Source organism: Ranitomeya imitator, chromosome 4 (genome assembly GCF_032444005.1).
Source record: "Ranitomeya imitator isolate aRanImi1 chromosome 4, aRanImi1.pri, whole genome shotgun sequence".
Taxonomy (NCBI): Eukaryota; Metazoa; Chordata; class Amphibia; order Anura; family Dendrobatidae; genus Ranitomeya; species Ranitomeya imitator.
Window position 1 is genome coordinate 657892286 of NC_091285.1, and position 62689 is coordinate 657954974.

The window sequence follows — 62689 nt, forward strand, 5'->3', positions numbered from 1 at the left end:
ATCTTCAAATGAGGTTCCGAACACCACAATGTCGTCTAGATACAGTATATCAGGACTGATTCAAAATTTAGATCGCCTAAGCAATGTTCCATCAGGCGTTGGAAGGTTCCCGGGCGGTAGCGAGGCCAAAGGGCATCCGGTTGAACTCAAAGAGCCCCATTGGTAAGACAAACGCCGTCTTGGCCCGATCTTTTTCAGCCATTGGGACCTGCCAGTACCCACTTGCCAAATCCAACGTTGAGAAATACTTGGCCCGACCCAGGGCCGACAGGGATTCTTCAATACGGGGTAAAGGATATGCGTCCCGTACGGTGTGGGCATTCAATTTTCGGTAGTCCACACAAAATCGGAGTGTCCCATCCTTCTTGCGGACCAAGACTACAGGGGCCGCCCAGGGACTCCGGCTCTCTCGGATCACTTGGTTGTCCAGCATACTGGCCACCATGCTCTTCACCTCTTGATAGAGCGCCGGAGGGATTTGACGATATCTTTCTCTAATGGGTAGAGTATCCCCCGTTGGAATCTCATGCTCAATCGTCTGGGTACACCCGAAGTCCTCTCCATGTCGGGAAAAGGTCTCTTGATGCTCCCACAAAACTCTCTCCAACTGCTCCAACTGCACTGGGGTCAGCTTATCCCGATCCACCCCATCTGCTCCATGATCACATGACCATTCCATTCCTCAGTAGGAGGTTCAGTCCGGCCTACCTCGACCGCAAATGTCCAGGATGACTGTTGATCTGGTCGCATTTCGAATCCTGCATTTTCCGGCACCTTCTCTGCCGGCACAAACAGTTCAGCCAGTATGGTCCCAGCGGGAATTGTAACAGCCTCATCTAAAACATTGATGCATCGGACCGGCACCCGTCCATTCTTCACAATCGCCAAAGACCGGGCCACATGTACTTTGGCAAATGAGGAACTCTCTTGGGCGGGCTCAAGTAGCACTTCAAGCCCATTCAATCTCTGTGCAGCTCCCACCGGCAGCATTAAGAGTTCCTCTTGTCTGGGTCCCAGCAGGATCGGGGCCCACGATGGCACTCGGACCCGGCCCACCCGGCCACCTGGGACCGCACTTTTCAGCAAGTCGCAACTCAGCACTAGACGGTGTAAAATTCTCTGTGTGGGTCGGTGTCTTGTCGCCCGGGCCCAGTATCGGGGTCCTTCACTGGCATACATCTGGTGATTCAAGTCTCGCAACACGTTCATTCCTAGCGTCACCTCCATTCCTCTTCTAGGGGGGTGATCCACCAGTACTACCCCTTTCTGCCCCAGCTCTTGACCAAACATTTTTAACTGCATCCACACGATCCCCTTGACTAACAGTTGACCATTATTTGCGGCGGTAAGTCGTATCACTCGGCCATCCTCTGGCATCACTAGTCGACTGAAGTATCTCTCATATACTTCTAGAGGCATTATAGTACATTCTGATCCCGTGTCAACCAAGCACCTCATCTTCCGCCCCTCAAACTCTGCTTCCATCACTGGACTACATGCAAACAAATCTTGCTCATCCCGTCGAGGGCTTTGTGCGGGTGGGGCCACTGCTGCTTGCCCTCTCATGGCAGTGGCCGGAAGTTTAAAGCCGGCGATGGGGTTTCTGGGGCTGCAAGCATCAGGCAGTAACGAGAGATGTGTCCCTGGCGCCCACACTTCCAGCAGGTGATTGTTCCTTGTGGACGAGGGCTTGACTCATTCTGATAGGGCGACCTGGCCATCTGTGGGGTCACCGCTCCAGGGGGTGGAGCAGAAGGCCCCCGTGAGGGGGTATAGGCGGGACCAACTGTTAGTTGAGACAATTTCAGCTTCAACTCCTTTACCTCAGCACGCAAAGCTTGTACCACGCTTACCAGCCCGTCTCCCCCTGACCCCGATGACCCACTTTCCTCCAGCTGGGCACTGTTCACTGACCCCTCGGTAAATCTTCCAGAAAGATAATTCTGGTGCAGCCCGGGCCATTTCCAACAGTTTGTCCCTGAGAAGTCTATTGACTAACCCGGTGATGAATTGATCCCGGAGCAAGCGGTCTACCTCCCGGAACGCCCCCATGGCCCCCGGGTCTAGTCGCTGCATCTCATTCAACGTCTCTTGCAAGATATTAGAGTACTGCATCAGGGACTCACACTCTCTTTGGGGACGATTAAAGAATAGGGACCGAAGCTGGGCCACACGCGCTCGGCCCCCCAAACTCCCCTCTAACAGTTCCAAAATCTTTTCTAGCGTATCCCTCTCTGATTCTGGGCGCACCATCACCATACGCCTAATATCACCCTCCAGTGCATTTAATGCCAGCTCTGTCATGATCCCAATGGCAGGGGATCACAAAAGGACAAGCACAAAAACAAAACAAGCTCTAGGGTGATGGAACCTGAGCTGACCGCGATCCTGAACCTAAACACACAACTAGCAGTAGCCGGGGAACGTGCCTACGATGATTCCTAGATGTCTCGTGCCAGCCGAAGGATTAACTTCCCCTATTAGAAGAAACACAGACCTCACTTGCCTCCAGAGAAACACCCCACAGAAATAGCAGCCCCCCACATGTAATAACGGTGAAATGAGAGGAAAGCACATACGTAGTTATGAAAATAGAATCAGCAAAAATGAGGCCCGCTAAAGCTAGATAGCAGAGGATACAAAAATGAACTGCGCGGTCAGCGAAAAACCCTTCAAAAAAACCATCCTGAAATTACTTGAACTCATGTGCCAACTCATGGAACATGAGGAGTAATTTCAGCCCACTAGAGCAACCAGCAGCAAGGAATCACATATCTGCAAGCTGGACTAAGACAAAAATAAAGCAAAACGTGGAACAGGAAAATCAAAACTTAGCTTGTCCTGAAGATAACAGACGCAGGGAGCAGAGGAAAAAAGACACGCTGATTACATTGATAGCCGGCGAGGAAATGACAAAAAAGCCAAGTTAAATAGGAAACTCCCATAACCTGATGGAACAGGTGGACACCAGAGACCGCAGAGAACACAAGTCACCCAGTACCATCAGTAACCACCAGAGGGAGCCCAAAAACAGAACTCACAACAGTACCCCCCCTTGAGGAGGGGTCACCGAACCCTCACGAGAACCACCAGGGCGACCAGGATGAGCCCTATGAAAAGCACGGACCAAATCGGCAGCATGAACATCAGAGGCAATCACCCAAGAATTATCCTCCTGACCATAACCCTTCCACTTGACCAAATACTGGAGTTTCCGTCTGGAAACACGAGAATCCAAGATCTTCTCCACAACATACTCCAATTCACCCTCCACCAGCATCGGAGCAGGAGGCTCAAGCGAAGGAACAACAGGTACCTCATACTTCCGCAACAACGACCGATGGAACACATTATGAATAGCAAACGATGCCGGGAGATCCAAACGAAACGACACAGGGTTAACAATTTCCAAGATCCTATAGGGACCGATGAACCGAGGCTTGAACTTAGGAGAAGAGACCTTCATAGGAACAAAACGAGAAGACAACCACACCAAGTCCCCAACAAGAAGTCGAGGACCCACGCGGCGACGGCGATTAGCAAACTGCTGAGCCCTCTCCTGGGACAACTTCAAATTGTCCACCACATGACTCCAAATCTGATGCAACCTATCCACCACCATGTCCACTCCAGGACAATCAGAAGGCTCCACCTGACCAAAGGAAAAACGAGGATGAAACCCCGAATTACAAAAGAAAGGAGAAACCATGGTAGCAGAACTAGCCCGATTATTAAGGGCAAACTCGGCAAGCGGCAAAAAGGAAACCCAGTCATCTTGATCAGCAGAAACAAAACACCTTAAATAAGTTTCTAAAGTCTGATTAGTTCGTTCCGTCTGGCCATTCGTCTGAGGATGGAATGCAGACGAAAAGGACAAATCAATGCCCATCTTAGCACAGAACGTCCGCCAAAATCTAGACACAAACTGGGATCCCCTGTCAGAAACGATGTTCTCCGGAATGCCATGCAAACGGACCACGTTTTGAAAAAACAGAGGGACCAACTCAGAGGAGGAAGGTAACTTAGGCAAGGGTACCAGATGAACCATCTTAGAAAAGCGGTCACACACAACCCATATGACGGACATTTTTGGAGAGACAGGGAGATCCGAAATAAAGTCCATGGAAATGTGCGTCCAAGGCCTCTTCGGGATAGGCAAAGGTGACAACAATCCACTGGCCCGAGAACAGCAAGGCTTAGCCCGAGCGCAAACTCCACAAGACTGCACGAAAGAACGCACATCCCTCTACAAGGAAGGCCACCAAAAAGACCTGGCCACCAAGTCTCTAGTACCAAATATTCCAGGATGACCTGCCAACACAGAAGAATGGACCTCGGAGATGACTCTACTGGTCCAATTATCCGGAACAAACAGTCTTTCCGGCGGACAACGATCAGGTTTATCCGCCTGAAACTCCTGCAAAGCACGTCGCAAGTCTGGGGAGACAGCCGACAAAATCACCCCATCCCTAAGGATACCAGTGGGCTCAGAATTTCCAGGGGAGTCAGGCACAAAACTCCTAGAAAGAGCATCCGCCTTCACATTCTTTGAACCTGGCAGGTATGAAACCACAAAATTGAAACGGGAGAAAAACAGTGACCAACGAGCCTGTCTAGAATTCAGACGCTTGGCAGACTCAAGGTACATCAGATTTTTGTGATCAGTCAAGACCACCACACGATGTCTAGCACCCTCAAGCCAATGACGCCACTCCTCAAATGCCCACTTCATGGCCAAAAGCTCCCGATTACCAACATCATAATTCCGTTCAGCGGGCGAAAATTTTCTAGAAAAGAACGCACATGGCTTCATCACTGAGCCATCGGAGCTTCTCTGTGACAAAACCGCCCCCGCTCCGATCTCGGAAGCATCAACCTCAACCTGAAAAGGAAGCGACGTATCTGGCTGACGCAACACAGGAGCAGAAGAAAACCGGCGCTTAAGTTCCTGAAAGGCCTCCACAGCCGCAGGAGACCAATCAGTAACATCAGCACCCTTCTTAGTCAAATCCGTCAAAGGCTTAACAACACTAGAAAAATTAGTTATGAAGCGACGATAAAAATTAGCAAAGCCCAAGAACTTCTGCAGACTCTTAAGAGATGTAGGCTGCGTCCAGTCACAAATAGCCTGAACCTTGACGGGATCCATCTCAATAGTAGAAGGGGAAAAAATATACCCCAAAAAAGAAATCTTCTGGACTCCAAAGAGACATTTAGAACCCTTTACAAACAAAGAATTGGCCCGCAGGACCTGAAACACCTTCCTGACCTGCTGAACATGAGACTCCTAGTCATCAGAAAAAACCAAAACATCATCCAAATACACGATAATAAATTTATCCAGATATTCACGGAAAATATCGTGCATAAAAGACTGGAAGACAGAAGGAGCATTAGAAAGTCCAAAAGGCATCACCAAATACTCGAAATGGCCCTCAGGCGTATTAAATGCGGTAAACCCTGCCTTATCCGCACAAGATTATACGCACCCCGAAGATCAATCTTAGTGAACCACTTAGCCCCCTTAATGCGAGCGAACAAATCAGTCAACAATGGCAAAGGATACTGATATTTGACTGTAATCTTATTCAAAAGACGATAATCAATGCAAGGCCTCAAGGAACCATCTTTTTTGGCCACAAAAAAAAAACCTGCTCCCAAAGGGGACGAAGATGGACGGATATGTCCCTTTTCCAAAGACTCCTTAACATAATTCCGCATAGCAGTATGCTCTGGCACTGACAGATTGAACAAACGACCTTTAGGGAATTTACTGCCAGGAATCAAATCTATAGCACAATCGCAATCCCTGTGAGGAGGAAGCGAACTGAGCTTAGGCTCCTCAAAAACCTCCCGATAATCAGACAAAAATGCCGGAACCTCAGAAGGAGTAGATGAAGCGATAGAAATCGGAGATGCATCATCATGAACCCCCTGACATCCCCAGCTTAACACAGACATTGTTTTCCAGTCCAGGACTGGGTTATGAGTTTGTAACCATGGCAGACCAAGCACTAAGACATCATGCAAATTATACAGTACCAGGAAGCGAATCACCTCCTGATGAACGGGAGTCATACGCATGGTCACTTGTGTCCAGTACTGAGGTTTATTCATAGCCAAAGGTGTAGAGTCAATTCCTTTCAAAGGAATAGGAACTTCCAGAGGTTCCAGACTAAACCCACAGCGATTGGCAAATGACCAATCCATAAGACTCAGGGCAGCGCCTGAATCCACATAGGCATCGACGGAAATGGATGATAATGAACAAATCAGAGTCACAGACAGAATGAACTTAGACTGTAAAGTACCAATGGCAACAGACTTATCAACCTTTTTTGTGCGTTTAGAGCATGCTGATATAACATGAGCTGAATCATCACAATAAAAACACAATCCATTTTTCCGCCTATAATTTTGCCGTTCACTTCTGGACTGAATTCTATCACATTGCATTATCTCAGGTGCCTGTTCAGAAGACACCGCCAAATGGTGCACAGGTTTGCGCTCCCGTAAACGCCGATCAATCTGAATAGCCATAGTCATGGACTCATTCAGACCTGTAGGCGCCAGGAACCCCACCATAACATCTTTAATGGCCTCAGAAAGGCCATCTCTGAATTTTGCAGCCAGAGCGCACTCATTCCACTGAGTAAGCACCGACCATTTCCGAAATTTCTGACAATATATTTCTGCTTCATCTTGCCCCTGAGAGAGAGCCAATAAAGCTTTTTCAGCCTGAACCTCTAGGTTAGGTTCCTCATAGAGCAAACCCAATGCCAGAAAAAACGCATCCACATTGAGCAACGCAGGATCCCCTGGTGCCAATGCAAATGCCCAATTCTGAGGGTCACCCCGCGGGAAAGATATAACAATCTTGACCTGCTGAGCAGGGTCTCCAGAGGAGCGAGATTTCAAGGAAAGAAACAACTTGCAATTGTTCCTAAAATTCAGAAAACTAGATCTATCTCCAGAAAAAAACTCTGGGATAGGAATTCTAGGTTCAGACATAGGCATATGTACAACAAAATCTTGTATATTTTGAACCTTAGCAGCAAGATTATTCAGGCTGGAAGCCAAACTCTGGACGTCCATGATAAACAGCTGAGGTCAGAGCCATTCAAGGATTAAGAGGAGGAAAGAAGCAGCCAAGCTGCAATTAAGGCTAGGCAGCAAACACTGAGGAGGAGAGAAAAAAAAAAAAACTTCCTCAGACTACTTTTCCTCCTACTTCAGCCAAAACGATGACCAATTTTTTCGGGCCGGCTATACTGTCATGATCCCAATGGCAGGGGATCACAAAAGGACAAGCACAAAAACAAAACAAGCTCTAGGGTGATGGAACCTGAGCTGACCGCGATCCTGAACCTAAACACACAACTAGCAGTAGCCGGGGAACGTGCCTACGATGATTCCTAGACGTCTCGCGCCAGCCGAAGGATTAACTTCCCCTATTAGAAGAAACACAGACCTCACTTGCCTCCAGAGAAACACCCCACAGAAATAGCAGCCCCCCACATGTAATAACGGTGAAATGAGAGGAAAGCACATACGTAGTTATGAAAATAGAATCAGCAAAAATGAGGCCCGCTAAAGCTAGATAGCAGAGGATACAAAAGTGAACTGCGCGGTCAGCGAAAAACCCTTCAAAAAAACCATCCTGAAATTACTTGAACTCATGTGCCAACTCATGGAACATGAGGAGTAATTTCAGCCCACTAGAGCAACCAGCAGCAAGGAATCACATATCTGCAAGCTGGACTAAGACAAAAATAAAGCAAAACGTGGAACAGGAAAATCAAAACTTAGCTTGTCCTGAAGATAACAGACGCAGGGAGCAGAGGAAAAAAGACACGCTGATTACATTGATAGCCGGCGAGGAAATGACAAAAAAGCCAGGTTAAATAGGAAACTCCCATAACCTGATGGAACAGGTGGACACCAGAGACCGCAGAGAACACAAGTCACCCAGTACCATCAGTAACCACCAGAGGGAGCCCAAAAACAGAACTCACAACACAGCTCAGCGCGTAACGCGGGGGTCAAATTACACATGCGCAGAATACTCCGGACCCTCTCGGCCCAATCTTGCAACGCCATATTGCGCCCATCGTATTTCGGCATGTGCTGAAGTAAAGCTCCTACAGGCACATACCCTCCCGGAGTCGCCGCGGCTGCCCGGGGAACCTCAACCCCTGAGGAGGATGCGGATACAGCGGGGTCGTTTCTACCCTCGCCTTCGTCCATGACAACCACTGGATCCTGCCGACTACGCCAAAAATGTAATGACCAGAGGTCCGAATAAGATCCAGTGAGTCACAAACCAAGACTAAGGCAGAAATCTCCAACAGTAGTTTACTCAAAGGCAGAATAAGTAAGGTAATATGAGGCATACTCAGGCAGATGCACTCCAAAAGATACACTAATTCAGCAGCAGCTGAAATCACTGTGCCACTCCAAGGTCTCCTGAGAACTGTATACTCCAACAGGCTAGTGATCAATTTACCTCACAGAACAACTCAATACAAGAACAAGTGTAAATTGAATGTAGTGTTATCAAGAGGAGCCCCTGGAATGACACACTGAGTATAACTTACACACATCTAATATGCGATACACCTCTAAAGTAACGATTAAACACTCTGCAAAAGGATACCCGGGTATCTATGAGTATGGTACCGTAAACCTAAGATGAGGCTTCTCTCAGGCAGGATTCCACACAGGCTGCAGCCAGTCCAAGTCTTCGGCGCCAATAAATTACAGCACGCTTCTCCGTCTTGTCGGCCGATGCCGAGCCCAAACGCCGGGGACTTAGTTTAGTGGCCTAAAGAAGTTGTCTCTACTCCTGTAGTTCCTAGAAATGTTCTTACAACAATCCATCTGTCTTTATATCAGCAGTCTGTCCAAACTTGTTTCTCAACTCAATGCACAGGGACTCCACAGACTCTCAAGTACGTACTGGTTTTTCAGTAAAGTCTCAAGGTTCCAAAATAAAAGGTTAACTGTTTCCAGAAAAACGTTAGCAACAAAAACAAGTCTCTCACAGAGTTGATTCTTCTCGAAGCTTTTCTCCAACACACTGGCAGCAAATTCACACAGTCTCTCTCACACTGCTGCTTTCGTCTCTCTTCCCGCCTTTTCTTCTCTGCCCCCACTTCCTTATATCACTTTACACAACCGACACCAGATGCCACCCCCCAGCACACATAGTCTCCGGGGGCCTGGCAGTGTCTGTCCTTTGCTGCAGCAGGCAAAAACCACAGGGTCCTAGTGCCCTCTCAGTGGGACTACAGTTCACCCTCTTACAGTATGTTGCCCAGTTACAAAGTATATTGCCGAGTCATGTAGTATATTGCCCAGTGACGTAGTATATTGCCCAGTGACGTAGTATACAGCATAGAGCCACATAGTATATTGCACAGCGACGTAGTATACAGCACAGAGCCACGTAGTATATTGCGCAGCCACGCATTATATTGGCCAGTCACGTAGTATATTGCCCAGCTGCATAGTATATTGCCCAGCCACGTATGTCACAGGTTAAAAAATAAAAAATAAACATATACTCACCTTCCGAGGGCCCCTTGTAGTTTGGTCACATGACCGTAATGTCACGGCAGGTCCTTCTCGCGCAGGCGCGCAGGACCTGTGATGACGTTGTGGTCACATGACCGTGACGTCATGGCAGGTCCTTCTCCCATACCATCCTTGGCACCGGAACCTGCCGCTTGCATAGGGCGGCCACCGGAGCGTCGCGAAAGGTGAGTATATAATGATTTTTTTTTTAAATTATTTTTAACATTAGATTTTTTTACTTTTGAGGCTGCATAGGCAGCATCAATAGTAAAAACTTGGTCACACAGGGTTAATAGCGGCGGTAACGGAGTGAATTACCCACGGCATAACGCTGTCCGTTACCGCTGGCATTAACCCTGTGTGAGCGGTGACTGCGGTGAGTATGGAGCGGGCGCCGGGCACTGACTACAGGGGAGGGACTAATCGGACTGTGGCCATCGCTGATTGGTCGCGGCAGCCATGACAGTCAGCTGGCGAGACCAATCAGCGACTTGGATTCCATGACAGAGGCCGCAACCAATCAATATCCGTGACAGACAGAAGGACAGAAAGACGGAAGTGACCCTTAGGCCGGTTTCACACGTCAGTGGCTCCGGTACGTGAGGTGACAGTTTCCTCACGTACCGGAGACAATGACTCACGTAGACACATTAAAATCAATGTGTCTCTGCACATTTCAGCGTGTTTTCATGGACCGTGTGTCTGTTTGGAAAACACGGAGACATGTCAGTATTCGTGGGAGCGCACGGATCACACGGACCCATTAAAGTCAATGGGTCCGTGTAAAACACGTACCGCACACGGATGTTGTCCGTGTGCAGGCCGTGTGCTGCGCAGGAGACAGCGCTACTGTAAGCGCTGTCCCCCCCGCGCGTGGTGCTGAAGCCCCATTCATTTCTTCTCTCCAGCAGTGTTTGCTGGAAAGAAGGAATTAATAATCTTTTTTTATTATTATTTTTGCTTTTAAAATAAAGTTGCTGATAATCTGCCCCCTCCCACCCCCTGTGTGTGTATTAAAATACTTACCCAGCTCGCTCGCCGCTTACATCCTCTCAGCGTCGCTGCTTGTCCTGTATGAGCGGTCATGTGGTGCCGCACATTACAGTGATGAATATGCGGCTCCACATCCCATAGGGTGTTGTGAATTCCTCTCTTGGGCTCCCTCCGGTGGTTGTAAGTGGCACTTTTGTGAGTTCTGCTCTTGGGCTCCCTCTTGTGGTTTCTAGTGGTATGGCTGCTCCTTGGAGTTAGCTGTCATCAGCTGCCTCCACTTATCGTCTCTTCTGCTCGGCTATTTAAGTCTGGCTCTATCTTCAGCCAGTGCCACTTGTAAATGGTTCCTGGTTGGATTCACATCTCTTTGGAGTTCCCTGTTATCCTGACCAGCTCAGCTAAGCTAAGTTTTTGCTTGCCCTTTTCTGTCCATAGATTGTGGACTTATCCATTCTGTGCTTTCTATGTTTGTCCAGCTTATCAGTTTTAATTAATTCTGTCTTGCTGGAAGCTGTGGGAGGCAGATTTGCCCTTTGTATACTCTGCGTGGATTTTTGTAGTGTTTTATACTGACCGCACAGTATTCCATCCTGTCCTATCTATTTAGTTAGACTGGCCTCCTGTGCTCATCCTGGTTTCATTCTGTGTATGTCTTTTTCCTCTCCACTCACAGTCATTATTTGTGGGGGGCTAATCTATCCTTTGGGGATTTTCTCTGAGGCAAGATAGCTTTCCTGCTTCTATCTTTAGGGGTAGTTAGCTCTTAGGCTGTGACGAGATGCCTAGGGAGAGTTAGGAGCATTCCACGGCTACTTCTAGTGTTGTGTTGAGCTTAGGGACTGCGGTCAGTACAGTTACCACTTCCTTCGGAGCTCGTTCCATGTTGCTCCTAGACCACCGTATCATAACAGTACAAGTGGCCAAAAATGAATTAAATGCATCTCAAAAGAAGGAAAAGAAAGTTCTGAACCATTTTTTTTTCTGTGCTCTAGTTTGTCTTTTTTTTTTTTCTTTTCCTCTTGATATCTGGGTGGTTCAGGATATATGCTTTGGCATGGATGTTCAGGGTTTGTTTTCTCGTGTGGATCAACTTGCTGCAAGAGTACAGAGTATCCAGGACTATGTTGTCCAGACTCCGGCTTTAGAGCCCAGAATTCCTACCCCTGATTTGTTTTTTGGGGACAGATCCAAGTTTTTGAACTTTAAAAATAACTGCAAATTGTTTTTTGCTTTGAAACCCTGTTCTTCTGGTGATCCCATTCAGCAAGTAAAAATCATCATATCCTTGCTGCGTGGTGACCCTCAAGACTGGGCTTTTTCTCTTGAAACAGGGGATCCGGCATTATTGAATGTAGATGCATTATTTCAAGCGCTCGGATTATTGTATGACGAACCTAATTCTGTGGATCATACGGAAAAAACCCTGTTGGCCTTGTGTCAAAGTCAGGAAGCAGCAGAGTTATACTGCCAGAAATTTAGAAAATGGTCTGTGCTCACTAAATGGAATGAAGAGGCTCTGGCTGCTATTTTCAGAAAAGGTCTTTCTGAAATCCTTAAAGATGTTATGGTGAGCTTTCCTACGTCTGCTGGTTTGAGCGAATCTGTTGTGAATTCTGTGGCTGAATTCACTCCTGTGGTCACAAGTGGTACTGCAGCTTCTGAGCTTCCTCCCTCAGGTGTTCTGGTGAGCTCGTTGGCTGCTTTGTTATTTAACTCCACCTGATTCTGTCTTCCTTGCTCCTTGTCAATGTTCCAGTGTTGGATCTGAGCTTCTGGATCTTTCCTGTGGCCTGCTGCTCTGCTTAGATAAGTGCTTCTTTGCTTTTGTTGCTACTTTTTCTGTCCAGCTTGTTAATTTGTTTTGCTGGAAGCTCTGAGACGCAAAGGGTGTACCGCCGTGCCGTTAGTTCGGCACGGTCGGTCTTTTTGCCCCCTTTGCGTGGTTTTTTGCCTTAGGGTTTTTTGTAGACTGCAAAGTTCTCTTTGCTATCCTCGCTCTATCTAGAATATCGGGCCTCACTTTGCTGAATCTATTTCATCCCTACGTTTGTCTTTTCATCTTGCTAACAGTCATTATATGTGGGGGGCTGCCTTTTCCTTTGGGGTATTTCTCTGAGGCAAGTCAGGCTTGTTTTTCTATCTTCAGGCTAGTCAGCTCCTCAGGCTGTGCCGAGTTGCATAGGTAGTGTCAGGCGCAATCCACAGCTGCCTTTAGTTGTGTTTAGGATAGGTTCAGGTATTGCGGTCTACAGAGATTCCACGTCTCAGAGCTCGTTCTATTGTTTTTTGGGTTATTGTCAGATCACTGTATGTGCTCTGATTGCTGGCACACTGTGTCACTGGATTGCCTACATAACAGTACAAGGAGCCAACCTAATGATTCTCAATAGAGGGAAAAAAGAAGTTCTGACATCATTTTTTTTTCTCAGCTCTGTGTTCAGTCTTTTTTTTCCCCTAGACATTTGGGTGTTTCAGGACACAGGTGTGGACATGGATATTCAGGGTCTGTGCTCTTCAATGGATAATCTCGTTACAAATGTACAAAGGATACTATTGATCAGAAATCTATGTTAGAACCAAGAATTCCTATTCCTGATTTGTTTTTTGGTGATAGAACTAAGTTTCTTAATTTCAAAAATAATTGTAAGCTATTTCTGGCCTTGAAACCTCATTCTTCTGGTAATCCTATTCAACAGGTTTTGATTATTATTTCTTTTTTGCGCGGCGACCCTCAGGACTGGGCATTTTCTCTTGCGCCAGGAGACCCTGCATTGAGTAATGTCAATGCGTTTTTCCTGGCGCTCGGATTACTTTACGATGAGCCTAATTCAGTGGATCAGGCTGAGAAAAATTTGCTGGCTTTGTGCCAGGGCCAGGATGATATAGAAGTATATTGTCAGAAATTTAGGAAGTGGTCAGTACTCACTCTGTGGAATGAATCTGCGCTGGCAGCTTTGTTCAGAAAGGGTCTCTCTGAGGCTCTTAAGGATGTCATGGTGGATTTTCCTATGCCTACTGGTTTGAATGAGTCTATGTCTTTGGCCATTCAGATCGGTCGACGCTTGCGCGAGCGTAAATCTGTGCACCATTTGGCGGTATTGTCTAAGATTAAACCTGAGCCTATGCAGTGCGATAGGACTATGACCAGAGTTGAACGGCAAGAACACAGATGTCTGAATGGTCTGTGTTTCTACTGTGGTGATTCCACTCATGCTATTTCTGATTGTCCTAAGCGCACTAAGCGGTTCGATAGGTCTGCCTTCATTGGTACTGTACAATCCAAATTCCTTCTGTCCATTACCTTGATATGCTCTTTGTCATCGTATTCTGTCATGGCGTTTGTGGATTCAGGCGCTGCCCTGAATCTGATGGATTTGGATTATGCTAAACGTTGTGGGTTTTTCTTGGAGCCTTTGCGGTGTCCTATTCCGTTGAGAAGAATTGATGCTACACCTTTGGCCAAGAATAAACCTCAGTACTGGACCCAGCTGACCATGTGCATGGCTCCTGCACATCAGGAAGTTATTCGCTTTCTGGTGCTACATAATCTGCATGATGTGGTCGTGTTGGGGTTGCCATGGCTGCAAACCCATAATCCAGTATTGGATTGGAACTCTATGTCGGTATCCAGCTGGGGTTGTCAGGGGGTACATGGTGATGTTCCATTTTTGTCTATTTCGTCATCCACTCCTTCTGAGGTCCCAGAGTTCTTGTCTGATTATCAGGATGTATTTGAAGAGCCCAAGTCCGATGCCCTACCTCCGCATAGGGATTGTGATTGTGCTATCAATTTGATTCCTGGTAGTAAAATCCCAAAAGGTTGATTATTTAATTTATCCGTGCCTGAACACGCCGCTATGCGCAGTTATGTGAAGGAATCCCTGGAGAAGGGACATATTCGCCCATCATCATCACCACTGGGAGCAGGGTTCTTTTTTGTAGCCAAGAAGGATGGTTCGCTGAGACCGTGTATTGATTACCGCCTTCTTAATAAAATCACTGTTAAATTTCAGTATCCCTTGCCATTGTTATCTGACTTGTTAGCTCGGATTAAGGGGGCTAGTTGGTTCACTAAGATAGATCTTCGTGGTGCGTATAATCTGGTGAGAATCAGGCAAGGAGATGAATGGAAAACTGCATTTAATACGCCCGAGGGTCATTTTGAGTATCTAGTGATGCCGTTCGGACTTGCCAATGCTCCATCTGTGTTTCAGTCTTTTATGCATGACATCTTCCGTGAGTATCTGGATAAATTCCTGATTGTTTACTTGGATGACATTTTGATCTTCTCAGATGATTGGGACTCTCATGTGAAGCAGGTCAGAATGGTTTTCCAGGTCCTGCGTGCTAATTCTTTGTTTGTGAAGGGATCAAAGTGTCTCTTCAGTGTGCAGAAAGTTTCATTTTTGGGGTTCATCTTTTCCCCTTCTACTATCGAGATGGATCCGGTTAAGGTCCAAGCCATCCAGGATTGAACTCAGCCGACATCTCTGAAAAGTCTGCAAAATTTCCTGGGCTTTGCTAATTTTTATCGTCGCTTCATCTGTAATTTTTCTAGCATTGCCAAACCATTGACCGATTTGACCAAGAAGGGTGCTGATTTGGTTAATTGGTCTTCTGCTGCTGTGGAAGCTTTTCAGGAGTTGAAGCGTCGTTTTTGTTCTGCCCCTGTGTTGTGTCAGCCAGATGTTTCTCTTCCGTTCCAGGTCGAGGTTGATGCTTCTGAGATTGGAGCAGGGGCGGTTTTGTCACAGAGAGGTTCTGGTTGCTCAGTGTTGAAACCATGTGCTTTCTTTTCCAGGAAGTTTTCGGCTGCTGAGCGTAATTATGATGTGGGCAACCGAGAGTTGCTGGCCATGAAGTGGGCATTCGAGGAATGGCGTCATTGGCTTGAAGGAGCTAAGCATCGCGTGGTGGTATTGACTGATCATAAGAACCTTACTTATCTCGAGTCTGCCAAGCGCTTGAATCCTAGACAGGCCCGTTGGTCGTTATTTTTTGCCCGCTTCGATTTTGTGATTTCGTACCTTCCGGGCTCTAAAAATGTGAAGGCGGATGCTCCGTCTAGGAGTTTTGTGCCCGACTCTCCGGGTTCATCTGAGCCGGCGAGTATCCTCAAGGAAGGAGTCATTGTGTCTGCCATCTCCCCTGATTTGCGGCGAGTGTTGCAAAAATTTCAGGTGAATAAACCTGATCGTTGTCCGGCGGAGAAACTGTTCGTCCCTGATAGGTGGACTAGTAAAGTTATCTCTGAACTTCATTGTTTGGTGTTGGCTGGTCATCCTGGAATCTTTGGTACCTGTTATGGCTGGCAATCAGGCAACACAGCGTGCAGTAATCAGCGCACATACAGAGATCTGGCAATAACCAAAAACAATAGGACGAGCTCTGAGACGTGGAATCTCTGTAGACTGCAGTACCTGATCTATCCTCACACAACTATAAGCAGCAGTGGATTGCGCCTAACAACTACCTATGCAACTCGGCACTGCCTGAGGAGCTGACTAGCCTGAAGATAGAAATACAAGCCTGACTTACCTCAGAGAAATACCCCAAAGGAATAGGCAGCCCCCCACATATAATGACTGTTAGCAAGATGAAAAGACAAACGTAGGAATGAAATAGATTCAGCAAAGTGAGGCCCGATATTCTAGACAGAGCGAGGATAGCAAAGAGAACTATGCAGTCTACAAAAAACCCTAAAACGAAAACCACGCAAAGGGGCAAAAAGACCCACCGTGCCGAACTAACAGCACGGCGGTGCACCCCTCTGCTTCTCAGAGCTTCCAGCAAAAGACAATAGCAAGCTGGACAGAAAAAAACAGAAAACAAACTAGAAGCACTTATCTAGCAGAGCAGCAGGCCCAAGGAAAGATGCAGTAGCTCAGATCCAACACTGGAACATTGACAAGGAGCAAGGAAGACAGACTCAGGTGGAGCTAAATAGCAAGGCAGCCAACGAGCTCACCAAAACACCTGAGGGAGGAAGCCCAGAGACTGCAATACCACTTGTGACCACAGAAGTGAACTCAGCCACAGAATTCACAACAGTACCCCCCCCTTGAGGAGGGGTCACCGAACCCTCACCAGAACCCCCAGGCCGACCAGGATGAGCCACATGAAAGGCACGAACAAGATCTGGGGCATGGACATCAGAGGCAAAAACCCAGGAATTATCTTCCTGAGCATAACCCTTCCATTTGACCAGATACTGGAGTTTCCGTCTAGAGACACGAGAATCCAAAATCTTCTCCACAATATACTCCAATTCCCCCTCCACCAAAACAGGGGCAGGAGGCTCCACAGATGGAACCATAGGTGCCACGTATCTCCTCAACAACGACCTATGGAATACATTATGTATGGAAAAGGAGTCTGGGAGGGTCAGACGAAAAGACACCGGATTGAGAATCTCAGAAATCCTATACGGACCAATAAAACGAGGTTTAAATTTAGGAGAGGAAACCTTCATAGGAATATGACGAGAAGATAACCAAACCAAATCCCCAACACGAAGTCGGGGTCCCACACGGCGTCTGCGATTAGCGAAAAGCTGAGCCTTCTCCTGGGACAAGGTCAAATTGTCCACTACCTGAGTCCAGATCTGCTGCAACCTGTCCACCACAGAATCCACACCAGGACAGTCCGAAGACTCAACCTGTCCTGAAGAGAAACGAGGATGGAACCCAGAATTGCAGAAAAATGGAGAGACCAAGGTAGCCGAGCTGGCCCGATTATTAAGGGCGAACTCAGCCAACGGCAAAAATGACACCCAATCATCCTGGTCAGTGGAAACAAAACATCTCAGATATGTTTCCAAGGTCTGATTGGTTCGTTCGGTCTGGCCATTAGTCTGAGGATGGAAGGCCGAGGAGAAAGATAGGTCAATGCCCATCCTACCACAAAAGGCTCGCCAGAACCTCGAGACAAACTGGGAACCTCTGTCAGAAACAATATTCTCAGGAATGCCATGTAAACGAACCACATGCTGGAAGAACAAAGGCACCAAATCAGAGGAGGAAGGCAATTTAACCAAGGGCACCAGATGGACCATTTTAGAAAAGCGATCACAGACCACCCAAATGACCGACATTTTTTGAGAAACGGGAAGGTCAGAAATGAAATCCATCGAAATATGTGTCCAAGGCCTCTTCGGGACCGGCAAGGGCAAAAGCAACCCACTGGCACGTGAACAGCAGGGCTTAGCCCTAGCACAAATTCCACAGGACTGCACAAAAGCACGCACATCCCGTGACAGAGATGGCCACCAGAAGGATCTAGCAACCAACTCCCTGGTACCAATGATTCCCAATAGAGGGAAAAAAGAAATCCTGACATCAAGGGGGGGTACTGTTGTGAATTCTGTGGCTGAGTTCACTTCTGTGGTCACAAGTGGTATTGCAGTCTCTGGGCTTCCTCCCTCAGGTGTTTTGGTGAGCTCGTTGGCTGCCTTGCTATTTAGCTCCACCTGAGTCTGTCTTCCTTGCTCCTTGTCAATGTTCCAGTGTTGGATCTGAGCTACTGCATCTTTCCTTGGGCCTGCTGCTCTGCTAGATAAGTGCTTCTAGTTTGTTTTCTGTTTTTTTCTGTCCAGCTTGCTATTGTCTTTTGCTGGAAGCTCTGAGAAGCAGAGGGGTGCACCGCCGTGCTGTTAGTTCGGCACGGTGGGTCTTTTTGCCCCTTTGCGTGGTTTTCGTTTTAGGGTTTTTTGTAGACTGCATAGTTCTCTTTGCTATCCTCGCTCTGTCTAGAATATCGGGCCTCACTTTGCTGAATCTATTTCATTCCTACGTTTGTCTTTTCATCTTGCTAACAGTCATTATATGTGGGGGGCTGCCTATTCCTTTGGGGTATTTCTCTGAGGTAAGTCAGGCTTGTATTTCTATCTTCAGGCTAGTCAGCTCCTCAGGCAGTGCCGAGTTGCATAGGTAGTTGTTAGGCGCAATCCACTGCTGCTTATAGTTGTGTGAGGATAGATCAGGTACTGCAGTCTACAGAGATTCCACGTCTCAGAGCTCGTCCTATTGTTTTTGGTTATTGCCAGATCTCTGTATGTGCGCTGATTACTGCACGCTGTGTTGCCTGATTGCCAGCCATAACAGTACTGTTGTGAATTCTGTGGCTGAGTTCACTTCTGTGGTCACAAGTGGTATTGCAGTCTCTGGGCTTCCTCCCTCAGGTGTTTTGGTGAGCTCGTTGGCTGCCTTGCTATTTAGCTCCACCTGAGTCTGTCTTCCTGGCTCCTTGTACTGTTATGGCTGGCAATCAGGCAACACAGCGTGCAGTAATCAGCGCACATACAGAGATCTGGCAATAACCAAAAACAATAGGACGAGCTCTGAGACGTGGAATCTCTGTAGACTGCAGTACCTGATCTATCCTCACACAACTATAAGCAGCAGTGGATTGCGCCTAACAACTACCTATGCAACTCGGCACTGCCTGAGGAGCTGACTAGCCTGAAGATAGAAATACAAGCCTGACTTACCTCAGAGAAATACCCCAAAGGAATAGGCAGCCCCCCACATATAATGACTGTTAGCAAGATGAAAAGACAAACGTAGGAATGAAATAGATTCAGCAAAGTGAGGCCCGATATTCTAGACAGAGCGAGGATAGCAAAGAGAACTATGCAGTCTACAAAAAACCCTAAAACGAAAACCACGCAAAGGGGCAAAAAGACCCACCGTGCCGAACTAACAGCACGGCGGTGCACCCCTCTGCTTCTCAGAGCTTCCAGCAAAAGACAATAGCAAGCTGGACAGAAAAAAACAGAAAACAAACTAGAAGCACTTATCTAGCAGAGCAGCAGGCCCAAGGAAAGATGCAGTAGCTCAGATCCAACACTGGAACATTGACAAGGAGCAAGGAAGACAGACTCAGGTGGAGCTAAATAGCAAGGCAGCCAACGAGCTCACCAAAACACCTGAGGGAGGAAGCCCAGAGACTGCAATACCACTTGTGACCACAGAAGTGAACTCAGCCACAGAATTCACAACAGTACCAGAGAGTTAGTGGCTAGATCCTTCTGGTGGCCATCTCTGTCACGGGATGTACGTACTTTTGTGCAGTCCTGTGGGATTTGTGCTAGGGCTAAGCCCTGCTGTTCACGTGCCAGTGGGTTGCTTTTGCCCTTGCCAGTCCCAAAGAGGCCTTGGACACATATTTCGATGGATTTCATTTCTGACTTTCCCGTTTCTCAAAAGATGTCAGTCATTTGGGTGGTCTGTGATCGCTTTTCTAAAATGGTCCATCTGGTGCCCTTGGTTAAATTGCCTTCCTCCTCTGATTTGGTGCCTTTGTTCTTCCATCATGTGGTTCGTTTGCATGGCATTCCTGAGAATATTGTTTCTGACAGAGGTTCCCAGTTTGTTTCAAGGTTTTGGCGAGCCTTTTGTGGTAGGATGGGCATTGACCTATCTTTTTCCTCGGCTTTCCATCCTCAGACTAATGGCCAGACCGAACGACCCAATCAGACCTTGGAAACATATCTGAGATGTTTTGTTTCTGCAGACCAGGATGATTGGGTGTCCTTTTTGCCGTTGGCTGAGTTCGCCCTTAATAATCGGGCCAGCTCGGCTACCTTGGTCTCTCCATTTTTCTGCAATTCTGGGTTCCATCCTCGTTTCTCTTCAGGACAGGTTGAGTCTTCGGACTGTCCTGGTGTGGATTCTGTGGTGGACAGGTTGCAGCAGATCTGGACTCAGGTAGTGGACAATTTGACCTTGTCCCAGGAGAAGGCTCAACTTTTCGCTAATCGCAGACGCCGTGTGGGTCCCCGACTTTGTGTTGGGGATCTGGTTTGGTTATCTTCTCGTCATATTCCTATGAAGGTTTCCTCTCCTAAATTTAAACCTCGTTTTATTGGTCCGTATAGGATTTCTGAGATTCTCAATCCTGTGTCTTTTCGTCTGACCCTCCCAGACTCCTTTTCCATACATAATGTATTCCATAGGTCGTTGTTGCGGAGATACGTGGCACCTATGGTTCCATCTGTTGAGCCTCCTGCCCCGGTTTTGGTGGAGGGGGAATTGGAGTATATTGTGGAGAAAATTTTGGATTCTCGTGTTTCTAGACGGAAACTCCAGTATCTGGTTAAATGGAAGGGTTATGCTCAGGAAGATAATTCCTGGGTTTTTGCCTCTGATGTCCATGCTCCAGATCTTGTTCGTGCCTTTCATGTGGCTCATCCTGGTCGGCCTGGGGGCTCTGGTGAGGGTTCGATGACCCCTCCTCAAGGGGGGGGGTACTGTTGTGAATTCTGTGGCTGAATTCACTCCTGTGGTCACAAGTGGTACTGCAGCTTCTGAGCTTCCTCCCTCAGGTGTTCTGGTGAGCTCGTTGGCTGCTTTGTTATTTAACTCCACCTGATTCTGTCTTCCTTGCTCCTTGTCAATGTTCCAGTGTTGGATCTGAGCTTCTGGATCTTTCCTGTGGCCTGCTGCTCTGCTTAGATAAGTGCTTCTTTGCTTTTGTTGCTACTTTTTCTGTCCAGCTTGTTAATTTGTTTTGCTGGAAGCTCTGAGACGCAAAGGGTGTACCGCCGTGCCGTTAGTTCGGCATGGTGGGTCTTTTTGCCCCCTTTGCGTGGTTTTTTGCTTTAGGGTTTTTTGTAGACTGCAAAGTTCTCTTTGCTATCCTCGCTCTATCTAGAATATCGGGCCTCACTTTGCTGAATCTATTTCATCCCCACGTTTGTCTTTTCATCTTGCTAACAGTCATTATATGTGGGGGGCTGCCTTTTCCTTTGGGGTATTTCTCTGAGGCAAGTCAGGCTTGTTTTTCTATCTTCAGGCTAGTCAGCTCCTCAGGCTGTGCCGAGTTGCATAGGTAGTGTCAGGCGCAATCCACAGCTGCCTTTAGTTGTGTTTAGGATAGGTTCAGGTATTGCGGTCTACAGAGATTCCACGTCTCAGAGCTCGTTCTATTGTTTTTTGGGTTATTGTCAGATCACTGTATGTGCTCTGATTGCTGGCACACTGTGTCACTGGATTGCCTACATAACACGAATCTATGTCTCTAGCCATTCAGATTGATCGGCGTCTGCGCGAGCGCAAAGCTGTGCACCATATGGCAGTATGCTCTGAGCAAAGTCCTGGATCTATGCAATGTGATAGGATTTTGACTAGAATAGAACAGCAGGAATTCAGACGTCAGAATAGGCTGTGTTTTTACTGTGGTGATTCGGCTCATGTTATCTCTGATTGCCCTAAGCGTACTAAGAGAGTCGCTAGGTCTGTTACCATTAGTACTATACAGCCTAAATTTCTCTTATCTGTGACCCTGATTTGCTCATTGTCGTCCTTTTCTGTCATGGCATTTGTGGATTCAGGCGCTGCCCTGAACTTAATGGACTTAGAATTCGCCAGGCGCTGTGGTTTTTCCTTGCAGCCTTTGCAGAGCCCTATTCCTTTGAGGGGCATTGATGCTACACCCTTGGCCAAGGATAAACCTCAGTACTGGACACAGATGACTATGTACATGGCTCCTGCACATCAGGAAGATTGCCGTTTTCTGGTGTTGCATAACCTGCATGATGTTGTACTGGGATTTCCATGGTTACAGGAACATAATCCGGTGCTGGATTGGAAAACTATGTCGGTGACAAGTTGGGGTTGTCGAGGAGTACATAGTGACGTTCCTTTGATGTCAATTTCCTCTTCCCCCTCTTCTGAGGTCCCTGAGTTTTTGTCGGATTTCCAGGATATATTTGATGAGCCCAAGTCCAGTTCCCTTCCTCCGCACAGGGACTGTGATTGTGCTATTAACTTGATTCCTGGTTGTAAGTTCCCTAAGGGCCGACTTTTCAATCTGTCTGTGCCAGAGCATGCCACCATGCGGAGCTATGTTAAGGAATCTTTGGAGAAAGGGCATATTCGGCCCTCTTCGTCACCATTGGGAGCGGGTTTCTTTTTTGTTGCTAAGAAGGATGGCTCATTGAGACCCTGTATTGATTATCGTCTTCTTAATAAGATCACGGTCAAATTCCAATACCCCTTGCCTTTCCTTACGGATTTGTTTGCTCAGATTAAGGGGGCTAGTTGGTTTACTAAGATTGACCTCCGAGGGGCATATAATCTTGTTCGTATTAAACAGGGTGACGAATGGAAAACTGCATTTAATACGCCCGAAGGCCATTTTGAATACCTTGTGATGCCATTTGGGATCTCTAATGCTCCATCTGTGTTTCAGTCTTTCATGCATGATATTTTCCGCAATTATCTTGATAAATTCATGGTCGTATATTTGGATGATATTTTGATTTTTTCCAATGATTGGGAGTCTCATGTGAAGCAGGTCAGGATGGTGTTCCAGATCCTTCGTGATAATGCTTTATTTGTGAAGGGGTCTAAGTGCCTATTCGGAGTTCAGAAGGTCTCTTTTTTGGGTTTTATTTTTTCTCCCTCGTCAATAGAAATGGATCCTGTTAAGGTCCAAGCTATTCATGACTGGATCCAACCCACATCTGTGAAGGGTCTTCAAAAATTTTTGGGCTTTGCTAATTTCTATCGACGTTTCATTGCCAACTTTTCCAGTGTGGTTAAGCCCCTTACTGATTTGACAAAGAAAGGTGCTGATGTGACGAATTGGACCTCTGAGGCTGTTGAGGTCTATCAGGAGCTTAAACGCCGATTTACTTTTGCCCCTGTGTTGCATCAACAGGATGTTTCTCTTCCTTTTCAGGTTGAGGTCGACGCTTCTGAGATTGGGGCAGGGGCCGTTTTGTCTCAGAGGGAGTCTGATGGTTCTTTGATGAAACCGTGTGCTTTTTTTTCCAGAAAGTTTTCGCCTTCGGAACGCAATTATGATGTCGGCAATCGGGAGTTGTTGGCTATGAAGTGGGTGTTTGAGGAGTGGCGACATTGGCTTGAGGGAGCTAAACACCGTGTTGTGGTCCTGACCGATCATAAGAATCTGATTTACCTCGAGTCGGCCAAACGGCTGAATCCTAGACAGGCTCGATGGTCCCTGTTTTTCTCCCGTTTTGATTTTGTGGTCTCGTATCTTCCCTGATCTAAGAATGTTAAGGCTGATGCCCTCTCTAGGAGTTTTTCGCCTGATTCTCCTGGAGTCCTTGAGCCAGTTGGCATTCTTAAGGAGGGGGTGATTCTTTCTGCTATGTCCCCTGATTTGTGGCGGGTGCTTCAGGAATTTCAGGCTGATAGGCCTGACCGCTGTCCAGTGGGGAAGCTGTTTGTTCCTGATAGATGGACAAGTAAGGTAATTTCTGAGGTTCATTGTTCAGTGTTGGCTGGGCATCCTGGTATTTTTGGTACCAGAGATTTGGTTGCTAGGCCCTTTTGGTGGCCTTCCTTGTCACACGATGTGCGTGCTTTTGTGCAGTCCTGTGGGACTTGCGCCCGAGCCAAGCCTTGCTGTTCCCGCGCTAGTGGGTGGGTTTTGCCTTTGCCGGTCCCTGAGAGGCCCTGGACGCATATTTCCATGGATTTTATTTCGGATCTTCCCGTTTCCCAGAAGATGTCTGTTATCTGGGTTGTTTGTGACCGGTTCTCTAAAATGGTCCATCTTGTACCTTTGTCTAAGTTGCCTTCCTCCTCAGATCTGGTTCCATTATTTTTTCAGCATGTGGTTCGTTTGCATGGCATTCCGGAGAATATTGTGTCTGACAGAGGTTCTCAGTTTGTCTCTAGATTTTGGCGGGCCTTTTGTGCTAGGATAGGCATTGATTTGTCTTTTTCTTTGGCGTTTCATCCTCAGTCTAATGGCCAAACTGAGCGAACTAATCAGACCTTGGAGATCTATTTGAGATGCTTTGTGTCTGCTGATCAGGATGATTGGGTGTCTTTCTTGCCATTGGTCGAGTTTGCTCTTAATAATCGGGCTAGTTCGGCTACTTTGGTTTCATCTTTCTTTTGTAATTTTGGTTTTCATCCTCGTTTTTCTTCTGGGCAGGTTGAGCCTTCTGATTGTCCTGGTGTTGATTCTGTGGTGGACAGGCTGCAGCAGATTTGGACTCATGTGGTGGACAATTAGACGTTGTCTCAGGAAAGGGCTCAACGTTTTGCCAACCGCCGTCGGTGTGTTGGTCCCCGGCTTCGTGTGGAGGATTTGGTTTGGTTGTCTTCTCGTCATGTTCCTATGAAGGTTTCTTCTCCTAAGTTTAAGCCTCGGTTTATTGGTCCTTATAAAATTTCTGAAATTATTAATCCGGTGTCTTTTCGTTTGGCTCTTCCTGCCTCTTTTGCCATTCACAATGTTTTCCATAGATCTTTGTTGCGGAGATATGTGGTGCCTGTTGTTCCCTCGTTTGACCCTCCTGCCCCGGTGTTGGTTGAGGGAGAGTTGGAATATGAGGTTGAGAAGATTTTGGATTCTCGTTTTTCGAGGCGGAGGCTTCAGTATCTTGTCAAGTGGAAGGGTTATGGCCAGGAGGATAATTCTTGGGTTGTTGCCTCCGATGTCCATGCCGCCGATTTGGTTCGTGCTTTTCACTTGGCTCGTCCTGATCGGCCTGGGGGCTCTGGTGAGGGTTCGGTGACCCCTCCTCAAGGAGGGGGTACTGTTGTGAATTCCGCTCTTGGGCTCCCTCCGGTGGTTGTAAGTGGCACTTTTGTGAGTTCTGCTCTTGGGCTCCCTCTTGTGGTTTCTAGTGGTATGGCTGCTCCTTGGAGTTAGCTGTCATCAGCTGCCTCCACTTATCGTCTCTTCTGCTCGGCTATTTAAGTCTGGCTCTATCTTCAGCCAGTGCCACTTGTAAATGGTTCCTGGTTTGATTCACATCTCTTTGGAGTTCCCTGTTATCCTGACCACTTCAGCTAAGCTAATTGTTTGCTTGCCCTTTTCTGTCCATAGATTGTGGACTTATCCATTCTGTGCTTTCTATGTTTGTCCAGCTTATCAGTGTGAATTAATTCTGTCTTGCTGGAAGCTCTGGGAGGCAGATTTGCCCTCCACACCTTTAGTCAGGTGTGGAGATTTTTTGTATACTCTGCGTGGATTTTTGCAGTGTTTTATACTGACCGCACAGTATTCCATCCTGTCCTATCTATTTAGTTAGACTGGCCTCCTGTGCTCATCCTGGTTTCATTCTGTGTATGTCTTTTCCCTCTCCACTCACAGTCATTATTTGTGGGGGGCTAATCTATCTTTTGGGGATTTTCTCTGAGGCAAGATAGCTTTCCTGCTTCTATCTTTAGGGGTAGTTAGCTCTTAGGCTGTGACGAGATGCCTAGGGAGAGTTAGGAGCATTCCACGGCTACTTCTAGTGTTGTGTTGAGCTTAGGGACTGCGGTCAGTACAGTTACCACTTCCTTCGGAGCTCGTTTCATGTTGCTCCTAGACCACCGTATCATAACAATAGGGGTTGGTAGGAGGTTGGGGACAGGGATCTTTTTAAACACCAAAAAAAAAGATTTTTCATATCTTCTCTCCAGCGAACGCTGCTGGAGAGAAGAAATGAATGGCGGCTTCAGCACCAGATGCAGGGGACAGCGCTTAACTGTAGCGCTGTCTCCTGCACAGTGCGTGTGGTACCCAGTCGGCACACAGATGCTGCACGTGTGCCACACTGATGTGCCACGTGAGCACACGGACACGGATAATTCCGGTACCGATTTTTCGGGTACCGGAATTATCTGGACGTGTGAGACTGGCGTTAGACAATTATATAGTAGATTGTGAGGCTGCAAGAACACATCCAGAGATTCTTTTCTGAGCACTCTTTGGGAAATCTTTCATCACTCAGCTTAATCTTATTCTGATTTTTTTACACAAACCGAATAATCACATGAAAAAAATTGCAGCATGCATTATTCTCCCAAATTTTGGATGTGGGGCATCACTATCTATGTATTGGTGGTGTGAGATCAGTGGCCCAGAGTAATTTAACCCTTTCAAAAACGTACTTTGGTGCCCATATTTGTAAATTGTATTAGCTGCTTTTAAGTGTATTTACATCAGGACACCCAGGGCAGCTTCCTACGACCTGCATGTCCATACAGTAGTGTAGCTGATCCTACAAGGGGTTGCAATTATCTGCACAATATATTATGGTACAGTATAGGAGCTAATGGTCACAAGCTCTGAGGTGAGTTCACACACGTATAAAAATAACGGTCAGAGTTTTATCCAGAAAAACGGGAGATTTTTTTTTCTCACTTGTCCATGTTCTGTCTGTTTAAGATCACGTGTATTACAGCAGCAGCTATTAATAATTTACAGGACAATTTACACAATTCCTATGTTACAGAAGTGCAATGTATCCATAAAAATCAAATTTCGTATAGCGTCTTTGGCATCCAATTTTTTATTTTGCTCCCATAGACTTGGATTGTCCAGTCTTATTTGATTGATGGACAGTAGACCATGCTGTAATTTCTTACACACCCAGATCCGGTCAGTGAAAATAATCGCTCATCTGCACTGCCCCATTGAATACCATTGGTCCGAGTGTTGTCCGTTTCGTCCCAGTCTGAACGAGCCTTTACTATCAGTCGATGTGAGCTTTGCTCTGCCGCTCCTTGGTTTTCTTTGAGAAGTTAATTCTGGTCTGCGCAGTAAACACTGGAGCGATCTGCCCGGTCACACAACTAGCAGAAGAAGACTGGAGCGACACTGAGAACAGAAGTAGATGGAGACCGGTAAGTGTTTTACTACAGATAGAAAACGTACGTTAGGGATACCATTCGGGGCAGGAAATACAAAAATGTTTTCTCAGAACTCGAAATCTTTTCCCAGGACATTGACGTGCCATATTTCCCATGAAGCCCGGCTAGCTCAGTCGGTAGAGCATGAGACTCTTAATCTCAGGGTCGTGGGTTCGAGCCCCACGTTGGGCGAGAAATTTTGACAATTTCTTGAAAACCTTCATCCCCTGCACTCCAGAGTTCTGATCTTCTGACATTGAATCACTCGCTTCACTTTTCTCATTCCAGAAACATCCACACTTGTGTATAATACAGAAGATTGATCTTGTGACTTGCAGTTATAAATAATATTTTTGATTCATTTATCAAAAATGTCCCAGATCATTTCCTGATCATTGTACAAATTACAATGTAAGGCTTTGTGCCCACCATGAGTTTTTGGCGCTGGGTATTTTTTACGTATAAACACTCAGTGTCTTACAGTTCCAGCAATGTGGATGAGACTTGGGGTATGTTCACATGCGGCGTTTCTGCTGATCATTTCCTATAGATTCTAGAAATTCGAGTGTAAGGCTTGGACATGTCCGCTCTTCGACAGTCGTTACACTGGCTGCCCATTCATTATAGGATACAATTCAAAGTACTTGTTCTCACCCACAAAGCTCTCCACAGTGCGGCACCCCCTTACATCTCCTCCCTCATTTCTGTCTATCGACCTAGCCGACCTCTGCGCTCTGCAAACGACTTTCGACTAACTTCTGCACTAATCCGTACCTCCCACTCCCGACTCCAAGACTTCTCCCGTGCTGCGCCAATCCTCTGGAATGCTCTACCCCAAGATATTAGGACCATCCACAACTTGCATAGTTTTAGGCGCTCGCTCAAAACTCATTTGTTCAGAGCGGCCTATCACGTTCCCTAATCAAACTCATTTTATGCTTGTGTGTGTGTGTGTAGCCCATTCACTATCCCCATCTATCCCCCACTCCATGAAGATGGCTGGACCATCATTGTAAATACATCAAATACACACCTGTGCTTTGTATCTCCCCCACCTCATTGTAGATTGTAAACTCTCACGAGCAGGGGCGGCTTATTTTGTCTTATTTTGCCTTATTACTGTATTGTTAACATTGTTACCTATGACTGTTGTGTTTGAAACTGTTAAACTGTAAAGCGCTGTGGAATATGTTGGCGCTATATAAATAAAGATTATTATTATTATTTGTGTCCACGATGAGTTTTTGCTGCATCCAAAGCTCAGTGTCTTACAGTTCCAGCAAAGTGGATGGGATTTAGAGTATGTTCACACTTGGCGTTTTTGCTGCTTTTTTTAATGCAAATTTTCAGCTGTGTTTTACAGCGCCAACAAAGTCAATGAGATTCCTTGTTTTTTTTTTGTCCTCAGTATTTAGTGCTGTGCTTAGTTTCTGCAGAATACAGCATGTCACGTCACTTGTTTCAGCCTTTTTCACCCATTGAAAGTCATGGATGGTGAAAAAATTCAGGCAGCAGGTTTCGATGTGGTTTTTATGCCAAAACCTGATGAAGTAGAAGGATTTTTTTTCTTGTCTCTAAACTTTATCAGCATGCACAAGAGACAAATGTGGAAAGACAAAAACAGAGCAAAAAATACAAGAAAAAAAAGCAAAAATAGTCTATCAAAGAGTCAGCCATCCTGGGTGTGAATGAGGGTCTAATTCATAGGTGGAATCTTGTACCTTTTGCCTTTGTCTCCCCTCCCCCATTACATTAACAATGACTGTTCCCTAAATTCCTTCACAGCTGGATCCTGTTGGGAGGAAAAGCAGATGAAAGTGATGTGAGGGGCAAGTAACACAAGGAAGTGTGAACACCTGGCTGTTACCAGTGATGGGATATTGGAATCCTTCCTGACTTGTAGTTTCTCAGGGACATTTGTGTATTTTTTCTCACTCTAGGGCGGAATACTGAGGCTACATTGCAACTTTTGATAGCGCTAGTGATTGATTTTTAACTAATTAGCTGCAGTTCACCGAATGGCATTTGGATTGCAGCTAAATATATAAAATCAGGAATTACCGCTGCAAACAGTCTCCATGTTCCCCGCGCCTTAATCATAGACGCGCCTACAATGCCCTACTCCATCTTAACGGGATCATATTTCTGTATTTAGTCACAATACCTAATGAAAGCTGAATAACATCACCTGGGAAAATAAAACAAAAAGCCATTTCCCTGACCGGGAATCGAACCCGGGCCGCGGCGGTGAGAGCGCCGAATCCTAACCACTAGACCACCAGGGAAGTTTTAGCATTTGCCATGTATTTCTGTTATAACTCTGCTAATGACAACACAGACATAAAACACCACATAGGTATAATTATCCACACAGATATGATGGTACACAAACTTTTTCATACTGTAGGCATCTGCTGTGATGTTCTACCAACTGAGCTGTCCGGGCTCTTTACGCCATTGTTTTCTGGTACATTGTTACCATCTGTTATTGTCAATAGAAATGTTCTCTGGCTGCAGATTGTTGAAAAAACAAACCATTCTTGTAGAAGAACACTGGAGCGACACCGAGAGCAGAAGTAGATGGAGACCGGTAAGTGTTTTCCTACAGATAGGAAACGTACGTTAGTGATACCACTCAGGGCAGGAAATACAAAAATGTTTTCTCAGAACTCAAAATTGTTTCCCCGGGAGATTGACCTTCTGTGTTCACCATGCAGCCCGGCTAGCTCAGTCGGTAGAGCATGAGACTCTTAATCTCAGGGTCGTGGGTTTGAGCCCCACGTTGGGCGATTGTTTTGACAATTTCTTGAAAACCTTCATCCCCTGCACTCCAGAGTTCTGATCTTCTGACATTCAATCACTCGCTTCACTTTTCTCATTCCAGAAACATCCACACTTGTGTATAATACAGAAGATTGATCTAGTGACTTGCAGTTATAAATAATATTTTTGATTAATTTATCAAAAATGTCCCAGATCATTTCCTGATCATTGTACAAATTATAATGTAAGGCCGGTGTCACACTACAGCGAGATACGGCCGAGTCTCGCTGGTTAAAACCAAGCTCTGGCGCCAGCACTCCAGAGCGGAGCGTGCGGCTCCATGTATTGCTATGCGGCTGCACGCTCCGCTCTGGAGTGCCGGCGCCAGAGCTTGGTTTTAACCAGCGAGACTCGGCCGTGTCTCGCTGTGTGTGATCTCGGCCTAAGGCTGGGTTCACATTGCGTTCAGTGACTCCGTTAAACGGACTGCGTTACACCGCGGCATAATGCGGTGTAACGTAGTCCGGTAACGCCGCCATTGAATGCAATGTCGGACGCATCGCTAGCGCACGCCCACAATGGACATGCGCTAGCGATGTGCCGTCATTGAGTGACGGACCCGAAACGCGGGCTGCAGCGTTTCCGGGTCCGTCACTGCTAGCGCAGATAGAGCTAGCAGATGCTCCATCTGTGCTAGCGCTGTGCAAACGTCGGCACTTGCGCTAGTGCAGTCCGTTTAACGTATTCTTTGAACGGACTGCACTAACGCAATGTGAACCTAGCCTAAGGCTTTGTGCCCACAATGGGTATTTTTGCACATAAACACTCAGTGTCTTAGGCTGCCGTCACACTAGCAGTATTTGGTCAGTATTTTACATCAGTATTTGTAAGTCAAAACCAGGAGTGGAACAAATAGAGGAAAAGTATAATAGAAACATATGCACCACTTCTGTATTTATCACCCACTCCTGGTTTTGGCTTACAAATACTGATGTAAAATACTGACCAAATACTGCTAGTGTAGGGCCTTACAGTTCCAGCAATGTGGATGAGACTTGGGGTATGTTCACATGCAGCGTTTTTGCTGATCATTTCCTATTGATTCTAGAAATTCGAGTGTGAGGGCTCATTTCCACTTGTGATAGACAAATCGGTCCGTAATCTGGACCGAAAAAAGGGATGAAAAGTATGCGTTTGTCATGCGTTTGTGATGCCAGTTCAATGCGATTTTGTAATCGCACCATCCGTTTTACATCCGTATGCAATCCGTTTTTTTTCTCTGCAACTATTTTTATACAGTCATTTACAGGACTATTTACAGTGTTCTATGACACAGAATGGTAAGGTATCCGTAAAAAAACAGATGGAATACGGATGTTCCGTATGCCATGCGTTTTTTTTATCGCACCCATTGACTTGCATTGGCGAGTCTCGTCCGAGACTCACAGCAAATCGCAGCATGCTGCAATTTTTTTCTCAGTCCGATTTCGGCTGAGAAAAAAAATCACAAATGAAAAGACACCTATTGAATAACATTGGTCTGAGTGCAATCCGATTTTTTATCGGATTGCACTTGTCCGTTTTACTCGCAAGTGGAAATGAGCCCTAAGGCTTTGTGTCCACGATGAGTTTTTAGTGAGTTTCTGATGCTGGGTGTTTTTGCTGCATCCAAAGCTCAGTGTCTTAAGGTACCTTCACACATAACGATTTCGTTAACGATATCGTTGCGTTTTGTGACGTAGCAACGATATCGTTAACGAAATCGTTATGCGTGACAACGACCAACGATCAGGCCCCTGCTGGGAGATCGTTGGTCGCTGGGAATGATCAGGACCTTTTTTTTGGTCGCTGATCACCCGCTGTCATCGTGTGTGTGACGCCGATCCAGCGATGTGTTCACTGGTAACCAGGGTAAATATCGGGTTACTAAGCGCAGGGCCGCGCTTAGTAACCCAATGTTTACCCTGGTTACCATTGTAAAAGTAAAACAAACAAACAGTACATACTCACATTCCGGTGTCTGTCACGTCCCCCGGCGTCAGCTTCCCGCACTGACTGTTAGCGCCAGCCGGCCGTAAAGCTTTACAGCCGGCCGGCGCTGACACAGTGCAGGGAAGCTGACGGCGAGGGATGCAACAGACATCGGAATATAAGTATGTAGTGTTTGTTTTTTTTACTTTTACAATGGTAAACAGGGTAAACATCGGGTTACTAAGCGCGGCCCTGCGCTTAGTAACCCGATGTTTACCCTGGTTACCCGGGGACTTCGCCATCATTGGTCGCTGGAGAGCTGTCTGTGTGACAGCTCTCCAGCGACCACACAATGACTACACAGCGACGCTGCAGCAATCAACATCGTTGTCTATATCGCTGCAGCGTCGCTAAATGTGACGGTGTAATGACCAGAGGTCCGAATAAGACACAGTGAGTCACAAACCAAGACTAAGGCAGAAATCTCTAACAGTAGTTTACTCAAAGGCAGAATAAGTAAGGTAATATGAGGAATACTCAGGCAGATGCACCCCAAAAGATACACTAATTCAGCAGCAGCTGAAATCACTGAGCCACTCCAAGGTCTCCTGAGAACTGTATACTCCAACAGGCTAGTGATCAATTTACCTCACAGAACAACTCAATACAAGAACAAGCGTAAATTGAATGTAGTGTTATCAAGAGGAGCCCCTGAAATGACACACTGAGTATAACTTACACACATCTAATATGCGATACACCTCTAAAATAACGATTAAACACTCTGCAAAAGGATACCCGGGTATCTATGACTATGGTACCGTAAACATAAGATGAGGCTTCTCTCAGGCAGGATTCCACACAGGCTGCAGCCAGTCCAAGTCTTCGGCGCCAATAAATTACAGCACGCTTCTCCGTCTTGTCGGCCGATGCCGAGCCCAAACGCCGGGGACTTAGTTTAGTGGCCTAAAGAAGTTGTCTCTACTCCTGTAGTTCCTAGAAATGTTCTTACAACAATCCGTCCGTCTTTATATCAGCAGTCTGTCCAAACTTGTTTCTCAACTCAATGCACAGGGACTCCACAGACTCTCAAGTACGTACTGGTTTTTCAGTAAAGTCTCAATCTTCCAAAATAAAAGGTTAACTGTTTCCAGAAAAACGTTAGCAACAAAAACAAGTCTCTCACAGAGTTGATTCTTCTCGAAGCTTTTCTCCAACACACTGGCAGCAAATTCACACAGTCTCTTTCTCTCACACTGCTGCTTTCGTCTCTCCTCCCACCTTTTCTTCTCTGCCCCCACTTCCTTATATCACTTTACACAACCCACACCAGACCCCACCCCCCAGCACACATAGTCTCCGGGGGGGGGGGGGGGGGGGGGGGGGGGGGGGGGGGCTGGCAGTGTCTGTCCTTTGCTGCAGCAGGCAAAAACCACAGGGTCCTAGTGCCCTCTCAGTGGGACTACAGTTCACCCTCTTACAGTATGTTGCCCAGTCACAAAGTATATTGCCGAGTCATGTAGTATATTGCCCAGTGACGTAGTATATTGCCCAGTGACGTAGTATACAGCATAGAGCCACATAGTATATTGCACAGCGACATAGTATACAGCACAGAGCCACGTAGTATATTGCGCAGCCACGCAGTATATTGGCCAGTCACGTAGTATATTGCCCAGCTGCATAGTATATTGCCCAGCCACGTATGTCACAGGTTAAAAAATAAAAAATAAACATATACTCACCTTCCGAGGGCCCCTTGTAGTTTGGTCACATGACCGTGATGTCACGGCAGGTCCTTCTCGCGCAGGCGCGCAGGACCTGTGATGACGTTGTGGTCACATGACCGTGACGTCATGGCAGGTCCTTCTCCCATACCATCCTTGGCACCGGAACCTGCCGCTTGTATAGGGCGGTCACCGGAGCGTCGAGAAAGGTGAGTATATAATGATTTTTTTTTTAAATTATTTTTAACATTAGATTTTTTTACTATTGAGGCTGCATAGGCAGCATCAATAGTAAAAACTTGGTCACACAGGGTTAATAGCGGCGGTAACGGAGTGAATTACCCACGGCATAACGCTGTCCGTTACCGCTGGCATTAACCCTGTGTGAGCGGTGACTGCGGTGAGTATGGAGCGGGCGCTGGGCACTGACTACAGGGGAGGGACTAATCGGACTGTGGCCATCGCTGATTGGTCGCAGCAGCCATGACAGTCAGCTGGCGAGACCAATCAGCGACTTGGATTCCATGACAGAGGCCGCAACCAATCAATATCCGTGACAGACAGAAGGACAGAAAGACGGAAGTGACTCTTAGGCCGGTTTCACACGTCAGTGGCTCCGGTACGTGAGGTGACAGTTTCTTCACGTACCGGAGACAATGACTCACGTAGACACATTAAAATCAATGTGTCTCTGCACATTTCAGTGTGTTTTCATGGACCGTGTGTCCGTTTGGAAAACATGGAGACATGTCAGTGTTCGTGGGAGCGCACGGATCACACGGACCCATTAAAGTCAATGGGTCCGTGTAAAACACGTACCGCACACGGATGTTGTTCGTGTGCAGTCCGTGTGCTGCGCAGGAGACAGCGCTACTCTAAGCGCTGTCCCCCCCGCGTGTGGTGCTGAAGCCCCATTCATTTCTTCTCTCCAGCAGCGTTTGCTGGAAAGAAGGAATGAATAATCTTTTTTTATTATTATTTTTGCTTTTAAAATAAAGTTGCTGGTAATCTGCCCCCTCCCACCCCCTGTGCGCCCCCCCGCTGGCATTAAAATACTTACCCAGCTCCCTCGCCGCTTACATCCTCTCAGCGTCGCTGCTTGTCCTGTATGAGCGGTCATGTGGTGCCGCACATTACAGTGATGAATATGCGGCTCCACATCCCATAGGGTGTTGTGAATTCCGCTCTTGGGCTCCCTCCGGTGGTTGTAAGTGGCACTTTTGTGAGTTCTGCTCTTGGGCTCCCTCTTGTGGTTTCTAGTGATATGGCTGCTCCTTGGAGTTAGCTGTCATCAGCTGCCTCCACTTATCGTCTCTTCTGCTCGGCTATTTAAGTCTGGCTCTATCTTCAGCCAGTGCAACTTGTAAATGGTTCCTGGTTGGATTCACATCTCTTTGGAGTTCCCTGTTATCCTGACCAGTTCAGCTAAGCTAAGTTTTTGCTTGCCCTTTTCTGTCCATAGATTGTGGACTTATCCATTCTGTGCTTTCTATGTTTGTCCAGCTTATCAGTTTTAATTAATTCTGTCTTGCTGGAAGCTCTGGGAGGCAGATTTGCCCTTTGTATACTCTGCGTGGATTTTTGTAGTGTTTTATACTGACCGCACAGTATTCCATCCTGTCCTATCTATTTAGTTAGACTGGCCTCCTGTGCTCATCCTGGTTTCATTCTGTGTATGTCTTTTTCCTCTCCACTCACAGTCATTATTTGTGGGGGGCTAATCTATCCTTTGGGGATTTTCTCTGAGGCAAGATAGCTTTCCTGCTTCTATCTTTAGGGGTAGTTAGCTCTTAGGCTGTGACGAGATGCCTAGGGAGAGTTAGGAGCATTCCTCGGCTACTTCTAGTGTTGTGTTGAGCTTACGGACTGCGGTCAGTACAGTTACCACTTCCTTCGGAGCTCGTTCCATGTTGCTCCTAGACCACCGTATCATAACAGTACAAGTGGCCAAAAATGAATTAAATGCACCACAAAAGAAGGAAAAGAAAGTTCTGAACCATTTTTTTTTCTGTGCTCTAGTTTGTCTTTTTTTTTTCTTTTCCTCTTGATATCTGGGTGGTTCAGGATATATGCTTTGGCATGGATGTTCAGGGTTTGTTTTCTCGTGTGGATCAACTTGCTGCAAGAGTACAGAGTATCCAGGACTATGTTGTCCAGACTCCGACTTTAGAACCCAGAATTCCTACTCCTGATTTGTTTTTTGGGGACAGATCCAAGTTTTTGAACTTTAAAAATAACTGCAAATTGTTTTTTGCTTTGAAGCCCTGTTCTTCTGGTGATCCCATTCAGCAAGTAAAAATCATCATATCCTTGCTGCGTGGTGACCCTCAAGACTGGGCTTTTTCTCTTGAAACAGGGGATCCGGCATTATTGAATGTAGATGCATTTTTTCAAGCACTCGGATTATTGTATGACGAACCTAATTCTGTGGATCATGCGGAAAAACCCCTGTTGGCCTTGTGTCAAGGTCAGGAAGCAGCAGAGTTATACTGCCAGAAATTTAGAAAATGGTGTGTGCTCACTAAATGGAATGAAGAGGCTCTGGCTGCTATTTTCAGAAAAGGTCTTTCTGAAATCCTTAAAGATGTTATGGTGGGCTTTCCTACGTCTGCTGGTTTGAGCGAATCTATGTCTCTAGCCATTCAGATTGATCGGCGTCTGCGCGAGCGCAAAGCTGTGCACCATATGGCAGTATCCTCTGAGCAAAGTCCTGGATCTATGCAATGTGATAGGATTTTGACTAGAATAGAACAGCAGGAATTCAGACGTCAGAATAGGCTGTGCTTTTACTGTGGTGATTCGGCTCATGTTATCTCTGATTGCCCTAAGCGTACTAAGAGAGTCGCTAGGTCTGTTACCATTAGTACTATACAGCCTAAATTTCTCTTATCTGTGACCCTGATTTGCTCATTGTCGTCCTTTTCTGTCATGGCATTTGTGGATTCAGGCGCTGCCCTGAACTTAAAGGGACACTGTCACCTGAATTTGGAGGGAACAATCTTCAGCCATGGAGGCGGGGTTTTGGGGTTTTTGATTCACCCTTTCCTTACCCGCTGGCTGCATGCTGGCTGCAATATTGGATTGAAGTTCATTCTCTGTCCTCCGTAGTACATGCCTGCACTAGGTGCAACCTTGCCTTGCGCAGACATGTTCTATTGAGGACAGAGAATGAACTTCAATCCAATATTGCAGCCAGCATGCAGCCAGCGGGTAAGGAAAGGGTGAATCAAAAACCCAAAAACCCCGCCTCCACGGCAGAAGATTGTTCCCTCCAAATTCAGGTGACAGTGTCCCTTTAATGGACTTAGAATTCGCCAGGCGCTGTGGTTTTTCCTTGCAGCCTTTGCAGAGCCCTATTCCTTTGAGGGGCATTGATGCTACACCCTTGGCCAAGGATAAACCTCAGTACTGGACACAGATGACTATGTACATGGCTCCTGCACATCAGGAAGATTGCCGTTTTCTGGTGTTGCATAACCTGCATGATGTTGTACTGGAATTTCCATGGCTACAGGAACATAATCCGGTGCTGGATTGGAAAACTATGTCGGTGACTAGTTGGGGTTGTCGAGGAGTACATAGTGACGTTCCTTTGATGTCAATTTCCTCTTCCCCCTCTTCTGAGGTCCCTGAGTTTTTGTCGGATTTCCAGGATGTATTTGATGAGCCCAAGTCCAGTTCCCTTCCTCCGCACAGGGACTGTGATTGTGCTATTAACTTGATTCCTGGTTGTAAGTTCCCTAAGGGCCGACTTTTCAATCTGTCTGTGCCAGAGCATGCCGCCATGCGGAGCTATGTTAAGGAATCTTTGGAGAAAGGGCATATTCGGCCCTCTTCGTCACCATTGGGAGCGGGTTTCTTTTTTGATGCTAAGAAGGATGGCTCCTTGAGACCCTGTATTGATTATCGTCTTCTTAATAAGATCACGGTCAAATTCCAATACCCCTTGCCTTTCCTTACTGATTTGTTTGCTCAGATTAAGGGGGCTAGTTGGTTTACTAAGATTGACCTCCGAGGGGCATATAATCTTGTTCGTATTAAACAGGGTGACGAATGGCAAACTGCATTTAATACGCCCGAAGGCCATTTTGAATACCTTGTGATGCCATTTGGGCTCTCTAATGCTCCATCTGTGTTTCAGTCTTTCATGCATGATATTTTCCGCAATTATCTTGATAAATTCATGGTCGTATATTTGGATGATATTTTGATTTTTTCCGATGATTGGGAGTCTCATGTGAAGCAGGTCAGGATGGTGTTCCAGATCCTTCGTGATAATGCTTTATTTGTGAAGGGGTCTAAGTGCCTATTCGGAGTTCAGAAGGTCTCTTTTTTGGGTTTTATTTTTTCTCCCTCATCTATAGAAATGGATCCTGTTAAGGTCCAAGCTATTCATGACTGGATCCAACCCACATCTGTGAAGGGTCTTGTCACGATATGGTATGAAATATCATAAGTAGTTCTCTAGCCTGTGTGGGCTAAGCCCCCCTTCTTGGAGTAACAGTTGTAGCTGCAAATTCCTGGCTTTCCTTCTCAGAGAGTGTGGGGGTTAGAAGTTTTATGGCCGAACGGAATTTACGACTGGCATTTCCTGTGTAAGCTCTTGTCCAGCTAGAACAGGAAAAATGGCTCCAAAAATCCATGAAAGATTCTTTGTTTAGTTTTTGTTAGATATTAGGCAAACGATTTAAGCTAGAAATACGAAAATATATATTCGTAGTCCCACTCGGTGTAGCTACACATCTCATGACACTCGGGTTTCTAACTCCATCTGGTAAAGAAGTAGGGTTTTCTCTGTAAATATGTATCCCAGATAGGACATATTTGATCTCATTAGAATGCTCACGTTAATCTGAGATGAATGATGAGCTTTTTAGGACGCTGACATGTTTTGTAGTGAAGTTATAGAAATCAGAGAGAATAGTTTAAAGTTTAGGCAGAATGTAGAGAGAGGAGGGTCTGGATAAGCCAGCCTTTCTGTGATGTCACAGCCTTAATGTTTTAAGTGTCTGGCAGGCTCTGAGGAGTCACTTGCTGCTGGATTTCTTGTCCTGTCCTGGAAGAGCCCTGCTCACGTCCCAATGAGCTGGGACGTATGGAAAAACTCCACTAGCCTGGTTGCTTGTCATGCTTTAAACATGTAAGTGTTGCTTTTCTCATTTATTCCCTTTATGTTATAATTACCCATGTACATATTTGCAATTGTCTCATTTATAACCTCTTTATAAACTATTTTTGATAAAGCATTGCCTAATTATTTTTAATGGGATATACTATTATATATTAGTTCGTTCTCCTGTTCTAAACCGTACCCTAAGTCTCTGAAGGGAAATACGCTACTGTTACTGTTGTGTTGGGTTAGCTTCGGACCCGTTTAATCGAAGCTGGTGGCAGCGAGAAGTGTGCAGACTTTTGGGTTATGTGGTAGCGGCTGCGGCTTTAATAATTATTGTTCCTGCCTGAGTGGGAGTAGTTATCGCGTCGCTGCAGCGTGCCCAATAGCCAGTACATAGCAGGCAGCCTTTCTGGCGACTAATTACCCAGGGTGCAGTACCTAATCTGACCTGAGACTAAGGGGGCGCCAGAGAGCTGCAAGTGTTAAGTGGAACTGTAAGCAGGATATACATAAATCCCTGCAGTTCGTGGTATATAGAAAAGCAGTGGGATACCTAGAATAAGCCCCTGCTGTAAACTAAGAGGTCAATAGCCTGGTGTGTGGTTTTTCATCACATCGTGGACTGGAGGGATAACTAAGATAAGCCCCCCTGCACATGTGATAGCCGTCTGTTGGCCTAAAGTCACCTCAATCCGTGACGTAGGGGTGACGGTCACGGTGTGACTCCTGACCCGTTGGTGACAGCGGTCGGGGGGAATCGTGACAATTGGTGGCAAGGCGGTGGGATATCTTAGAGCATTAGTGATTTGGTTTGAGTAATCATTCCTCTCACTAAAAACTTGCAGAAAGTTCTTGCGAGGACTCTGCGCAAATAAGTTTGGAGAACGAACTCAGTGCTTTTTAGTTGTGAGACAATTGCGTACTTGTAATTATCCCCTCCCTTTCTCTTCGTTTTTCTATCCTATCTTTTATTTGGCAACCATGGTTGGGCTGGGAGAAACCTTTTATGAGCAGCAGACCAGAGACACCCTTGTTGCCTTATGCAAGACACAGCACATTGACTTTGCAAGCAAAAACAAAGCCCAACTGGTCGCAGATCTGGTGCAATGGGAAGCCGCTCAAGACCAATCTCAGAGCTCAGAGGCCGCAGAAGCCAGCACCAGCGAACATGGTGCTGCAGCAGAGGTCCAACCACTGAATGCTGGCCCTGTTAGCGATCCGGGCGAATTGGACCCCCACCTGCAGGCGGCCTTGAAAGAATTCCCCACTGACGACCATGAGGGACGTCGGCAGCTGATTCAGCAATACCGGCAAGAGGCCCGAGCCGAGCGGCAAGCTGAGCGGGAGTACCAGCTGCAGATGGCCCGGCTGCAAATGCAGGGGTCGTCCCAGTCCAGCCGTGAGCACAGCAGCGCTCAGATACCTAAGCCCCGACCCGATCACTTTCCTGTTATGGAGAAGGACGGGGACTTGGACACTTTTCTGCGGGCCTTTGAGAAAGCCTGCAGACAGTACCGGCTGCCTACAGATGAATGGGCCCGATACCTGACACCAGGGCTGAAAGGTAAAGCTCTGGAGGCGTTTGCTGCCCTCCCTCAAGAACAAGATGGAGACTATGAGGCCATCAAGCAGGCTCTGATAGCCAAGTACCAGCTTACACCCGAGGTGTACCGTAGAAAGTTCCGGACCCTCCAACGTGGCCCACACGACAGTTACAGTGATGTGGTGCATGGACTGGGGACCCACTTTGACCAGTGGACCCAAGGACTGTCAGTGACCACCTTTCCACAGCTGCGAGACCTGATGATCAAAGACCAGTTTTTTCATCTTTGCCCAGCTGAGGTGCGACAGTTCGTGATGGACAGAGAACCCAAAGACGTGACAAAAGCAGCGCAGATTGCCGATGCCTATGAGGCCAACCGTAGATCGGAAGCGCGGAAGCCAGTCACCACCAGCTGGAGAGGGGGTAAGCCTGCAACCAACGCCAGTACCCCTGCCAGCCAACACACCAGAGGTCCTGTCCCTGTGGCCAACAACACCAGACCTACCACCGAACCTCGCCAGTGTTACTACTGCAAGCGGCCTGGGCATATCAGTACCTTCTGTCCAGACAGGCCGAAGAACCCCCCAGCCAAGGCCCCAGGGCCTAATGCAGCAGTTCTTTTTGTGGGTGGTGTGGTTGGGAGGGTGTGTGACAACGTACAGCCCGTCACTGTGGGAGGCCATGTTGCTACAGGCCTCAAGGACACCGGGGCTGAACGAACCCTCATCCGACCCGAACTGGCGGCCCCTGAAGAAATCATTCCGGGGAAAACCCTAACTGTCACTGGGATTGGGGGCATCAGCTGTCCCTTACCGATGGCCCGGGTTTATATTGATTGGGGTGCCGGGAGCGGGGTGAAGGAAGTGGGGCTGTCTGATAATTTGCCCACTGATGTTTTGTTGGGGACTGATTTGGGGAGGATGTTTGCATACTACGTCCCTGACACCCCTCCCCAATCTACTAATGAGGGTAAAGTTAACCCTGATGATGATGATGATGGGAAATCGCATGTGTTACCTGACCATGCTTTATCTTGTGTTGATGCATCTACTAATGATTTTTTCCCTAGGATTGATGGTGAAAATGTTGTACCTGTGCCAGCTGAACCTGATAATGATTTTTCTGTGAAGGTTAATGTGTCCATAGGTACAGGTGTGCCCAGCCACGTCGCTCTGCGGAGTGAGACGGCTGAGGAACCCCTAACAGGGGCAAGTGTCGGTGCTACAGGAAATGGGGAGATGCATGGGAACCGTGAGGAAGGTGACGCCATGAAAGTGACCAGTGCTACCGAGGAAGGTAACTGGCCCATAAGTAGCACTGCCCCTGGAGTGTTGGGGGTGGATGGGGAGGTAGAGCCCATAGCAGCGCCGGCTGATGGGCCTGTAGAAATCCCCGGGGAGACAGCCTACATAGCTGCTGTCACCCGCAGTCAGAGTGCCCGGAACGCAGATAACTGTCTGCCTTCCGGACCCTCCTCAGTCCCCACTGTGACTGAACCAGAGGTGGACCCAGAGCAGGTCCAAGAGGGTTCCCGTGGGGAAGGGACCCTGACGTCGCTTTTGGCTTCCCCTAGCCAGGAGTTTCAGGCCGCTCTGCACACAGATGCGAGCCTAGAGAGTTTGAGACAACTCGCCGAGACGCCCACCTCCGTGACTGATAAGGAGAGGGTGTTCTGGGAACAAGGAAGGTTATACCGGGAGACAGTACCCGGAGAATCACAAAAGGAGTGGTTGAGGGAAAGACAGCTGGTCGCCCCGCAGCAATTCCGGGGTGAGTTGTTGCGGATTGCCCATGAGATCCCGCTAGCTGGACACTTGGGGATCAGCAAAACTAAGGCCCGGCTGTCTCAACACTTCTATTGGCCTAAGATGGGGACAGATGTGTCAAACTACTGCCGCTCCTGTGTCACCTGTCAAAGAGTGGGGAAGGCAGGGCCTGCTCTTAAGGCTCCCCTGATCCCTTTGCCAGTGATAGAAGAGCCTTTCCAGAGGATCGCGGTGGACATTGTGGGCCCGCTGGCCGTCCCCAGCAGCTCTGGAAAGCAATACATCCTTACTGTGGTAGACTATGCTACCCGGTACCCAGAGGCAGTAGCTCTGTCGTCAACTAGGGCAGATAAGGTGGCGGATGCCCTGTTGGCCATCTTTTCACGTGTAGGATTTCCCAGGGAAATGCTTACTGATCAAGGGACCCAATTTATGTCTCGCCTAATGGAGGCTCTCTGTAAGAAAATGCAGGTGAAGCACCTGGTATCGAGTGCGTACCACCCACAGACCAATGGCTTGTGTGAACGCTTCAATGGTACCCTCAAACAGATGCTACGCATGCTGGTTGAGACTCAAGGGCGCGACTGGGAGCGGTACCTCCCACACCTGCTGTTCGCTTACCGAGAGGTTCCGCAGGCCTCGACGGGGTTCTCCCCCTTCGAGCTCCTGTACGGCAGGCGAGTTCGGGGACCCCTTGGGTTGGTAAGAGAATCCTGGGAAGAGGAGTCGAACCCTTCTGAAGTGTCCATAGTGGAGTATGTCATGCGCTTCCGTGACAAGATGCAGACCTTGACGCAGTTGGTGCATGACAACATGACGCAGGCTCAGGCTGATCAGAAGCACTGGTACGACCAGAACGCCCGGGAGCGGACCTACCACGTGGGTCAAAAGGTGTGGGTGCTGGTCCCCGTACCAACGGATAAGCTTCAGGCAGCCTGGGAGGGCCCGTACGTCGTCCACCAACAGCTCAACCCGGTCACTTACGTGGTCACGCTTGACCACGCTCGGGGTAGGCGAAAGGCCTTTCACGTCAACATGATGAAGGCTCATCACGAACGTGAACCTTTCGTCCTACCGGTCTGCAGCTTGCCCGAAGACGGTGGGGAAGACACCCTCCTGGACTTGCTGGCCCAAGCCAAGGCCAATGGGTCCATCGAGGATGTGGAGGTAAGCGCCTCGTTAACTGAACCCCAGCGGGTGCAGTTGCAAACCACACTGGAACCCTTCCGGGTCGTATTCTCCAACCGACCTGGGAGGACTGAGTTAGCCGTCCACGAGGTGGACACCGGGAATCACGCCCCACTACGGCGAACACCCTATCGAATCTCTGACCAGGTGCAGCAGACTATGCGCCAAGAGATCGATGAGATGTTACAGCTGGGGGTGATTCGGCGATCAAAGAGCGCGTGGGCATCACCTGTAGTTCTCGTGCCAAAGAAGGACCGGACCACCCGGTTCTGCGTGGACTACAGGGGGCTCAACGCCATCACAGCCTCGGATGCGCACCCAATGCCGCGCATGGAGGAGCTGCTTGAGAAGTTAGCTGGCGCCGATTACCTAACAATAATGGATCTGAGTCGAGGATACTGGCAGATTCCCCTGAGCCCCGAGGCGCAGGAAAAGTCCGCCTTTATCACACCCTTTGGACTGTACGAGTCCACGGTCATGCCCTTCGGCATGAAGAATGCCCCTGCCACTTTCCAGCGGATGGTCAACCTCCTGCTTCAGGGACTGGAGACGTACGCCGTGGCGTACTTGGATGACATTGCCATCTTCAGTCCCTCCTGGAAGGAACACCTGCAGCATCTCGAGGAGGTGCTCAGGCGAATTCACCAAGCAGGACTGACTATCAAGCCGGGAAAGTGTCAGATGGGCATGAGGGAGGTTCACTACCTGGGAAACCGGGTAGGCGAAGGCACCATGGAGCCAGATCATGGCAATGGTGATGGGTTGGCCCACCAGGGTGAACCTGCTGAGGTGCGCATGGAGGAGAACCATCAGGTCCTGCCTCCCTAGCGCACACCAAAAGGGGGAGGTGTCACGATATGGTATGAAATATCATAAGTAGTTCTCTAGCCTGTGTGGGCTAAGCCCCCCTTCTTGGAGTAACAGTTGTAGCTGCAAATTCCTGGCTTTCCTTCTCAGAGAGTGTGGGGGTTAGAAGTTTTATGGCCGAACGGAATTTACGACTGGCATTTCCTGTGTAAGCTCTTGTCCAGCTAGAACAGGAAAAATGGCTCCAAAAATCCATGAAAGATTCTTTGTTTAGTTTTTGTTAGATATTAGGCAAACGATTTAAGCTAGAAATACGAAAATATATATTCGTAGTCCCACTCGGTGTAGCTACACATCTCATGACACTCGGGTTTCTAACTCCATCTGGTAAAGAAGTAGGGTTTTCTCTGTAAATATGTATCCCAGATAGGACATATTTGATCTCATTAGAATGCTCACGTTAATCTGAGATGAATGATGAGCTTTTTAGGACGCTGACATGTTTTGTAGTGAAGTTATAGAAATCAGAGAGAATAGTTTAAAGTTTAGGCAGAATGTAGAGAGAGGAGGGTCTGGATAAGCCAGCCTTTCTGTGATGTCACAGCCTTAATGTTTTAAGTGTCTGGCAGGCTCTGAGGAGTCACTTGCTGCTGGATTTCTTGTCCTGTCCTGGAAGAGCCCTGCTCACGTCCCAATGAGCTGGGACGTATGGAAAAACTCCACTAGCCTGGTTGCTTGTCATGCTTTAAACATGTAAGTGTTGCTTTTCTCATTTATTCCCTTTATGTTATAATTACCCATGTACATATTTGCAATTGTCTCATTTATAACCTCTTTATAAACTATTTTTGATAAAGCATTGCCTAATTATTTTTAATGGGATATACTATTATATATTAGTTCGTTCTCCTGTTCTAAACCGTACCCTAAGTCTCTGAAGGGAAATACGCTACTGTTACTGTTGTGTTGGGTTAGCTTCGGACCCGTTTAATCGAAGCTGGTGGCAGCGAGAAGTGTGCAGACTTTTGGGTTATGTGGTAGCGGCTGCGGCTTTAATAATTATTGTTCCTGCCTGAGTGGGAGTAGTTATCGCGTCGCTGCAGCGTGCCCAATAGCCAGTACATAGCAGGCAGCCTTTCTGGCGACTAATTACCCAGGGTGCAGTACCTAATCTGACCTGAGACTAAGGGGGCGCCAGAGAGCTGCAAGTGTTAAGTGGAACTGTAAGCAGGATATACATAAATCCCTGCAGTTCGTGGTATATAGAAAAGCAGTGGGATACTTAGAATAAGCCCCTGCTGTAAACTAAGAGGTCAATAGCCTGGTGTGTGGTTTTTCATCACATCGTGGACTGGAGGGATAACTAAGATAAGCCCCCCTGCACATGTGATAGCCGTCTGTTGGCCTAAAGTCACCTCAATCCGTGACGTAGGGGTGACGGTCACGGTGTGACTCCTGACCCGTTGGTGACAGCGGTCGGGGGGAATCGTGACAGGTCTTCAAAAATTTTTGGGCTTTGCTAATTTCTATCGACGTTCCATTGCCAACTTTTCCAGTGTGGTTAAGCCCCTTACTGATTTGACGAAGAAAGGTGCTGATGTGACGAATTGGACCTCTGAGGCTGTTGAGGCCTTTCAGGAGCTTAAACACCGATTTACTTCTGCCCCTGTGTTACGTCAACAGGATGTTTCTCTTCCTTTTCAGGTTGAGGTCGACGCTTCTGAGATTGGGGCAGGGGCCGTTTTGTCTCAGAGGGAGTCTGATGGTTCTTTGATGAAACCATGTGCTTTTTTTTCCAGAAAGTTTTCGCCTGCGGAACGCAATTATGATGTCGGCAATCGGGAGTTGTTGGCTATGAAGTGGGTGTTTGAGGAGTGGCGACATTGGCTTGAGGGAGCTAAACACCGTGCTGTGGTCCTGACCGATCATAAGAATCTGATTTACCTCGAGTCGGCCAAGCAGCTGAATCCTAGACAGGCTCGATGGTCCCTGTTTTTCTCCCGTTTTGATCTTGTGGTCTCGTATCTTCCGGGATCTAAGAATGTTAAGGCTGATGCCCTCTCTAGGAGTTTTTTCGCCTGATTTTCCTGGAGTCCTTGAGCCGGTTGGCATTCTTAAGGAGGGGGTGATTCTTTCTGCTATCTCCCCTGATTTGCGGCGGGTGCTTCAGGAATTTCAGGCTGATAGGCCTGACCGCTGTCCAGTGGGGAAGCTGTTTGTTCCTGATAGATGGACAAGTAAGGTAATTTCTGAGGTTCATTGTTCAGTGTTGGCTGGGCATCCTGGTATTTTTGGTACCAGAGATTTGGTTGCTAGGTCCTTTTGGTGGCCTTCCTTGTTGCGCGATGTGCGTGCTTTTGTGCAGTCCTGTGGGACTTGCGCCCGAGCCAAGCCTTGCTATTCCCGCGCTAGTGGGTTGGTTTTGCCTTTGCCAGTCCCTGAGAGGCCCTGGACGCATATTTCCATGGATTTTATTTTGGATCTTCCTGTTTCCCAGAAGATGTCTGTTATCTGGGTTGTTTGTGACCGGTTCTCTAATATGATCCATCTGGTACCTTTGCCTAAGTTGCCTTCCTCCTCAGATCTGGTTCCATTATTTTTTCAGCATGTGGTTCGTTTGCATGGCATTCCGGAAAATATTGTGACTGACAGAGGTTCTCAGTTTGTCTCTAGATTTTGGCGGGCCTTTTGTGCTAGGATGGGCATTGATTTGTCTTTTTCTTCGGCGTTTCATCCTCAGACTAATGGCCAAACTGAGCGAACTAATCAGACCTTGGAGACCTATTTGAGATGCTTTGTGTCTGCTGATCAGGATGATTGGGTGTCTTTCTTGCCATTGGCCGAGTTTGCTCTTAATAATCGGGCTAGTTCGGCTACTTTGGTTTCACCTTTCTTTTGTAATTTTGTTTTTCATCCTCGTTTTTCTTCTGGGCAGGTTGAGCCTTCTGATTGTCCTGGTGTTGATTCTGTGGTGGACAGGCTGCAGCAGATTTGGATTCATGTGGTGGACAATTTGACGTTGTCTCAGGAAAGGGCTCAACGTTTTGCCAACCGCCGTCGGTGTGTTGGTCCCCGGCTTCATGTGGGGGATTTGGTTTGGTTGTCTTCTCGTCATGTTCCTATGAAGGTTTCTTCTCCTAAGTTTAAGCCTCGGTTTATTGGTTCTTATAAAATTTCTGAAATTATTAATCCGGTGTCTTTTCGTTTGGCTCTTCCTGCCTCTTTTGCCATTCATAATGTTTTCCATAGATCTTTGTTGCGGAGATATGTGGTGCCCGTTGTTCCCTCGGTTGACCCTCCTGCCCCGGTGTTGGTTGAGGGAGAGTTGGAATATGAGGTTGAGAAGATTTTGGATTCTCGTTTTTCGAGGCGGAGGCTTCAGTATCTTGTCAAGTGGAAGGGTTATGGCCAGGAGGATAATTCTTGGGTTGTTGCCTCCGATGTCCATGCCGCCGATTTGGTTCGTGCTTTTCACTTGGCTCGTCCTGATCGGCCAGGGGGCTCTGGTGAGGGTTCGGTGACCCCTCCTCAAGGAGGGGGTACTGTTGTGAATTCCGCTCTTGGGCTCCCTCCGGTGGTTGTAAGTGGCACTTTTGTGAGTTCTGCTCTTGGGCTCCCTCTTGTGGTTTCTAGTGGTATGGCTGCTCCTTGGAGTTAGCTGTCATCAGCTGCCTCCACTTATCGTCTCTTCTGCTCGGCTATTTAAGTCTGGCTCTATCTTCAGCCAGTGCCACTTGTAAGTGGTTCCTGGTTGGATTCACATCTCTTTGGAGTTCCCTGTTATTCTGACCAGTTCAGCTAAGCTAAGTTTTTGCTTGCCCTTTTTTGTCCATAGATTGTGGACTTATCCATTCTGTGCTTTCCTTGTTTGTCCAGCTTATCAGTGTGAATTAATTCTGTCTTGCTGGAAGCTCTGGGAGGCAGATTTGCCCTCCACACCTTTAGTCAGGTGTGGAGATTTTTTGTATACTCTGCGTGGATTTTTGTAGTGTTTTATACTGACCGCACAGTATTCCATCCTGTCCTATCTATTTAGTTAGACTGGCCTCCTGTGCTCATCCTGGTTTCATTCTGTGTATATCTTTTCCCTCTCCACTCACAGTCATTATTTGTGGAGGGCTAATCTATCCTTTGGGGATTTTCTCTGAGGCAAGATAGCTTTCCTGCTTCTATCTTAAGGGGTAGTTAGCTCTTAGGCTGTGACGAGATGCCTAGGGAGAGTTAGGAGCATTCCTCGGCTACTTCTAGTGTTGTGTTGAGCTTAGGGACTGCGGTCAGTACAGTTACCACTTCCTTCGGAGCTTGTTCCATGTTGCTCCTAGACCACCGTATCATAACTATAGGGGTTGGGAGGAGGTTGGGGACAGGGATCTTTTTAAACACCAAAAAAAAAAGATTTTTCATATCTTCTCTCCAGCGAACGCTGCTGGAGAGAAGAAATGAATGGCGGCTTCAGCACCAGATGCAGGGGACAGCGCTTAACTGTAGCGCTGTCTCCTGCACGGTGCGTGTGGTACCCAGTCGGCACACAGATGCCGCACGTGTGCCACACTGATGTGCCACGTGAGCACACGGACACACGGACACGGATAATTCTGGTACCGGAATTATCTGGACGTGTGAGACTGGCGTTAGACAATTATATAGTAGATTATGAGGCTGCAAGAACACATCCGGAGATTCTTTTCTGAGCACTCTATGGGAAATCTTTCATCACTCAGCTTAATCTTATTCTGATTTTTTTACACAAACCGAATAATCACATGAAAAAAATTGCAGCATGCATTATTCTCCCAAATTTTGGATGTGGGGTATCACTATCTATGTATTGGTGGTGTGAGATCAGTGGCCCAGAGTAATTTAACCCTTTCAAAAATGTACTTTGGTGCCCATATTTGTAAATTGTATTAGCTGCTTTTAAGTGTATTTACATCAGGACACCCAGGGCAGCTTCCTACGACCTGCATGCCCATACAGTAGTGTAGTTGATCCTACAAGGGGTTACAATTATCTGCACAATATATTATGGTACAGTGTAGGAGCTAATGGTCACAAGCTCTGAGGTGAGTTCACACACGTATAAAAATAATGGTCAGAGTTTTATCCAGAAAAACGGGAGATTTTTTTTCTCACTTGTCCATGTTCTGTATGTTTAAGATGTTACAGAAGTGCAATGTATCCATAAAAATCAAATTTCGTATAGCGTCTTTGGCATCCAATTTTTTATTTTGCTCCCATAGACTTGGATTGTCCAGTCATATTTGATTGATGGACACTAGACCATGCTGTAATTTCTTACATACCCAGATCCGGTCAGTGAAAATAATCGCTCATCTGCACTGCCCCATTGAATACCATTGGTCCGAGTGCTGTCCGTTTCGCCCCAGTCTGAACGAGCCTTTACCATCAGTCGATGTGAGCTTCGCTCTGCCGCTCCTTGGTTTTTTTTGAGAGGTTAATTCTGGTCTGCGCAGTAAACACTGGAGCGATCTGCCCGGTCACACAACTAGCAGAAGACGACTGGAGCGACACCGAGAACAGAAGTAGATGGAGACCGGTAAGTGTTTTACTACAGATAGGAAACGTACGTTAGTGACACCACTCGGGGCAGAAAATACAAAAATGTTTTCTCAGAACTCAAAATTGTTTCCCCAGGAGATTGACCTGCTGTGTTCACCATGCAGCCCGGCTAGCTCAGTCGGTAGAGCATGAGACTCTTAATCTCAGGGTCGTGGGTTCGAGCCCCACGTTGGGCGATAAATTTTGACAATTTCTTGAAAACCTTCATCCCCTGCACTCCGAGTTCTGATCTTCTGACATTGAATCACTCGCTTCATTTTTGTCATTCTAGAAACATCCACACTTATGTATAATACAGAAGATCTTGCAGTTATAAATAATATTTTTGATTCATTTATCAAAAATGTCCCAGATCATTTCTTGATCATTGTACAAATTACAATGTAAGGCTTTGTGCCCACCATGAGTTTTTGGTGCTGGGTATTTTTGCACATAAACACTCAGTGTCAGTTTCTTACAGTTCCAGCAATGTGGATGAGACTTAGGGTATGTTCACATGCGGCGTTATTGCTGATAATTTCCTATTGATTCTAGAAATTCGAGTGTAAGGCTTTGTACCCACAATGAGTTTTTGGTGCTGGGTGTTTTTGCTGCATCCAAAGCTCAGTGTCTTACAGTTCCAGCAAAGTGGATGGGATTTAGAGTATGTTCACACTTGGCGTTTTTGCTGCTTTTTTAATGCAAATTTTCAGCTGTGTTTTACAGCGCCAACAAAGTCAATGAGATTCCTTGTTTTTTTGTCCTCAGTATTTAGTGCTGTTCTTAGTTTCTGCAGAATACAGCATGTCACGTCACTTGTTTCAGCCTTTTTCACCCATTGAAAAGTAATGGATGGTGAAAAAATTCAGGCAGCAGGTTTCGCTGTGGTTTTTATGCCAAAACCTGATGAAGTAGAATGATTTTTTTTCTTGTCTCTAAACTTTATCAGCATGCACAAGAGACAAATGTGGAAAGGCGAAAACAGAGCAAAAAATGGAAGAAAAAAAGCAAAAATACGCTATCAAAGAGTCAGCCATCCTGGGTGTGAATGAGGGTCTAATTCATAGGTGGAATCTTGTACCTTTTGCCTTTGTCTCCCCTCCCCCCATTACATTAAAGGGACACTGTCACCTGAATTTGGAGGGAACAATCTTCAGCCATGGAGGCGGGGTTTTTGTGTTTTTGATTCACCCTTTCCTTACCCGCTGGCTGCATTCTGGCTGCAATATTGGATTCAAGTTCATTCTCTGTCCTCCATAGTACACGCCTGCGCAAGGCAAGATTACCTTGTGCAGGCGTGTACTACGGAGGACAGAGAATGAACTTCAATCCAATATTGCAGCCAGCATGCAGCCGGCGGGTAAGGAAAGGGTGAATCAAAAACACAAAAACCCCGCCCCTATGGCTGAAGATTGTTCCCTCCAAATTCAGGTGACAGTGTCCCTTTAACAATGACTGTTCCCTAAATTCCTTCACAGCTGGATCCTGTTGGGAGGAAAAGCAGATGAAAGTGATGTGAGGGGCAAGTAACACAAGGAAGTGTGAACACCTGGCTGTTACCAGTGATGGGATATTGGAATCCTTCCTGACTTGTAGTTTCTCAGGGACATTTGTGTATTTTTTCTCACTCTAGGGCGGAATACTGAGGCTACATTGCAACTTTTCCTGGCGCTAGCGATTGATTTTTAACTAATTAGCTGCAGTTCACCGAATGACATTTGGATTGCAGCTGAATAGATCAAATCAGGAATTACCGCTGCAAACAGTCTCCGTGTTCCCCGCGCCTTAATCATAGACGCGCCTACAATGCCCTACTCCATATTAACGGGATCATATTTCTGTATTTAGTCACAATACCTAATGAAAGCTGAATAACATCACCTGGGAAAAAAAAACAAAAAGCTATTTCCCTGACCGGGAATCGAACCCGGGCCGCGGCGGTGAGAGCGCCGAATCCTAACCACTAGACCACCAGGGAAGTTGGAGCTTTTGCCATGTATTTGTGTTATCACTCTGCTAATGACAACACAGACAAAAAAACACCGCATAGGTATAATTATCCACACAGATATGATGGTACACAAACTTTTTCATACTGTAGGCATCTGCTGTGATGTTCTACCGACTCAGCTGTCCGGGCTCTTTACGCCATTGTTTTCTGGTACATTGTTACCATCTGTTATTGTCAATAGAAATGTTCTCTGGCTGCAGATTGTTGAAAAAACAAATAATTCTTGTAGAAGAACACTGGAGCGACACCGAGAGCAGAAGTAGATGGAGACCGGTAAGTGTTTTACTACAGATAGGAAACGTACGTTAGTGACACCACTCGGGGCAGGAAATACAAAAATGTTTTCTCAGAACTCAAAATTGTTTCCCCAGGAGATTGACCTGCTGTGTTCACCATGCAGCCCGGCTAGCTCAGTCGGTAGAGCATGAGACTCTTAATCTCAGGGTCGTGGGTTCGAGCCCCACGTTGGGCGAGAAATTTTGACAATTTCTTGAAAACCTTCATCCCCTGCACTCCGAGTTCTGATCTTCTGACATTGAATCACTCGCTTCACTTTTCTCATTCCAGAAACATCCACACTTGTGTATAATACAGAAGATTGATCTTGTGACTTGCAGTTATAAATAATATTTTTGATTCATTTATCAAAAATGTCCCAGATCATTTCCTGATCATTGTACAAATTACAATGTAAGGCTTTGTGCCCACCATGAGTTTTTGGCGCTGGGTATTTTTTACGTATAAACACTCAGTGTCTTACAGTTCCAGCAATGTGGATGAGACTTGGGGTATGTTCACATGCGGCGTTTCTGCTGATCATTTCCTATAGATTCTAGAAATTCGAGTGTAAGGCTCGGACATGTCCGCTCTTCGACAGTCGTTACACTGGCTGCCCATTCATTATAGGATACAATTCAAAGTACTTGTTCTCACCCACAAAGCTCTCCACAGTGCGGCACCCCCTAACATCTCCTCCCTCATTTCTGTCTATCGACCTAGCCAACCTCTGCGCTCTGCAAACGACTTTCGACTAACTTCTGCACTAATCCGTACCTCCCACTCCCGACTCCAAGACTTCTCCCGTGCTGCGCCAATCCTCTGGAATGCTCTACCCCAAGATATTAGGACCATCCACAACTTGCATAGTTTTAGGCGCTCGCTCAAACCTCATTTGTTCAGAGCGGCCTATCACGTTCCCTAATCAAACTCATTTTATGTTTGTGTGTGTGTGTGTGTAGCCCATTCACTATCCCCATCTATCCCCCACTCCATGAAGATGGCTGGACCATCATTGTAAATACATCAAATACACACCTGTACTTTGTATCTCCCCCACCTCATTGTAGATTTTAAACTCTCACGAGCAGGGGCGGCTTATTTTGTCTTATTTTGCTTTATTACTGTATTGTTAACATTGTTACCTATGACTGTTGTGTTTGAAACTGTTAAACTGTAAAGTGCTGTGGAATATGTTGGCGCTATATAAATAAAGATTATTATTATTATTTGTGTCCACGATGAGTTTTTGCTGCATCCAAAGCTCAGTGTCTTACAGTTCCAGCAAAGTGGATGGGATTTAGAGTATGTTCACACTTGGCGTTTTTGCTGCTTTTTTTAATGCAAATTTTCAGCTGTGTTTTACAGCGCCAACAAAGTCAATGAGATTCCTTGTTTTTTTTTTGTCCTCAGTATTTAGTGCTGTGCTTAGTTTCTGCAGAATACAGCATGTCACGTCACTTGTTTCAGCCTTTTTCACCCATTGAAAGTCATGGATGGTGAAAAAATTCAGGCAGCAGGTTTCGCTGTGGTTTTTATGCCAAAACCTGATGAAGCTAAATAGATCAAATCAGGAATTACCGCTGCAAACAGTCTCCATGTTCCCCGCGCCTTAATCATAGACGCGCCTACAATGCCCTACTCCATCTTAACGGGATCATATTTCTGTATTTAGTCACAATACCTAATGAAAGCTGAATAACATCACCTGGGAAAATAAAACAAAAAGCTATTTCCCTGACCGGGAATCGAACCCGGGCCGCGGCGGTGAGAGCGCCGAATCCTAACCACTAGACCACCAGGGAAGTTGGAGCTTTTGCCATGTATTTGTTTTATCACTCTGCTAATGACAACACAGACAAAAAAACACCACATAGGTATAATTATCCACACAGATATGATGGTACACAAACTTTTTCATACTGTAGGCATCTGCTGTGATGTTCTACCGACTCAGCTGTCCGGGCTCTTTACTCCATTGTTTTCTGGTACATTGTTACCATCTGTTATTGTCAATAGAAATGTTCTCTGGCTGCAGATTGTTGAAAAAACAAATAATTCTTGTAGAAGAACACTGGAGCGACACCGAGAGCAGAAGTAGATGGAGACCGGTAAGTGTTTTACTATACATAGGAAACGTACGTTAGTGACACCACTCGGGGCAGGAAATACAAAAATGTTTTCTCAGAACTCAAAATTGTTTCCCAAGGAGATTGACCTGCTGTGTTCACCATGCAGCCCGGCTAGCTCAGTCGGTAGAGCATGAGACTCTTAATCTCAGGGTCGTGGGTTCGAGCCCCACGTTGAGCGATTGTTTTGACAATTTCTTGAAAACCTTCATCCCCTGCACTCCAGAGTTCTGATCTTCTGACATTGAATCACTCGCTTCACTTTTCTCATTCCAGAAACATCCACACTTGTGTTTAATACAGAAGATTGATCTAGTGACTTGCAGTTATAAATAATATTTTTGATTAATTTATCAAAAATGTCCCAGATCATTTCCTGATCATTGTACAAATTATAATGTAAGGCCGGCGTCACACTACAGCGAGATACGGCCGAGTCTCGCTGGTTAAAACCAAGCTCTGGCGCCGGCACTCCAGAGCGGAGCGTGCGGCTCCATGTATTGCTATGCGGCTGCACACTCCTCTCTGGAGTGCCGGTGCCAGAGCTTGGTTTTAACCAGCGAGACTCGGCCGTATCTTGCTGTGTGTGATCTCGGCCTAAGGCTGGGTTCACATTGCGTTCAGTGACTCCGATAAATGGACTACATTACACCGCGGCATAATGCAGTGTAACGTAGTCCGGTAACGCCGCCATTGAATGCAATGTCGGACGCATCGCTAGTGCACACCCACAATGGGCATGCGCTAGCGATGTGCCGTCATTGAGTGACGGACCCGAAACGCGGGCTGCAGCGTTTCCGGGTCCGTCACTGCTAAATCAAATAGAGCTAGCAGATGCTCCATCTGCGCTAGCGCTGTGCCAAAGTCGGCACTTGCGTTAGTGCAGTCCGTTTAACGTATGCTAATGCAATGTGAACCTAGCCTAAGGCTTTGTGCCCACAATGGGTATTTTTGCACATAAACACTCAGTGTCTTACAGTTCCAGCAATGTGGATGAGACTTAGGGTATGTTCACACGGAGCGTTATTGCTGATCATTTCCTATTGATTCTAGAAATTCGAGTGTAAGGCTTTGTGTCCACGATGAGTTTTTAGTGAATTTATGATGCTGGGTGTTATTGCTGCATCCAAAGCTCAGTGTCTTAAGGTACCTTCACACATAACGATATTGTTAACGATATCGTGGCTTTTTGTGACGTAGCAACGATCTCGTTAACGAAATCGTTATGCGTGACAGCGACCAACGATCAGGCCCCTGCTGGGAGATCATTGGTCGCTGGGAATGATCAGGACCTTTTTTTTGGTCGCTGATCACCCGCTGTCATCGCTGGATCGGCGTGTGTGACGCCGATCCAGCGATGTGTTCACTGGTAACCAGGGTAAATATCGGGTTACTAAGCGCAGGGCCGCGCTTAGTAATCTGATATTTACCCTGGTTACCATTGTAAAAGTTAAAAAAAACAAACAGTACATACTCACATTCCGATGTCTGTCACGTCCCCCGGCGTCAGCTTCCCGCACTGACTGTCAGCGCCAGCCGTAAAGCAGATCACGGCGGTGACGTCACCGCTGTGCTTTGCTTTACGGCCGGCCGGCGCTGACACAGTATAGGGAAGCTGACAGCGAGGGACGCAACAGACATCGGAATATGAGTATGTAGTGTTTGTTTTTTTTACTTTTACAATGGTAAACAGGGTAAACATCGGGTTACTAAGCGCGGCCCTGCGCTTAGTAACCCGATGTTTACCCTGGTTACCCGGGGACTTCGGCATCATTGGTCGCTGGAGAGCTGTCTGTGTGACAGCTCTCCAGCGACCACACAACGACCTAAACAGCGACGCTGCAGCGATCGGCATCGTTGTCTATATCGCTGTAGCGTCGCTAAATGTGACGGTACCTTTACAGTTCCAGCAAAGTGGATGGGATTTAGAGTATGTTCACACTTGGCGTTTTTGCTGCTTTTTTTAATGCAAATTTTCAGCTGTGTTTTACAGTGCCAACAAAGTCAATGAGATTCCTTGTTTTTTTGTCCTCAGTATTTAGTGCTGTGCTTAGTTTCTGCAGAATAAGGCCGGCTTCACACTTGCGAGTTTTACGGACGTAAGAGCGCAGAAACTACGTCCGTAAAACTCGCAAAAAATACGGCACAATTATTCTCTATGCCCCTGCTCCTATCTGCCGTATTTTACTGATCAGTATTATACGGCTTTCTACGGCCGTACAAAATCGCAGCATGCTGCGTTTGTCACCGTACTGCGCAAGAAATACGCCAATGAAAGTCAATGGAAGCGTGAAAAATACGGATTTCACACGGACAAGCAGTGTGACTTGCGAGAAATACGCAGCGCTGTTAGAGAGAAAAGCCGGTAATTCAGTGCGGTGTACAGTAAAATCACACTGACAGCTTACAGTAGAATAGGTAGAATAAATGTGTACACATAGAATAGGTATATATATATATATATATATATATCAGCTCCCAGGCTTTCTAGGCAAGTTCCCACGATCTATAAACAGCCAGCAGAGGGCGCCTCACCGCAAATGAAGCTAAATATAGCTCATTGATCTATATTTAGACTCATTCCCCGGGGTTTTGCAGCGAGGAGCAGCCTGCATTAGCAAAGCTCCTTGCTGCAAAATGTTTTAACCCCTTCAGAAGGATTTACATCGTTGGACGTTACAGATCTGCGGAGGGTAAGTATATTGTTGGTTTATTATGTTTTTTCTTTCACAGAACGAGGGTCTTCAGTGATTGGATTGGGCGTAGAATAAAATACTCCAACAACCATTGTCTTTATTTCATTAAAATAATTTTAAATAATGTGTTTGTGTTTTATTTAACCCTTTCATTCAATTGGATTAATAATGGATAGGTGTCATAATTGACGCCTCTCCATTATTAATTAGGCTTAATGTCACCTTACAATAGCAAGGTGGCATTAACCCTTCATTACCCCATATCCCACCGCTACACGGGAATGGGAAGAGAGTGGCCAAGTGCCAGAATAGGCACATCTTCCAGATGTGCCTTTTCTGGGGTGGCTGGGGGCAGATATTTTTAGCCAGGGGGGGGCCAATAACCGTGGACCCTCTCCAGGCTATTAATATCTGCCCTCAGTCACTGGCTTTACTACTCTGGCGGAGAAAATTGCGCGGGAGCCCACGCCAATTTTTTCCGCCATTTAACCCTTTAATTTAATAGCTAGAACGGCCAAATTTTGCACATACACACTACTGACATTAGTAGTGTGGAATATGCCAAAAAAAATGGAGAGAAGACATGGTTTACTGTATGTAAACCATGTCTCAAATCATGTCGGGTTTTAAGAAGGAGAAAGAAATAGCCAGTAATTGAATTACCGGCTTTCAAGCTGTATAGCGCTGGAATAAATATTAATATATATACATATATGTGTCTAATGACATATATATATATATATATATATATATATATATATATAGACAGTATATATATATATTTTTTTCTTTTTGGGACACATGGATCATTTCTATAGCGGTATGTTGGTTTTGCAAGCCTGCGAGAAAACCACGCAGTACGGATGCCATACGGATTACATACGGAGGATGCCATGCGCAAAAAACGCTGACACACCCTGCCTACGGAGGAGCTACGGACCACTATTTTCGGGACATTTCAGCGTATTACGGCCGTAATATACGGACCGTATTTTCATACGCTGAGTGTGAAGCCGGCCTAAAGCATGCCACGCCACTTGTTTCAGCGTTTTTAACCCATTGAAAGTCATGGGTGGTGAAAAAATTCAGGTAGCAGGTTTCACTGTGGTTCTTATGCCAAAACCTGATGAAGTAGAATGATTTTTTTTCTTGTCTCTAAACTTTATCAGCATGCACAAGAGACAAATGTGGAAAGGCGAAAACAGAGCAAAAAATGCAAGAAAAAAAGCAAAAATACGCTATCAAAGCCCCAGCCATCCTGGGTGTGAATGAGGGTCTAATTCATAGGTGGAATCTTGTACCTTTTGCCTTTGTCTCCCCTCCCCCATTGCATTAACAATGACTGTTCCCTAAATTCCTTCACAGCTGGATCCTGTTTGGAGGAAAAGCAGATGAAAGTGATGTGAGGGGTAAGTAACACAAAAAGTGTGAACACCTGGCTGTTACCAGTGATGGGATATGGGAATCCTTTCTGAGGCCTGTCCCACACATCCAGATAATTCCGGTACCGGAAAAATCGGTACCAGAATTATCCGTGTCCGTGTGTCCATGTGCTTACGTAGCACATCAGTGTGGCACACGTGCGGCAGCCGTGTGCCGCCTGTGTGCCGACTGAGGACTACACGGACCGTACAGGAGACAGCGCTACAGTTAAGCGCTGTCCCCTGCGTGCGGTGCTGAAGACGGTATTCATCCCTTCTTCCCAGCAGCGTTCGCTGGAAAGAACGAATGAATAATCTTTTTTTTTTCTTTTCCCTTAAAAATAAAGTTTGTGCGTCCCCTCCCGCCTCCCATGCCCTGCCCTGTGCGCCCCCCTGCCCCGCCCAGCCCAGCCCAGCCCTGCATGCCCTGTGCGCCGCCCCCCCCCGCTTGCCAGGAAATACTCACCGACACCCAGCTCCAGCGATGTCTCCTCTTAGCGCCGGCAGCAGGCCCTGTGTGAGCGGTCACGTGGTCCCGCTCATTACAGTGAGGAATATGCGCATATTCCTCACTGTAATGAGTGGGACCATGTGACCGCTCACACAGCACAGGCTGCAGCCGCTGAGAGGAGACATCGCTGGAGCTGGGTGTCAGTGAGTATTTCCTGGCAAGCGGGGGGGGCGGCGCACAGGGCATGCAGGGCTGGGCTGGGCTGGGCGGGGCAGGGGGGCGCACAGGGCAGGGCATGGGAGGCGGGAGGGGACGCACAAACTTTATTTTTATGGGAAAAGAAAAAAAAAGATTATTCATTCATTCTCTCCAGCTGCTGGGAAGAAGGGATGAATACTGGCTTCAGCACCACACGTGGGGGGACAGCGCTTACAGTAGCGCTGTCTCCTGCATGGCACACGGACAGCATCCATGTGCGGTACGTGTTTTACACTGACCCATTGACTTTAATGGGTCCCTGTGATCCGTGCGTTCCCACAAACACTGACATGTCTCCGTGTTTTTCAAACGGACACACGGTCCGTGAAAACCCGCTGACATGTGCAGAGACACATTGATTTTAATGTGTCTACGTGAGTCAGTGTCTCCGGTACTTGAGGAAACTGTCACCTCACGTACCAGAGCCACTGACGTGTGAAACCGGCCTGACTTGTAGTTTCTCAGGGACATTTGTGTATTTTTTTCTCACTCTAGGGCGGAATACTGAGGCTACATTGTAACTTTTGATAGCGCTAGTGATTGATTTTTAACTAATTAGCTGCAGTTCACCGAATGGCATTTGGATTGCAGCTGAATATATAAAATCAGGAATTACCGCTGCAAGCAGTCTCTGTGTTCCCCGCGCCTTAATCATAGACGCGCCTACAATGCCCTACTCCATCTTAACGGGATCATATTTCTGTATTTAGTCACAATACCTAATGAAAGCTGAATAATATCACCTGGGAAAATAAAACCAAAGCTATTTCCCTGACCGTGAATCGAACCGGGGACACGGCAGTGAGAGCGCCGAATCCTAACCACTAGACCACCAGGGAAGTTGTAAGATTTGCTATGATATGTGTGACATGACCTGAGACTGATGGATTTCTACCATAGATCTGCTGTGTCATGCTCAAATATCCCAAAAAGAAAATCTATCCACTCTTACAATGTCCTTCTCCCTCTTGCCGTGATTCTGATTCTGTATTTAGTTAGATTATCTAATGGAAGCAGAACATCACCTAGAGAAACAAAACTAAAAGAATAGTATTACCGTATATACTCGAGTATAAGCCGACCCCCCTAATTTTGCCACAAAAAACTGGGAAAACTTATTGACTCGAGTATAAGCCTAGGGTGGAAAATGCAGCATTTACCGGTGAATTTCAAAAATAAAAATAGATGCTCCATACAGTTCAATATTGCCCCATAGATGCTCCATATACAACTGTGCTATATAGAATGCTCTGCACCGTTGATTATGGCCCCATAGATGCTCCTTAGAATGCTGTGCCATATATGCTCTGCACCTTTGATTATGGCCCCATAGATGCTCCTTATAATGCTGTGCCCCATATATGCTCTGCACCTTTATAGCCCCATAGATGCTCCTTATAATGCTGTGCCCCTTATATGCTCTGCACCTTTATGGCCCCATAGGTGCTCCTTATAATGCTGTGCCCCTTATATGCTCTGCACCTTTATGGCCCCATAGATGCTCCTTATAATGTTGTGCCCCTTATATGCTCTGCACCTTTATGGCCCCATAGGTGCTCCTTATAATGCTGTGCCCCTTATATGCTCTGCACCTTTATGGCCCCATAGGTGCTCCTTATAATGCTGTGCCCCTTATATGCTCTGCACCTTTATGGCCCCATAGGTGCTCCTTATAATGCTGTGCCCCATATATGCTCTGCACCTTTATGGCCCCATAGATGCTCCTTATAATGCTGTGCCCCTTATATGCTCTGCACCTTTATGGCCCCATAGGTGCTCCTTATAATGCTGTGCCCCATATATGCTCTGCACCTTTATGGCCCCATAGATGCTCCTTATAATGCTGTGCCCCTTATATGCTCTGCACCTTTATGGCCCCATAGATGCTCCTTATAATGTTGTGCCCCTTATATGCTCTGCACCTTTATGGCCCCATAGGTGCTCCTTATAATGCTGTGCCCCTTATATGCTCTGCACCTTTATGGCCCCATAGGTGCTCCTTATAATGCTGTGCCCCTTATATGCTCTGCACCTTTATGGCCCCATAGATGCTCCTTATAATGCTGTGCCCCTTATATGCTCTGCACCTTTATGGCCCCATAGGTGCTCCTTATAATGCTGTGCCCCATATATGCTCTGCACCTTTATGGCCCCATAGATGCTCCTTATAATGCTGTGCCCCATATATGCTCTGCACCTTTATGGCCCCATAGATGCTCCTTATAATGCTGTGCCCCATATATGCTCTGCACCTTTATGGCCCCATAGGTGCTCCTTATAATGCTGTGCCCCTTATATGCTCTGCACCTTTATGGCCCCATAGGTGCTCCTTATAATGCTGTGCCCCATATATGCTCTGCACCTTTATGGCCCCATATATGCTCCTTATAATGCTGTGCCCCATATATGCGCTGCACCTTTATGGCCCCATAGGTGCTCCTTATAATGCTGTGCCCCTTATATGCTCTGCACCTTTATGGCCCCATAGATGCTCCTTATAATGCTGTGCCCCTTATATGCTCTGCACCTTTATGGCCCCATAGGTGCTCCTTATAATGCTGTGCCCCATATATGCTCTGCACCTTTATGGCCCCATAGATGCTCCTTATAATGCTGTGCCCCATATATGCTCTGCACCTTTATGGCCCCATAGGTGCTCCTTATAATGCTGTGCCCCTTATATGCTCTGCACCTTTATGGCCCCATAGATGCTCCTTATAATGTTGTGCCCCTTATATGCTCTGCACCTTTATGGCCCCATAGGTGCTCCTTATAATGCTGTGCCCCTTATATGCTCTGCACCTTTATGGCCCCATAGATGCTCCTTATAATGCTGTGCCCCTTATATGCTCTGCACCTTTATGGCCCCATAGGTGCTCCTTATAATGCTGTGCCCCTTATATGCTCTGCACCTTTATGGCCCCATAGGTGCTCCTTATAATGCTGTGCCCCATATATGCTCTGCACCTTTATGGCCCCATAGATGCTCCTTATAATGCTGTGCCCCTTATATGCTCTGCACCTTTATGGCCCCATAGGTGCTCCTTATAATGCTGTGCCCCATATATGCTCTGCACCTTTATGGCCCCATAGGTGCTCCTTATAATGCTGTGCCCCATATATGCTCTGCACCTTTATGGCCCCATAGATGCTCCTTATAATGCTGTGCCCCATATATGCTCTGCACCTTTATGGCCCCATAGGTGCTCCTTATAATGCTGTGCCCCTTATATGCTCTGCACCTTTATGGCCCCATAGGTGCTCCTTATAATGCTGTGCCCCATATATGCTCTGCACCTTTATGGCCCCATAGATGCTCCTTATAATGCTGTGCCCCATATATGCTCTGCACCTTTATGGCCCCATAGATGCTCCTTATAATGCTGTGCCCCTTATATGCTCTGCACCTTTATGGCCCCATAGGTGCTCCTTATAATGCTGTGCCCCATATATGCTCTGCACCTTTATGGCCCCATAGGTGCTCCTTATAATGCTGTGCCCCATATATGCGCTGCACCTTTATGGCCCCATAGGTGCTCCTTATAATGCTGTGCCCCATATATGCTCTGCACCTTTATGGCCCCATAGATGCTCCTTATAATGCTGTGCCCCATATATGCTCTGCACCTTTATGGCCCCATAGGTGCTCCTTATAATGCTGTGCCCCTTATATGCTCTGCACCTTTATGGCCCCATAGATGCTCCTTATAATGTTGTGCCCCTTATATGCTCTGCACCTTTATGGCACCATAGGTGCTCCTTATAATGCTGTGCCCCATATATGCTCTGCACCTTTATGGCCCCATAGATGCTCCTTATAATGCTGTGCCC

General features: G+C 46.8%; 7 non-coding genes across 7 annotated transcripts; 4 read left to right on the plus strand and 3 right to left on the minus strand.

Moving 5' to 3' along the window:
* The first annotated feature begins 27295 nt into the window (after nucleotides 1–27295).
* On the plus strand, nucleotides 27296–27368 carry TRNAK-CUU (transfer RNA lysine (anticodon CUU)). Its single transcript has one exon. It is a non-coding gene; the product is annotated as a tRNA-Lys (tRNA).
* A 2021-nt stretch (nucleotides 27369–29389) lies between these two features.
* TRNAE-CUC (transfer RNA glutamic acid (anticodon CUC)) lies at nucleotides 29390–29461 on the minus strand. The gene has a single exon. It is a non-coding gene; the product is annotated as a tRNA-Glu (tRNA).
* Nucleotides 29462–29892: 431 nt separating this feature from the next.
* On the plus strand, nucleotides 29893–29965 carry TRNAK-CUU (transfer RNA lysine (anticodon CUU)). Its single transcript has one exon. It is a non-coding gene; the product is annotated as a tRNA-Lys (tRNA).
* A 19775-nt stretch (nucleotides 29966–49740) lies between these two features.
* TRNAK-CUU (transfer RNA lysine (anticodon CUU)) lies at nucleotides 49741–49813 on the plus strand. Its single transcript has one exon. It is a non-coding gene; the product is annotated as a tRNA-Lys (tRNA).
* A 1709-nt stretch (nucleotides 49814–51522) lies between these two features.
* TRNAE-CUC (transfer RNA glutamic acid (anticodon CUC)) lies at nucleotides 51523–51594 on the minus strand. The gene has a single exon. It is a non-coding gene; the product is annotated as a tRNA-Glu (tRNA).
* Nucleotides 51595–52026: 432 nt separating this feature from the next.
* TRNAK-CUU (transfer RNA lysine (anticodon CUU)) lies at nucleotides 52027–52099 on the plus strand. Its single transcript has one exon. It is a non-coding gene; the product is annotated as a tRNA-Lys (tRNA).
* A 1537-nt stretch (nucleotides 52100–53636) lies between these two features.
* TRNAE-CUC (transfer RNA glutamic acid (anticodon CUC)) lies at nucleotides 53637–53708 on the minus strand. The gene has a single exon. It is a non-coding gene; the product is annotated as a tRNA-Glu (tRNA).
* Between the last annotated feature and the right edge of the window lie 8981 nt (nucleotides 53709–62689).